The following is a 72,089-nucleotide window of genomic DNA, read 5'->3' as shown; positions in this document are numbered from 1 at the left end:
GAAATTTTAAAAGCATATTCAATATCTTTTTGTTACAGTAAAAGCATATGAAACTGTCAACGACATTCTTGAATATCTTCAGTTGAAACATTAAACACTTGTATACATGTATAAATGTATAGATCATGGGGGTGCAGTTCATATGCATATTCTTTGGAATAGCTAATACCTATCCACATATACATGTAAGACAGGCAAAATTGGGTCGAAGTTGTACCATAACATTTAAAGTAACATACTAAATACCAACGCCTAAGTTGTGTGCAACAGGCCAGAAACCTGTACAACTCAATTTCCTTGTAGTGAGTATGATATGTGTTTGCAAATAGTGCAATTATGTAGAGAGTTCCATGTGTGTTTACAGAGTGTAATTATGTCGTGAGTTTCATGTATGTTTACAATGAAAGTAATCATGTAGTGAGTATCGACGAAGTGGTAAAGAGGTAGAACGTTTGCCCTGCAAGCGAAACGTCGCGGTTTGAATCCTGGCCGCGACAGACCTAAGTCGTTAAAACAGGTAGTGACAGTTCCATCGCAAAACGCTCGGCATCAATATCAACGGGTCGTCGGAGATTACGATAAAAACGGGTGCCCCGTGTCACTGTAGGTGTGGCACGCTAAAGAGCCTTCACTGCTCAATAACCGTAAGCGCCGAGCATAGTCTTAAAATTTTAAGCCCTTCACTGGTATTAGTGACGTCTCCATATGAGAAATGAAAAATTCTCCACCAGGACGTTAAACAAGATGCAATCAATCAATTAGTCATGGAAAATTGCTCTAGTTGAATTTTAGAACTATACAGAACCACAGTAGACATTTGACCTGATTTTGGTTGGAACGTTTCACCTTACTTCTAAAACAGAAATATGGGGATGGGGCTGGGTGTTTATTGCGCAACTTGATAGCATTGCCCTGAACTCTCTTTCATGACTTTTCATCGCACTGCCCCTGATATATCTTGAAAGATAATTTGTAATAATGTGTGTTTACAAAGAATGTAATTACGTAGTGAGTTTCATGTGTGTTTGCAAAGAGTGCAATTACGTAGTGAGTTTCATGTGCGTTTACAAAGAGTGTAATTACGTAGTGAGATTTATCTATATTTACAAAGAGTGTAATTACGTAGTGAGTTTCATGTCTGTTTACAAAGAGTGTAATTACGTGGTGAGTTCCACGTCTATTTACAAAGAGTATAATTATGTGGTGAGTTTCATGTGTGTTTACAAAGAGTATAGTGATTAATTCAAAACCACAGCAAGCATTTGGCCTTCTTGTGAGCGGATCGGTCCACTTTACATGTAACACAGATATATGGGGGATACTACCCTGCAGTAAATAGATACACTTCACTTGATTTCACAACTATACGATGTACGTTAGATGAATTTGTGCCCTAATTAACCCTTTCTCTACCGGCACATTTTAGAGGTATTTAAAGACTAAATAACAATAGTTTTACATCGGATAAAATCTGCATGTATCACGATTGATTTGGGATAGGCATATGACATATAATTTTGTTAGGAATTGGACAGGGAATGATTTCTTATAAAGTCTGTTAAGGCACCCCATGACCTCAAAGAGGTCTACGGGGTCAAAGGTCATATAAGTGCACATTTTTGCAATTTTTCTCTCTGAAATATATATATTACGACCCCTCTCACTGGATTGGAGTCAAAAATAGGAAATTCCAAATGTATGAGCTGATGTGCCTTTGAATAAACTACAAACGCATCACAATCAAATTAATCAATTTTATTGACAAACAAATATTTTTGGTTGCTAAGTAACAACACTCATAGTACAATTCTGACCATAATTTGCCTTTCTACATACATTCGACACGATCTAAACATAATTGCATTGAATGATGATTAGTAAATGTCACATTATTTTAAAAATATAATCTTTAAATAAATCTTAACCATTTTAAAAAGTTTTTAACAAAAAATATGATGAAAAGAATTAAAGTCAAAGGTCATAAAATGGAAACTCTGTACTTTATATACATTGTACATATCCATCATGTAAAACTTATACAGTACCAATTTTGATGCACCACATGCGCATTTCGACAAATAATGTCTCTTCAGTGATGCTCAACCGAAATGTTTGTAATCCGAAATAACTATGAAGTCTTAGAGCTAAATATAGCCAAAAACAGCGTGCCAAAAAAGTGGAGCCAAATTCGTCCAAGGATAAGAGCTATGCATAAGGGAGATAATCCTTAATTTTGAAATGAATTTCTAAATTTTATAACAGCAATTAAATATACATCCGTATTTTCAAGCTAGAAACGAAGTACTTAGCTACTGGGCTGTAGAGACCCTCGGAGACTAACAGTCCACCACCAGAGTCCTCGACCCAGGGGTCTTACCACTATGTTCCACTAAATAGAATAAATATTACAATATCAAAACAAAGATCTTTATTGTTAATTTAAAATAATTTAATTTTTTCAATTCAAATATATTTGGTTGCTAAGCAATAGCACCTTATCAAATGTTATCAAAAAGTACTACCCGTTTTTCCTCTACAAGTTCATTGTATACGAATGTTCAAGTACTTACTTTCAATCGCTAGATTTAAAAGTACTTGCATCATATTTCACAAAAATGTTTTTATATTCAACCTCTTAAAACTTATTTCTAGACATCATTCTTAATACACTGTACTTGGTTGTTCCGATAGCGGCATGCATTGACCAATATCTGTCTATCGACTGGAACTTCACAGCAAACATGCATAATATAATGCACAAAAACCTGGAAAAAAAGAATTTCTTAATACTTAGCCCTAAATACTAATGTATTGTCAGAGCTTTTTAATGCTCAATTGGCTCTGTAAATGTTTTCAATAACCAAGCCCTCTGAAAATTACTAGTATGCATTTCATTACTTATGAAATTTTATCAGAGGTAATTGTAGTACACATCTAATAAATGTGTTAGACGCACAACAGATTGATTTTGGTAAAGATAATCTTTTTATTATGCATTTTATTATTCGCTTTAAACTGGAAACCACTGTCACAATATCGGTACTTCAAAACTAGTAATGCCTGTACAATTCCTCTTCAGTGAGAGGATGCGAATTTCCTTGAGAAGCATAATGACAATCCTTCCCTCGAGATATGAACATCTCAGCATAATGGTTGGTGGCAATACAGATAGAGAAAACCAAATCTTCTGTCAAAAACAGCTTCAGAAAATCTGCAGTTCTCTGAATAATCGGGTCCCATACCTGAAAGGAAATTGCAAATAAAATCAGTATTGGCCACCTTACGTTATTTGTCAGCATTTAGAAAACTTGTCATACCTTGTAATTAGAAATATAATAATGATTTTCCGGTGGGTTTTTTTTTTTTTTGGTCTCTTTGTGTATGTATTTGATACCTAGTAATGCAGTAAAAAACACATTTCGGTGTATCATGACGCCATGATTCCATTTGTAAATGTATTATCTGGATTTATATATTATTATTTATCGTTAACCAAATGTATACAGATTTAACCCTATATTCAACCTCAAAGAGTCATACCAACTGAATGTCAGGTTGACACTCTGAATGAAATGCCATAGGTCTTGGATCAGGTGTCTCTGTGTCCTTCACATCAGCATCCTTCCATCGCATGTCTGGATTTGCCAGCAGACTGTCACTAGCGGACGATACCTGGGAACTTTCCACTAAATATCGGGATGTCAATACCCTTTTTAAAGATGAAAAGAAATTACAATTAATAATTGTTGGTTTATGTTTTAAAGCAAAATATAAGTTTCATGGTAGCAAGGGACAGTTTCGCACTTAAGTACAGCTCAAAGGACTAAGACCATGTTTATCAAAATTCGGCCTAACGTCCAAAGTGAATAATTTTTTGTTAGAAATATTCTCTAACATGTTCTTGTCCTATAATGTACTGGTTTTTATATGTAGAGTTCGTGAAAGAACACTATTTTTAGGTTTACATTACTAGTATAAATCCTATAATTTGCTCTACTTTTTAAGATTGCGTCATACAACGACGCTATATATTATTAGAAGTGGTAACGTATTGTAAAACATAATTATGCAATGAGCGGTTTAATATATAATAAGATCTTGAAAAAGAAATTTTCTTTCAAAATACGCAATATGGTTATTTTACTTATAGCCCGAATGGCACACCATATTTTTCAATCCTTCATTCGGCCATTTTCACACGCCGCGCCGTTAGCCTGTTTGTGCTGTTCGTGGAAGTTGCAGAGGATGTACTCATCGCATTTCAACGTAAGTTTTAGAAATATGAATATACTTCACCTCTACTCGTTAAACTGTATAACCAAATAGGTGTACCAATTGCTCTTAAAAATAATAAACAAGTCGCATGGAACGAATAGTATGGTGCGCCTGTGGTGTGTTGACAAACACGTAATATTCACGCATTGGGCTGTTGGAAATCCCACAACAAATCTGTTAACTGTTGTCAACATATATTTATTGTTTATCTATTATAATTATATATTGTTAAGATTTAAAATTGTATGTATATCAGCTGATCAGAAAAATCAGCTGTTTCACGATCATGCCATTTTCAATTCCAAGTGCATGACCTTCTCGGGTCTATTTGAATTTTCTTACATGATGTTTGACTCACTTCACACTTTGAACTTTCCATGTATCATTGTATGGTCTAAAAAGTATTTGTATAGGTTAAAGAGACATATAATTGTATATAGATGTATATTTCCATAATGGTATATGTCTCTGGGGTAACATGTAGGCCTGTGGGGGGTTATAGGTTGAATAATTTTCGAATGATTTGGTATTCTAGTATTCTACTATGTTTAAACTTAACTTAGTGATTATTTAGTAATCAAATAAAAGTTATATGATGAATCGATACATTTCTTCAATTTACTGTAAACAAAAACTGTTTCTGTGGTTTGGAATCTGTCTGGTATTAGTGCATAATAAATAACTTCATAAGTCAATAAATATATTCTTGTTGTAGTGATGACATTTGCAAAATCTGTGAGAATAGAAAAAAATGTGTTAGGGTCAACAGAAATTTTTAATTAGGGTAGGTCGGGAAAGTGGAAACCAATTAACATATATATATATTTTGGCCTTACGCGGAAACATGGATTAGAAAAGTCGGAATGATTTTTACATTCAATAATTTTTAAATACTTAAAAGCACCATTAAGCCAGGAAAATCATAAGAACAGTTTGGTTTTATAATTTAAATATGCCTTATTTCAAGATAAATTGTAAACATGTCAAACTTAATTTCAACAATTACACTTACAACTTACATGCCTGCATTGGGATTAGATATAGAATCACTCAGAGAATGTTGAATTTCATGGGTACTACCATGATTTAAGCATATATTTTTTTGTTAGCTTATCTCCTTTATATTATTGAATATTAAATTTTTCCATACATCTACCACAAGAAAGAGCATGAAAGATAAAAAATATTTTGTGAAATTGCTGATAATTGTGAAGTAAGATACATGTAATATATCAACATTAGCTACAACAAAAATTATTAGATGGGGAATCAAATTCAAATGAAATGTTTGTGTATATAATTATTTATGCAGAAATGTACATGTAGCTAAACTGTCCTCTATTGTTTAGTTGGAGACATGTCAATCTCCCACCGAATACATAAATGTAATTTTTCTGAATTCTGTATCAATGAAAATACACGAGGGCATGCAAGTACAACTTTTATATGAATATTATAATACAGGGGTTCGTGTTTGCCCAACTATCTATTTTGTATTGCTTGTAGGAGTTATGAGATTGATCACTGTTTGTTATCTTCACCTTTCATTTATGATATAGTTTTGATAATGATATAATACTGGAGTAATTTGAATTTCAGGATGATATAATATGTACAGCAAAAATTGATGGCAAGGGTGACATGAATCAGATTGACAAGAATCCATATTCCTACTCCTCAATAATGCTATCATCACTGCCATCAGATTCATCAATGATAGTGGCATCAGTGACACATGCGGATAAGTGTTGGACATCACTGAAGGAATAGCTTCCTTGTTGTGCCTGCCAATAGCAAGGTACCAGATTATACAGCAGTTATGTGGAAACAGATTCCCACAATAGGGGGACCAGATTGACACCTACATTGTACAGTATCAGGCAGTTATATCAGAACTGGAAAAACTGGATCCAAACAAGACTATATTGCTTGGAAGAAACATGTCGACTCTGAAGTTTAACCCTTATTAACCCATGGCACTTCTATGTCATTTGAAATATACCTGTGGAGGTTTTTAAAGTGGTTTTTTTTGGGGGGGGGGGGTATTATTTGGAAGAATTCATATTTGATGATTTAAATGAAAATCTGCATGTTGAATTATGAATGTCATAATGTACTTTTTGAATGATGAAAAGTGTAGAGTCAAAAGTTATCAAATTGTCAAAAACACTGGTCAGGTCTGAATTCATCATCTTGGACACCTTGCATTTGGAATTATGATCTCTATGAAGAAATGCTGAAAATCTTGCAAAAGAGGAAATGACAAGTTGGGGTCCAAGGCACTTGCATATATGCATGAGAAGGTGTTCTATCCAGGCTTGAGGTCAATTACATAGCAATGTAACGCCTTACATTACCTAGAAAATTTCACATTACCATTACTCCTATTTTGAAATATAATGTATTACATTACTTGAGAGTGAATTTACATTACACATTTACATAACATACTGTCAGATATTAAAGAAATGGCAGAAAAAATTATTTCTGTATTATGATTTTTAATTATACATTAACATAAGTACACAAAATATTCAGCAATGTTAGGAAACATATCTATTAAGTTATTCATTGCATTTGATTGTCATCAATGTTTCAAATGCTTCAGTCAATCACTAATAAAATGAATTATTCTAAATCTTCGAAATATCATCAAATATTTGAAGTAGTGTAAATGTAATGAAAAATAATTTTTAGTACAGTATGCATTACATTACCATTACTTGTAATGCAAAAATGGTCCATTACACCCCCATTACATTGAAACTGGTTGTCATTTAATTACCATTACCCCAGGCCTGGTTCTGTTGAGAGTTATTGAAATTCTCTGTAGAGACTTTGTCTCAGGAAGTGGCCGAGATTGGTGGTGACAATTTTGTTGGATGTGAATTTACTGACACACATGTCTACACTTGCTACACAATATAGCATGTGGTGGTTTCAACAAGAAAGTTCTTACTCTGCAGGAAATGAGGAATAGCTAATGGATTCACATTTTTTCTGACTTTTCTTCTGTACATTAGATGCATTGGAAAAACTTTCCTTTCCATTATCTTTTGCTGGTTCATTCTTTGAAATAAAATCAAGTCCGAAAATAAAGTATTTTGGTTTGGGTTTTTTTAATGAATTTTAAAAAATGTAATCTGTAATCCTTGCATATTTTGTTGGTGTTCTGTGATTGCTATTTTTATTTGTATTCAGGTATAATTTCATCTTCAGTATCTTGAAAGAAATTAATTTTTCAATAACGCCAAGAAAACAGTATTATTTAAAAAAAAAAAATATTGACACGTGTAGGAATTGAACCCGGATCTCCCGATCGAAGGACGGGCTCTCTACCACTAAGCTATGACATTTCTGACGTCACACGCTTAAAAATCCTTCATATGTTTACTTGTCCTAGTTAACGTTATACTTTCGATATATCGGCAATAGTTTTAGTTATATCAATGCATGTTCTATAAATTCTTTTCATTTTGATCTTAGTAATTCTGTTGGTGTCGTCTAAATAAAAACTTTCTATAGCATTGAAGGTCCGATTTGTTTACGCATCAAAATTCTCTAGCTTTTAGAATTCCTGCACAAACTTATGATAAAAACACCACATAGGGGTGTATTCTGCATGGAAATGATGTAGACTCCACATAAGTATGTTGTTTTAATTTTTCAAAGCAACATAATTAATAAAATACCCACAACTCTCACAAAAATAAATAATTCCGGATTGCTCTCGATTTAATTCAAAGTTGATATTCATCAACAGCACACCTTTCGATCCAAAAAATCGTTCGTGCAAAATTTATTTGTATTGATATATTTTGATAGACTACAGTCAGTTTCTGGATCGAAGGTCGTGTTTTATATGAATTATATGACTAAATTTGAAAAAAGTGGATATTTCTGCAGAAAACCAGACCGATACCGGTTTTGTCTTGTATAGAATTCCACAAGCTGACGTTTTGGCGGGGAAATCTTGGCACGTCGCGATGGTATAAAGATTATATTATCAAATGATAACAATTTTATTTCAATTCATTCTGCTTTATTTTTTAACACACCACAGGGCCGATATAGCTAAACATGGTCTTAGTCCTTTATTTAAAGATAGAGATGTCCTGTATTTGAAGTGACATTTGGTAGGGGATTGCGTGCGTATATGTGTTAGCAATGAATGGAATATTTTATTATACATTGCGAGTGTAGCAGAGTGCGTAATGAAAAAAAAGATATGTATGATGTAGGTGTCAGCATTATGCCTAGCATATAAATTGGGTGGGGGGGGGGGGTACTGAAGAAATTCAGGTTAAAACCTACAGGGTCCAGCGAAAATACTGCAACACTGAGGGAAAGTATGTGACCCCAGATACAAAAGTAGAATTGAATTGGTTCTTCATGGTACACAGTGTCTAAATCCCCTTTCATGGTACTCTGATGGGGTGTGGATTTAGTCGAAATTAGAGAAAATCTAGGCAAGATCATAGCTCATAGCATACCAGTACCAGCATGTATGGAATACATGTAATTTATGGTCATAAGCTACTCAGTGTATATAAAATACATGTATTTGGATAAAAGAGAAATCTATATGATTTTTCATTAGCCTGTCATAATCAGACTTTGATTGATGTTACGTACAGGTACCCCTCCTCCATTTCGGCCCAAACACACATTTCGTTAATAATTCTGTTACAATATGAAGAAAAGAATTCAAATTATGATAATAAATTTTATCATTACAATGACGTAATATGTGTTTTCCTAACAGATTGTGTTTTCTTTTCATAGAAAGATAATTTTTAACAAACATGGAAAAATCCTTGAAAATAGCCCTCTAAGCAGCGGCCATGAATGCCCAGTCTGATTAAAACCACCCCAACCCCCTTCCCATTGTACACTAAATCAACCCCCTTCTTACACTCGAACGTCAGGTAGGGAGATAATCCTGGGGAAAGGGTGGTGTTAATCAGACGGATTAATGCCGGACCAGGACAGATTAAATAATGTCAGCTCTTAAGGTATTCCATGTATAATGAAAGGATAATGAACAATTTTGAAGGATTTAGATCAACATAAAACTTTATTGTTAAATAATGATGGAAGTGAAGCAGATGAAATTCACATGACTGGTAAATGATTAGAAGCTGACCTTTTTGCACTTGAGACTTTTTGGAAGAGTTGTCTGCCCTTTGTAAAAATAAGAAAAATCTAATTTTCTAAAAGTGTGTGTGGTCAATGATTAATTTTATTTCATATTTTCATAAAAAGAAAGTGTATGTAACTTTCTACCAAGAGATTAGTATGAATATATAATTTGTTTTTAAAATATTGTAATAAAAGATGCTTTTCCCATATACTTCAATGTTAAATTCTAGGTGAAATATATCAAGCAGTAAACAAAATTTAGAAAATTCCTACCGTGGGTTATTTTTATTTGATGAACCCTTCAAAATGATACCATGATTACAAATATTCCACCATCCATTTATTAGATATGAAACATGGTCATTACACATTGAATACCTTAATAAACAATTATATGGTATTAACTTGGTTTAGATATCATAAAATATAAATATTTTCTTTCGTGAAACGACAAATTATGGCATCAAATCACCTTGATTAATCGTGATTTTTTCATAACATAACAAAACTGCATTTTGTTTTCTAGTCGGCCTATGTGGCTACATCAACTTACATGTACATGTTTATACTGAATGCATGATCGTTTCGGTCATCCTGCAACAGGAGATCCATGGCATCTTCTGACATCAGGTCGTTTTAAAGATGTAAAATACAAGCCTTCGCTGTGACAGTGAAGCTGTGTTGTTTTCGTTGAAACGGAAACACGTGTGTTCCCCGTGCACACTTTCAGAAAACCCCGCGGAGCCCGCGATCCCGATCACGGAAAAATAAAAGTATAGGCCTATAGGCTATATGCGAATTTCTTTTTAGTTTGATCTGTTTGGCAGGGGGAAAATTATTACTATTCCAAACAAATATAACGTCTATATCTGAATTTGAAGTATTTCATCTATCTTTCTTTGTTTTTAAATTTACTCTGCCGATGTAACATTCTCAATAGGTGTTTTATGAAGTTACATGTAGGTTGTGTAACTGTTATATACCAATATTGGTTTTATGCTTTTTTTTTTAAAAAAAGCAGAGAGTATCTGGCTGATTATTTCATACTTATGTGTATATTGTTTTAGTGTATCAAAATGTACTGAATTTAGTAAAAGAGGACAATACAAATTTTATAGTTTTCGTGCGACGCGCGTCGATCGCGTATAGACGTTTTGTTGCTAATTTTAAAGGACACATCTCGTGTTTTTAAACTTTTTAATTTTTTCAGCAAAATTAATTCATTTCATGCCTAAAACTACTTAACATGTGTTTTAAAAGAAACAGTTTGCGTAGTTTTCGAGTTTGATTGCGATGAAATTCAAATCTTGCGATATGCATATTTTCTTCGATATTTTACGCGCCATTATCTGTGACGTCATATGCGACCTCGAGCGAGAAGATTTGAAAACATTTGTTAGCCATTTCATAAACAGATTAGATTTAATTGACAAACAAACAATTATCACATTAACGGCTTGTAAATAACACTGCATTGGGGTGTTGTGTGCCGTTTAAGGGTGTACTTGCTGTCAGTAGAGATGATTTGGACTGTGTTTTTTTCAATTTTCGAAGGAAGGTATGAGGGACAAGACGTGAATATTTTTTGTTGTGCACAACGACTTTGCCATAAAAAAAAACCCAGTAGAATTTGTCCCTATACTTTTTCAAACAAGCTCTTGGACAAAGACGTATATAAACTGCGAGAAAATGGTTCTATCGAAGCTTCGCACTGTTACATATAGGCCTACCGCATATGCTTTCCGTTCTGCTCTCAAATTCAATACACACTCGCACCAACTGACCTTCACCTTGTAACACCATATAGGCAGAACTTTGCTAGCAGTGTCTACCAACTGGTAGTTTTAAAAAAGAAATTTAAAGATAAAAGATAATAGAACTTTCAATTATAAATAATAAAATATGATATTTCCCAACTTTGAATTGAATTATAATGCTTTCATTTTTTTTTTTTTTTAAAGGAACGCGTACGTGTTTACAACAACAGCACGCCGCGCTCCCACTTCCTAAGTAACAATGTGTAGATAACAAAAAATAATGATTAATAAAATTGAGCTTGAATAATATAATTTAAAAGTATTGTGATTTTCACAATAACTTTGAACATTTTTATTATATATTTTTTCCCGAAATGCACCCGTGACGGTAGGCCTAGTTGTCAATGCTACATGTACGTAATCGTATTATAATTTAGGCCTATCTAACTTCTCCAAAAATAAATTTAATAATAATTGCTCTGTTTATTTTAGAAAAGCAACAACGCTAATTACAGTTGTTTACAGAAATGGCATTACCAAATAGTGTTTAGACAGTGATCCCATGTAAACATTATTTACTCGCAAATTTATGCAGATTTCATACTCGCTTTCCTCGCTACATTTGGGTCGCTATTTGTATGCACTGGTGGCTAAAAGATATAAGACTCGGGAAATTTGTCAACATCGAAATAAATGTTATCCATGGTAAATAAATTAGGCCCCTAAAACCCGAGTTTTTAAAAATATCTAACACTACTATTACAACAAGTTGATCGACGAAGGTCGCATATGACGTCACTGTACCACGTGACTACCTATCTAATTAACTAGGCTTTTTGAAATCGGGGCTTAGATTTCAGTCCATATTGTGGCTAATTATCGCAATACTTCAGTGAACGAACTATTACAATTAATTTCTATAAGCATAAGGAAGACAAAATGCATATAATTCTGTATACTTTGAAAACACGAGATGTGTCCTTTAAAGAAAACCGCGCAGCATGTCCCAATTTCATTTTATCGTAATGTATAAATTACCGAGAATTATAACACGAATAAGGGCCCATCAAAAAGGAAATTTCGTTTACTTTTACAGACTTTATTTACTTTTCCCTATTTCCATATATAAATATAGGTAAAACGCCGATATGTTTAAACACTGAGAAATAAAATCGTAAGAAAACGTACATGTGCAAAAAATTGCTATTTTCTTATAACTTTGCCAGGCATTAAAAATAATTTTTATATCTTCTGAAAGCAGGGAATATATGCTTTTCAAAAATAAAAAAATATTGAATTCATAAGGAAAATAAATAAAAAATCATATCGAGGGGGAAAATGACCTTGCGAAAAAGGGTTGCGTCATATTTAGACGAAGCCATCCTTCACTCTAAATGCTTTTTTTAATCTAATGGCTTTACTTACTTTATTGATTTTTACATAGTCAAAAAATAGAGAGCATTTCCAAAAATATGATATATAGATCATATATCTTATGACCGTAGTTTCAAAGATTTAGAGGTACTCCTTTTGCGTTGCCCTGTTTTTACGCGCCACCGGTCAAATTGACCGGTTCGGTAGAGAAGGGGTTAAGCTTCAAATATATTTCTAAATACTTCTGACAATTTTCTAAATATTTCTAACAATTTTATATCAATACAAAATACAAAGATGCTGTCGTATGTGACAGTTTTGAAAGCATATTCAATATCTCTTTTTCAAATGCAAGCATATAACTCTGTCAATGAATATCTTGAATATATTCAGCTGAAACTGTAGACACTAGTATGTATGTGTTGATCAGGTCATGCAGTTCATAATACATATACAAATGGGGCTAAGGTATTATTTCTTGATCACCTTTGGGTTAGCACACCCTATGTTAATTCTTACATTGTTTGCAATAGACCAGATACTTGATTTCTTTGAAGCACACGTTCTTTCAGATATACTGTAGTTATTTTCATGCATATTGTCAATTATGTAGTAGGTTGATGGTCAATTTCTTTGTAGTGAGTCCCATGGGTGTTTACAAAAAGTGTAAATATGTAGTGAGTTTCCTGGAAAATTGCAACATCGTAATTTTAGAATTATCCAAAATCACAATAGACACGTATGCTACTATGACATTAAATAAATATATTTTGCAGTTACTTTTAGTCTATCATGTTTCTAAATAAGTGTAGTGAGATACCGGTAAAATTTCAAGTGTAGTCATTTGACGGTGTATACAAGAATGCGTGTGTGTGAGTGTGTGTGTGTGTGTGTGTGTGTGTGTGTGTGTGTGTGTGTGTGTGTGTGTGACTTCAAAGTGCGATGGTCTGGACAAGAGTGCGATGGTTTGCTTGTGTTACGACGGTCACACCTAAATCCGATGGTGCGGGATTGAGTAGCGTTTCTGACGACACGTCATTGTGACGTCATTCTTAACGTCTTTCAACATATAACCGAAGAAATGCAACGCCAGTTTTCACCAACGAAGGGTCTTCCTGCTGCAGTGCTGACACCAACGTCTTCATGATATATTGGAGGAAGGCACAGGTGATTGAGATTGTCATGGGTGACAGCAACGGCAAGGTTTACATTGTTGATGATTGTCAGAACGCCAAAATACATTTGTTGTCGAACTATTAACTTCGCCCAAGCATGTTTTAATTCATGATCATGTGTTACTTATAATGCAAACATAACAAATACTTGGGAGTATGCTATAATGCAAAATATTCTATAAGATTTGAAGTTGAAGAGCTCTATGTTTAATAACACGACAACTAAATGGTAATGAAATAAGTTCTTATCCTTATATTTTTGCATTGATTTTGCACTGAAATTTTTGTTGAAACAACACACAGTTGGTACAGTCTGTACCAAAACACTCGATCCTTTACAAACCGACGGTCTTCGACCTGACATTCCATCGCACTAGGGCACATTAAGATGTACCATCGGGCTTTGTCGTGTCGACACCACAGCATATCACACATTTGCCTCACGCCGGTGACGGCCGGAAGTGACGGATCGCAAAGCTACAAGTGACCATCTATTATCACTGAAAGTTTTAAGACTCAATCATTGACTGTTTATGAAAACAAAATTTGGACTAAATGTCATTTTAAAGACGGTAACTCGGGGGTAACTTGCGACAGGAAGTGATGTTTCAAGATAAAAATACGGCGACAACACATCAACCAAAGAAAACGTGAAGCAAATCAAAGAAGTATTCTCTGCACAGAAATGGTAAAGGGAAAAAAAGAATAATAATAAGAACTGGATACGATTTCGTTGCGAGCAACAAGTAGGTCTTCCGTTTATTCTCTGATGAGACAGGATCTTAACCGGTATAATTCAATTAGTGAAGAACAACTTTAAATGAAAGGAATAAACATCTACATTCTTAATAATAGTGCGATAAACGCATAAGATAGATAATTTGTCAATTATAAACACCATTCGGTTTTGTTTTATTCACTTCTGGTATCTCAGATGTCCATAAAATGACTTAAAAGTCCACATTTAGCATGTAAAACACCCACTGAAAGTTTCGATAAAAAATACTGATTTTTTGTAACAACTTCCGGTATCTAACAATCAACGCCCGGTTGAAATAGTATGACTTGCTACAATGTAGACGATATTATGAGCATTAGAAAATTACATATTTTAGCTACTTCCGGTGGATGACGGAAGTGACGGCAACAAAAATGAAATAGTTTGCTACATTCACAAGTCAAAATGTATCAACCCTGCAAATTTCAAGACTCAATCTTTTACTGTTTACGAGAAAACATCCGACGAAAATATCAACGGATAATGGACATATCTCACAAACGGAAATGAATTTTGAAAAAAAGAACATGACGTTGGGCTAAAGATGGATAATGCCAATAAAAATGTGGAAATATATACATGTATGTGAAAATCATATCAAACACTTTATTTACAACCGTGATTTATGAGGACAAAGAAAGAACAATGAATTAAAGTTTTTTTTCTCAAAAAACCGGAAGTTAATGTTTTAACTTTCGGTAAGCATCGAATTTTCTGAAAAAATAAAAAAGAAACTATTTTACGATGCCAATTTCGTTCCAAGTGAATAATTTTCTTTTTACACTTCCGATGACGACTTTAAGCGACAGCCGAAATAATGACATGTGTATGTCACATCCAAACGATGAGATCTATTATCACTGAAAGTTTCAAAATGAAATATTTGAACGTTTATGAGAAAATGCCTGGATTTCTTTTTAAAAACGGTAATCGAGCATATCACAGGAAAGGAAGAAAATTTTGAAAAAAAGTATTTGACTTTACTCTAGAAATAGTTGATGTCAATTATATATGTGAAAATCAAATCAAACACTTTATTCATCAACGAGATACATGGAGAAAAAGAAAGAATATCTTTTTCTACATAAACCGAAATTTACTGTTTTTACTTCCGGTAAGTATCACATTTTCTTAAACTATGAAATACACCTAACTAGACCATGCAAGTTTCGTTTTAGACGCATAATTTTAGAATTTGACATTTTCTTTGTTCACTTCTGGTGACGACCGGAAGTGACGGCAAAAAACATGACGTGGGTATGTCACATCTAAAAGTTGAGATATATCATCCCTGAAAGTTTCAAGACTAAAATTTAAGGGATTCATGAAAAAACAGCTGAACAAATACAATTTTAAAAACGGCAAATCGGACGTAATCCAAGACCGGAAGTAAACATTGAAAAAAAATGCAATCTAGATAATTTATTGTTCATTATTCCTCAAAGTTTGATAAAAATCTGTCAAGTCATTTCCTAGAAATCGCGTGAACAAATTCGGGAAGAAAAAGAATAATAAAAAAAATAACTAGATACGATCTCGTTGCGAGCAACGAGTAAGTCTTCCGCACAATTTCTGACGAGACAGATCTTAACTGGGATAATTCAATTAGTGAAAGACGACTTAATATGAAAGGAATAAACATCTACATTCTTGATAATAGAGCGATAAACACATAAAAGATATAATTTGTCAATTATAAACAACATCCTGTGTTATTTTATTCCCTTCTGGTATTTCAGATGTCCATAAAACGACTGAAAAGTCCACATTGAGCGTGCAAAAACCCCCACTAAAAGTTTCGATGAAAAATACTGATTTTTGGACAACTTCCAGTTTCTTACAATCAACTTCCGTTTGAAAAAGTATGACTTCTTCGACTTTAGTAGACGATGCTGAGCATTAGAAATTATTCAAAAATTACATATTGTAAGCTACTTACGGTGGACGACGGAAGTGACGTCAACTCAAGTGTAACACGTATGCTTCATCTACCAACCCTGAAAGTTTCAAGAATCAACCTTTGACCCTTTACTAGAGAACACCCGAAGAAAATATCAACGGATATTGGGCATACCTCACAAACGAAAGTGAATTATCATAAAAGAATTTGAGGATGGTCTAAAGATGGATAAGGTTAATAATATATGTGAACATTATATCAAACAATTGATTTACAAGCCAAATTTATAAGGACAAAGAAAGAGCATTTTTTAAAAAACTTTTTCTCAATAAATCGGAAGCTGTTGTTTAACTTCTGGAAATATCGATTTTTTTTAAACTATAAAAGAAACCTTATTTTGTCATGCCAATTTCGTCTCAAGTGTACAATTTTGAAATTCAGAGTCTTCTTTGTTCACTTCCGGTGACGACCGGAAGTGATAGAGAAATAATGACATGCATATGACATATCTACAAGTCAAGATCTATCACCCCTGATAGTTTGAAAATGAAATATTTAAATGTTTATGAGAAATCGTCCGGAGAAAATTTCTTTTTAAAAATGGAAATATCTCATGAACGTAAATTTTGATTTAAAAAAAAAAAATTTTTAGCGAGATATATAGAGAGACAAAGAAAGACGAATGTTTCAACATTTTTCTCCATAAACCGGAAGTTACTGTTTTCACGTCCAGTAAGTATCACATTTTCTGAAACTATGAAATAGATCTAGTTATACCATGCAAGTTTCATTTTAGACACATAATGTTGAAATTTGACGTTTTCTTTGTTCACTTCCGATGACGACCGTCACGGCCAAACATGATCTGCGTATGTCACATCTTAAAGTTGATCTCTATCATCCCTACAAAGTTTCAATACTCAAACTTAAACCGTTTATGAAAAAAACCTGGACAAAATGATAAATTAAGTACGGTAAATCAAGACCAGAGGTAAATATCAAAAAGAAAAAAATGAATTTAGTTCATTTTATGGTGCAACTGTCCTGAAAGTTTGAGGAACATCAGTCAAGTAATTTCCGAAAAACTATATGCACAAAACGGGATGAAAAAGAACAATTATAATAACGAGCTATAACTGTGCTGGGATGCCAACACAAATGTCCCCGAACACCTTCCTTTGTCAGAAATGGTTTTTCATGCCACAAATGGGCTCAGGATCCTCAAAGAACCAAACAAACTGAATTTAGTTGAAGTTCAATGGACTCGATTTTTTGCCACCATTTTCTTCAATGACAACCTTTTTTAAACATTTGAAAATCGATTGAAAGGAAATACCGATGCTAGAAATAAACTGTAAACCCTCTATTTTCCCCAGAACCCAAATACTGTAGATATTTTAAAACTTTCAACAACGTCGGTACATGGCGGCCATTTTGAAAATTACGTCTCAAAAATATTTCTCGATGCTGGAAATGGACTCAGGGTCATCGTATTACCCCAGAAATAGAGTAAGGTTGAAATCTTGATTTTTTGACGTTTGTTGGGCTGCCATCTTGAAACGACGGCCAAATTTCTCACTAAAGGAGAGGAAAAATAAAAATAAAATAAGAATAAGAATAACGAGTTATAACTGTGTTGGGATGTCAACACAAATGTCTCCGAACACCTCCCCATGTCAAAAATGGTCTTTGATGCCAGATATGCACTCAGGATTCTCAAACAACCCTCAAAACTAAATTTGGTTAAAATCCGACGGACTTTATTTTTGACCGCCATTTTCTTTAATGGCAGCCATTTTGAAACATTTTAAAATTGATTGGAAGGAAATACTGATGCTAGAAATAAACTATGGACCCTCAATTTACCCCAGAACCCAAATGTTGTAGAGATTTTAACACTTTGAAATATTTCGGTATATTTCATCAATAAATGAAAAATGAAATAAACCGGAATCGTGATACAGCATATTTTACAGTTCTGAATATATTCAATGTAATGTATTTTTGTACAAGTACCAAGTATACAAGTATATATTTCATGAAATTATCGCAAATTGTACATTGATACATGCAACAGTCATACACAAACAGAAGCAAATTTCGTATGTACATTGCGTATACCATTATATGTACTGATATATTTAATTCATGGGTATAATATACAAACAATGCATGTGAAAAGGAAAACACTATAGTCTACATATGTAGTGACATCCAGAATTAATAGGTGTTCATGTATGGCTTCAAACTTTACGAGCTCAATCGTTTGGGATACCTGTAATTAACAAACACCCCCGAAAGGAGTCAAGATAGATGCAGTAAACAAATAATACGGACGTTATACCCTGTGTCAACACCCCAACACTCCTAACAGTATTAAATATTCCTACTTACATTCTGTGTCATTCATTTGTCGCAGCTACATCGACCTGAGGAAATAAGCAGTACAAAACTTTCTATTTTTATTATTGATGTGACCATAGATTGCAGTTAGATCGTGCAATATAAGTATATATTTGACGTAGATAACACTATTTATTATACTGAACTACCCGTAAAATGTTTAACGGCTAATGCAGAAACGTATCAGATAAACAATTACACTTTTGCATTAAGGACAAATGTTACAAAAGTTTCAAATTTTGCAAGAGTAGTAAATATCAGTTTTTTTGACAATGTCTTTCATAAATATAGGCTTAAAAATAATCATATCAGTTTGACATTCTGACACGTACATACGGTACAATGTACATTATGAAGCATCGTTTGTTTGTTTTTATTTTTCAAAGTAAGGGGTGACCTGTTTAAAACTCTTGTCTAGAAATGTAAAATAATTATAATAATTTGTGCTGGAACTGCTAAATACTAAATCGTGAACACAGGGCAAGAGGTTTTGATTTCCTGAAACTGCCTTATTTTTTGTACTTGGGTTAAATTCATAATGACAAGCTCTTATATTCGTCTCTCATTTAGAATTGTTTTTAACTAAAGCTCAAATGAACATTTCGGCATTCAGAGGTGTTAATCCTGACGTTTTGTACTTCAAAATTACATTTCTGATATTCTTCCACTCTTACGCACACGTTAAATTTTAAATTTCGCCTTGCTATCAAGATTGGTCCTTTCACTTTGGTTCACAGTTGGATTTGAAACAGTAAGGCTTTGTGAACGGTGAAGGAACGATGAGCGCACGCTGAACGCAAAACTGTGAACGGAGAACGCACGCTGAACGCACGCCGAACGCACTGTTATCGAACGGCGAAGGAACGATGAGCGAACGGAAAAATGGTAAAGTAGAACGTTTCAGTGACTGTATCAACATTATAAATGAAATAGATAAAAAATGCATATTTTTAAGCTATTTCCGGTGGAAGATGGCGGTGACGACAACAAATTAGTAACTCGTATGTCACCATCTAACACTGTGGAATTCTTCAAAACTTAATCTTTGACTGTTCACGAGAAAACGGCTAGAGAAAGAAAACACAGAAATCGCATATATACCACGAACAGAAATGAATTGAAAATAGTTTCACTATGCTCAAAAGATTGATAATATCAATAACATATGTAAAAGTCATATTAAAGACTTGATTTAATACCGATATATAAAAATAGTGCATTCATAGCGAAAATGAAATAAAAGAGCATACGAGGGAAATTGCCTTGCGATAAAGTGCCGCGTCATGTTTACACAAAGACATGTTCACTTCTTCTTTTTTTTGCAATGCATTGGCTTTATTTACTTCATTGATTATTACATTGTTAAAAAGATGGAAACCTGTACTCCTGCTCCGGCATTCATCAGTCTGATCACCCTCTGTACTTTCACCTTTCCTGACGAGTGTTCGAGCGAGGCCGTTCTTGGCACACTGATTCCGTTTACCTGATCAAGATATAAGTCTCAGGGTGGTTGTGACAAGTCGACAAGGGTCACTCACTCTCCCTAGAAACCTGATTCCAGCTCCAGTATATCCTGGGGTCCTTCTTTGCCAAACTCTTTACAATGTGTGTTGCGATTGATCACTGCTCATGCTATTGCTGTGAAGTAGCTATTTTTAGATATTATTTCTTGATGAAGTGTTTTATCAATCCACGTTGTCCTTCCTGTATCAATCAACAAATAAATCATTGAAAATACCGCGCTGTTTTGCTTATATGTATTGCTATCATTTTAGGACAAAAGGTTACTTGGGAACTTTCTAAAGACGATACACGAATACCCAAATCCGCCATCAAAGACATTGTGGAGAAATGTGTTCCTTCACCTCTTTTGCAACGAGCGAATTCACATTTACAGAATATTAGATTCACTTTCCAGGAAGACATTAACCAAGAAGGACATGGTATGTATACTTAAGTAAGGAAAGTAAATAAATAGATAAGATAGAAAGCTTCATGTGTTTGTTTCTATATTTTCGATAAGATGAATACAGGAATGTAGTGCATATGCACAATTTGGTATATGCTTGATTCATTCGATCAATAAATATTTTATAAGTCATTTGTGACGCATAAATCGTATTGCGGAATTTTATCGCGAACTGCGTGCCGTAATTAATTGAGAATTATTTATAGAGTTCTGTCCTTGCGAATCATTTTTTTTGAGATTAAAAAATATGCAAAATAATGTATTTAAGTTTCAGATACAATCTAATGTTAGTATTGTGTGTTTATAACAATAGTCCAGGTAATTAAGAAATTTATAAGTTATGTTTGATTACTTGGAATATTAAAACCGGTTTGTCGGCTTATTTATAACTCACTCACTATATGTGCACGCTCTTCATTCTGACGCCGCCCTTCACACAGTTCACTGGGTGTTCGAATAAAGTTCGAGGTAACACATTTTTAATATTGGTAAGCAAATTATAAATGCTTTTGATATTTTATTTTGGATAAATATTATCAGTATCAATATATGTAATTCTACTATATTAACATTTAACATTTTATTAATTTCATAGATATGCTAACGTTCATTTATAGTTATAAGAATTCTAATGCGTTATAGCAGTGAAATATTTCTTTAGTAATTTCGACAATGAGTTTATACAATTTTCTTTATTATTCACAATAGAATATCTCTTTGTTCCGGTGAGACGGGTTTAATTGGGTGTGGCACTGCCATACAATTGGGGTATGTTATTGATGTATTTGTGTTTATTTTTTCCATAATATTCATGACAATGTCTTTGTTGACTGAGTATTTGATATGTTGTATATTTTTGGAAAGAAACAATATTTATTGTGTTTTATTTTTTTTCCCTTGTAATAGCTCATTGCCAATTTGTATATATAATAAAAATAGTGACATTGAACCAAAATCTTTGTCATAAAGTGGCGTCGTGGACATTTCGAAATCATATGGGCTATGCTTAATCGGGATATTCTCGGTATAAGTTGTCATTGGCAGTGAGCTATGATATTTAGGTGTGCCAACCAAATTTCAAACATAGAGGAAACTTCAATATGGAAGCTCTGCAGTTGGAAAACTGAAGAGGACGGCAGATAGAAAGAGACCTCGGAAACTTGATACAACTCGTGAAAAAAAGCAACGCCAAAGAGAGGTGATACAAACTAACATTTTTGTAATTCGCCATTAATGTACAGGTATACAGACTCTGTGTAGCAGATACAGATACTTTATCATTAATGTGAAGTTAGTAGAGTGTGAATTATGGCTACAAAGAAAGAAATTAAGGAGCAGCTTCACAATGAAAGACAAAAATCAGAACATTTAGAGCACGAACTGTTCAGACTTGAAGAACAATAGTTAACAGAAAGAAATATAAACGAAAAAAAGGGAACGAGTGTAGAGAGTGGAATGAAAGGAAATAAAACTGTTTATGTTGCGAGAGAGAAAAAGATTGCAAAGTTGAATGGAAGACCAATGAAAGAGAGTGAGCCAGATGTATCAGAGTGGTTACAAGATGCAGAACAACATCTTCGAATTATTCATGATGCAAATGCTAGAATATTTTTTTTAATAGATAATTTGGGTGGACAGGCTAACGATGAAATAAGATTACGCCCCACTGTAGAAAGGGATACGTCAGAGAAAATTTTGAAAATAATCAGAGATGTATTTGTAAGCACAGAAACTCTTGGTGCTCTGTAACAACAGTTTTATCAACCCGATCAAAGATATGGCGAATCTTTGCAAAATTATTCTTTGGCACTAATGAAATTAGTTGAAAAAATTATCGCGAAAGACGAAAATGTAGTCACCGATTTCGATGAGTTGTTGAAAGAACGTTTTATTGAGGGCATTCGCGATTCGTCTCTCTGGAGAGAGATCAGACGGTTTTCTTGGGAAAGGAAGTCTATGTCATTGGGTGAGTTTAGACAGTGTTACAATGGTTTGAAGATTATAGAGCTGAACCACTGAGCAAATACTCTGCGAATGAAATATGCACACAAGATCTTATCAAATCTAGAGTTCTAACATCACCATATGATAGTCAATTACTTGATCTTATGAACGTTCTTAAAGTACAACAGAAACAAATTGAAGAAAATCAAAAACAATTGCAAACATTGTCTGATCAGGTCGTGAAAAGTAAATCCGATTCTGATGCAAAAACTGTGAAAGGAAAACAGCTTCCTAAAATTAAGTAATTTCATTTAACATGTTACTGTTGCGACGGAAAGGGGCATAAAGCACCAGAATGTAGTACTCAGTTACAAGATGACAAAACTTTTCAGAGAAAAGGTAAGTCAAAGAGTTCAAATACCAATCCTTTAAACGAGAAGTGTCCGTTGTAGAGTCAACCAGCGGACGATGGGCCTAATGACTTAATTGACCAGCATATCATTGAGAAAGCTATTCGGAAATGTTCGGTGGTATCAGTCAACATAGAAGGTAAGCCAATATCGTGTCTAATTGACGCTGGTTCACAAGTTTCTACAATCACCGAGTCTTACTTCCGAGATTTGTTGAAATCGGAGCCAAAATTAATAGATTTAACCAAATGGATGAGAGTGTCTGGCGCCAATCATCTACCAATTCCATACATTGGTTACATTGAGGTAGAGATAGACACTGCTCATTATTCCATTCCAAATGTTGGAATATTATTTGTAAAGGATCTTGTTGATAATTTTGGTAAAGATAGAAAAATGCGTGTTCCTGGCGTATTGGGAAGTAATTTCTTCCATATTCTTAAGGAACAAGTAGATCAGAACCTTATTTCGATTACAGGCAAAAATGATCATTTACTTAATATTCTGTCTGTGTTTGAAATGAGTGCATCTCCAGTTAATGACTCTGAAAAATTAAGTTTTGTCAAGGTTGCAGGTCAAAATCCGGTCAAAATCCCATCTAGAACCATGAAAGTTGTTATGGGTACTACACTCCAAAGTCCCAAGACATATAGTGCTCTTGTACAAGCAGTATATGGAGATCACGATTTTCTCCCCAGAAATAATATTGTAATTGACACATATGCAAATGTCGAAAACGGTATTACTCCGTTCAGAGTAGTTAACATTGGTAATGAGGATGCATGGCTTAATCCAAAAACAAGGGTAGGTATATTACATCGAGCAGAGGTTGAGTATTTCCCTCACCAAGATTGTGAAGTGGACACACAGGTGAGTAATCAGGAAATACAAGTATGCATAGAAAAAGTACAACTAGAATGCAAACAAAAGGCCAATGTAAGAGATGAAGTAAGTTCCACAAAGAATTCTGTAAAAATCCATGGTGTAGACGTAAACATTGGCACATGCTTGTCTGACAATGAAAGAGACATGTTGGTATCAGTTATTAGTCAACATCAGGATATTTTCTGTAAGGATACTGATGATCTAGGATTTTCAGATACTGTACAGCACAGAATATTGACGACTGACAATGTTCCAGTAAAACTACCCCATAGAAGAATTCCTCCAAATCAGATGGAAGAAGTGAAGTCTCATATTCAGAAACTATTGCAGCAAGGTATAATTCGACCTAGCACAAGTCCTTACGGTGCTGCGGTGGTATTGGTGCGGAAGCGAGATAACTCTTTGCGCCTTTGCGTAGATTATAGACAGCTTAATCTTAAAACAAGCAAAGATGCATTTCCAATACCTAGAATTGAAGAGGCTTTAGACTTTTCAACTTTGGATTTGGCACAAGGTTTCTATCAAGTTAAGATGGACGAGAGGGATTGTCATAAAGCAGCATTTCGAGTTGGACCTCTTGGTTTATATGAATTTGTACGCATGCCATTTGGTCTTTGTAATAGTCCGAGTACTTTCCAAAGATTAATGGAAGCTTGTTTAAGTGATAAGAATTTTGAAATACTTCTTCTTTACTTGGATGACATTCTCGTATTTTCAAAATCTTTTGCAGATCATTTAGAGCGTTTAGAATCTATTTTCAACAGACTGAGGGATCATGGGTTAAAAATCAAGCCTTCTACGTGTAATTTTTTTGAAAAAGAGGTTAGATATCTTGGTCATGTTGTAAGTGAAATGGGAGTGAAAGTCGATCCAGAGAAAATTGCTGTTATTAATGACTGGGAAACGCCTAAATCAGAAAAGGAATTGCTGTCTTTTCTTGGCCTAGCCGGGTACTATAGAAAATTTATTAAGGGGTTTAGTCAGATAGCAGCGCCTCTACATGCAGTGTTGACAAAACAAGAAAAGAAAACAAAAAGTAGGAAACTAGTTACAAAACAGGTACCTTTCAGTGTTAGATGGAATGCCGACTGCGATACTGCTTTTGCAAGACTCAAAACATGTCTTACAAGTACTCCAGTTTTAGGGTTTCCAAACTTTGAGACTCCATTCATTCTGGAAACGGATGCCAGCTTAAACGGACTTGGAGCAGTTTTGAGCCAGCAACAAGATCAGTGCGTAGTGATTGCTTATGCTTCCAGAAGTCTCAAACCAGGTGAGAAAAACATGTCAAATTATAGCTCAGTGAAACTTGAGTTACTAGCACTGAAATGGGCGATAACGGACACATTCAGAGATTATCTTTTAGGGAATGACTTTGTCGTTTATACCGACAATAATCCTCTGAGGTATCTTAAGACAGCAAAATTGGGTGCGACTGAGTTAAGATGGGCTTCAGAGATGGCTCAATTCAATTTCACAATAAAGTATAGATCAAGGAAATTGAACCAAAATGCTGACAGTTTAAGCAGAATGCACTGCCAGAGAAACTCGGAAGAAATTCTATCAGATGTTTCCAAGTCAGCGTCTCTGCAAGGTATTATCACAGATTGTCATATCGTCACAAATGACGAGGAAGTTGAAGAGTCAGCAGTATTATCACCAACTTTTCCAGAGTACAGTATGCAGATTTGGAGAAACTACAGAGGGATGATCCAAATATCTCTAAAGTATTTAATTCGTTAGATACTGGCCATAAACCAACATATCGACACATTTCTAAGGAAAATAAAAAGGTAAGGAAACTTCTAAGGAAATATAATCTTTTGCAGGTGAAAGAATGTGTCTTGTTCATGACCAGTAAAGATTTGGATGGAGAGTATTTACAGGTTGTTCTACCTGACTGTTTGAAACAACAAGTTTTGGAGTCCTTACATGATTGTTCTGGTCATCAAGGTCGAGAGAGAACATTGGCATTGATCAAAAGAAGATGATATTGGCCAGGAATGCAAGGTGATGTTATTAGATGGATTGAAAAATGTGAGAGACGTATGATCGCAAAAGTACCTATTCCTACTATCAGACCATCAATTGGGAATGTGATTGCTAAACATCCATTCGAAATTCTAGCAATGGATTACACACTTTTAGAAAAATCGTCAGATGGTTACGAAAATGTATCGGTTTTGACAGATGTTTTCACGAAATTTACACAAGCCATTCCAACAAGAAATCAGAAGGCTACAACAGTTGCTAAAAAAAATGGTGTACAATTGGTTCCACAAATTTGGAATTCCCAATCGTTTACACAGTGACCAAGGTAGGAGTTTTGAGGGCGAAGTGGTCAAAGAGTTATGCAAGTTGTACAACATCAAGAAGTTCAGGTGTACTCCTTATCATCCTGAAGAAAATTCACAATGTGCACGATTTAATCGTACATTGCATGATCGGTTAAGAACACTGGATACAGAAAGGAAGAAGAAATGGACAACATATTTACCAGAAATTGTATATGTATATAACGCAACCCCACATGCGACTACTGGGTTGTCTCCTTTTTATCTTCTTTTCGGTAGAGAACCAAGACTACCAATTGATCATTGACTGGGCATCGATCATGACAGTAATGCCTTAGGCGTCAACGAATGGTTAGATTCATATAAGAAGCGACTCAACAAAGCACTTGCTGAAGCATTACAATATACAAAGAAAAGTGCTGAAAGACGACGCGAGTTACACGACAAGACTTCTACGCCATGTGCAATACAGATATTTGCAAAAGTTCTTTTGAAAAATCATGTGCAAGTCCGGAATAAAATTCAAGATGTCTGGAAGGCACTTCCATATGTTGTCATAGAAAGGTTACAAGAAAATGTTTATAAGGTAAGACCAGCTGACAATTGTGAACAAACAAAGGTTTTGCACCGGAAGGAAATATTTGATACAGGAGAAATTGTTGCTCATGATGAGGAAGGTATTGCAGAAGAATCCGAATCAGATTCGGAATCGCATCCGAAAACATGGGAAATTATTCACAGTGCAAATGAACTTCCGGATGGTATGGATAAGATGAGTGAAACGACTGAAGGGGATTATTCAGGTAAGGATACTGAACAAAGTACCCCACAGGTTTCTCATGACATGCCCGAATTACGGCGTTCTAAACGGTCCACCGCCGGGAAGCACTCTAACCCATTTAATCTGCTAAAATCTGTAATATCAAATAAGCAATCAGCAAGTGTTGCATATTCTTTTTCTAGTGATTTTCAAGATTTTGGGCATGCAATGGCTGCACTTGGTGCAAGTCTTCGTGCTAATTTAAGTCAAACTTTTTCAGAGTATTTGCAAACAAAACAAAATTGAATTGACCACAATGATTGTACATAGATTATCTTTCAGTTGAATTTGAATTTTTTCATTTGATTTACTTGTGTGTAGTTAATGAGGACATCAACAAAACTGCGCGGGGGAGAAATGTGATGCATAAATCGTATTGCGGAATTTTAACCGCGAACTGCGCGCCGTAATTGATTGAGAGTTATTTATAGAGTTCTGTCCTTGCGAATCATTTTGTTTGAGATTAAAAAATATGCAAAATAATGTATTTAAGTTTCAGATACAATTTAATATTAGTATTTTGTGTTTATAACAATAGTCCAGGTAATTAAGAAATTTATAAATTATGTTTGATTACTTGGAATATTAAAACCGGTTTGTCGGCTTATTTATAACTCACTCACTATATGTGCACGCTCTTCATTCTGACGCCACCCTTCACACAGTTCACTGGGTGTTCGAATAGAGTTCAGGGTAACACATTTTTAATATTGGTAAGCAAATTATAAATGCTTTTGATATTTTATTTTGGATAAATATTATCAGTATAAAAACATGTAATTCTACTATAGTAACATTTAGCATTTTATTAATTTCATAAATATGCTAACGTTCATTTATAGTTATAACAATTCTAATGCATTATAGCAGTGGAATATTTCTTTAGTAATTTCGACAATGAGTTTATACAATTTTCTTTATTATTCACAATAGAATACCTCTTTGTTCCGGTGAGACGGGTTTAATTGGGTGTGGCACTGCCATACAATTGGGGTATGTTATTGATGTATTTGTGTTTATTTTTTCCATAATATTCATGACAATGTCTTTGTTGACTGAGTATTTGATATGTTGTATATGTTTGGAAAGAAACAATATTTATTGTGTTTTATTTCTTTTCCTTGTAATAGCTCATTGCCAATTTGTATATATAATAAAAATAGTGACATTGAACCAAAATCTTTGTCATACATTTATGTGTACTCATTTCATTCATTTGACAGTTAGATATCAGTATACACGGTCATATATATAAACCAAAGAACATCAAAAAATGAAAAATGAAGAAAAGAGATTTTTGGAGTTTCGTTAAATACTATTTCAAGGTGTTTATCATATGTTCCAAACATACATCTAACTTTGTTACAATTTTCAGTTTACGACTTCTTTACATTTGATTTGCGACGAACAAAATGGATTAGAACAAGTAATTTCTAACACATCGTGCAATATTTTATGCAATGACAAGTGCCAATGATAAATTAGATCCTTAAACCACCATAGAGTTTGCGAAATACTTACTTTAAACCGCACTTGAGTATTTACTTCCAATCACTTTTAAATCACATCATATTTAACAAAAAATGTTCTTCTTATATTCAACTATTAAAACCTATTAAGTCCCTATCTATGATCCTCAATATCAACAGATGTGAAGGAGAAACCCCAAAGCTACTCCACAACTACATATGTCAGACGTGATCTTATGTGGATTTAAAAAAATGTAAAGAACATTTTAAAGTAAATATGAAATCGTAAAACTTTTCCGAAATCTATGACATCAAAACCTATGATTTTCGACTCCATACACGACAATTCCTCACGATAAATTAAAGACTAGACGTTTTGCCATCATGGACAGTTGCTTCATCAACAAAAATGTAAAAAGAAAATAGTCATATCTAGTGATCAGTCATCCAGAAACTCATTTTGTTAAGCATCACTCTGATTCCACGCACAAGTACTCTGAAGTTGAAATAGAAATATGTTAGAGTTTCTCATTGACAATATCTTCGTGGTCTTTGGTGATCAGGTATTCTAACTGTATGTTGCAATTTCCATAAGCACAAATGGTCGTCCTTTGCTAGTTGACCTGGTTCTATATTCATAAGAGGCAGAATTTATTCAAAAACGCATACGCGAGAATGCAACCTAACATTGGGTCAAATGTTGTATGACACGGTTAATAACGATTGCTGGGCCGTTCTAGGAACACTGATTTTGACTGCGGATATATCCGTTTACCTGATCAAGATATAGGGCTCACAGCGAGTGTGACCAGTCGACAGGGGATGCTTCCTCCTCTTTGACACCTGATCCCACCTTTGGTGTGCCCAGTGGTCCGTGTTTGCCCAACTCTGTATTTTGTATTGCTTATGCGAATTATGAGATTGACCACTGTTCGTTAGTTCCACCTTTCATTTTAAACTGGAAATCACTGTCACAATATCGGTGCTTTAAAACTAGCAATAACTCTACAGTTCCTCTTCAGCAAGAGGCTGCGAACTTCCTTGGAAATCATATACCAATCACTTCCCATAGACATTACCATTTCAGCATAATGGTTGGTAGCAACATACATGGGAAAAACCAAATCTTCTGTCATAGACAACTTCATAAAACCGGGTCCCATATCTGAAAGAAAATCAGTAATGACAATCATACGTTATTTGTCAGCATTTAAAACAATTACCATAGCTTATAATTAGAAAAAAATGATTTCCCGTCTTTTGTCTCTGTCTGTATGCATGTTATATCTAGTAATGCAACGGTAATTAGTAAAATGGTACACGCATATCCGTGTACCATAACGCCATGATTCTATTTCTGAATGCATTGTATGGATTTATTTGAATGTTAACCAAATGTGTACGAATCTAACCCTATATTCAAATTCAAAGAGCCATACCAACTGAATGTCAGGTTGTTGCTCAGAATAACATGCCACAGGTCTACGTTAGAGAAAACCTTACTTTGACCCATCCTGGCAATGCTCTCTTCTGAGTCAGCATAGGTTCTGTATCAAATACAGTTACCTTATTGAATTTCCTGAAGTCAATACATATCCTTTTCGATCCATCAGATTTGCTCACAACAATAGAGCAAGCATATGGATATTTTGGTGGTTTTATTATATTCATCTTTATCATTTTCCTGATTTCATCTCGAAATCCATCTCGGAGAGCAAATGGAATATGATATGGATTATTGTGGTTTGGTTCTGTTGTTGTAATATGAATTCCATGTGGTACCGGGTATGACGACTTGAGATGTCTGTCAAAACACCTCGGAATTCAAATAGAAGCTGCCTGACTTCTACCTGCTGTTGGTCTGACAAATACTTACTGGTGTGTACATTACATCTTTGTCGGTTTGAGACGCTTTCAAGGAAGGACATTCCAATGGAAACTCGCACCCACTGAACATGACCCTATTACAGTGTTATATACCTGAGCTGATTATCTCTCTATGTACTTCTTCAGAAGATTGATGCGGAAAGTCTTGACTTTTCCTTTGATGCCAACTCTACAGTCAGATCCTCCAACTTTACCAACAATAGCGTAAGGGCCTTTCCACTGCTTTAAGAGTTTGTTGAAATCGGTTGATATCTTTTGATATCCCGACTCTGGTAAACATCTCAAACAAAGCTTCTGTCACACGCTCCGTATTTATGCTTGTGAGTTGTAAATATTCTGGATACCTGATACTATAATCTACACGTGTAGGGATACACCTGTTTCCACGATCTGTTTCAGGGAAAATTCGTCCAACAATGTCAACAACAACCCTATAAAACGGATGTCGATGAGAGACATTGAATCTAATGGTACTGGACTTACTTTACCTTTTGACAGTGTTCTCTGATATATGTAACATGATCGACAAAATATGTTGATGTCTCCCTGAACTACAGGCCTTTAAAGGTTAGATATGATAGGGCCTGTAGTTTTGCGCATCCCTAAGTATCCAGCCAGTACAATGTCATGTACCAATGTCATTACAGCATTCTTATAATGTAGAGGAACGATCAACTGCTTGCAAATTATGTTATTACTCACCTTAGGAGATTTGAAATACCGGAATAGTAAACCGCTCTTTGGGATAAACCAAGACATATTTTGCTGCCCTGTAAATTTGCGTTTACCCGATTTGGCTAAATCGCGTTATTTGTTCTGGGTAATTCATTCTCTTGGGCTGAACGCGTTTCATCAACAGAAATAGGTTTTCCTGAAATTTCTACCACGTTCAATGCTTTGAAGCTTCCCTGTTCCATCTTCGCCTGACCACGTGTTACTACAAATGATCCGTGAAATATATCTGAACTCAATATGTCATCAACATCACATACCTGATTTGATTTTCAGTCTGAATCAGGATTTTCATCATCTCATGCACCATCTACATTTCCAATGATCAAATCGTATGCAGGATTGCTCAAGCATAGTGCCTTGACTTTCCCTGATAGATATGGTGTGTTCACAGAAACACATGCTTCTGGAACCGTTCTAACAGTGCCTTCAATAAGAACTCATTTCATAGACTTACCAGTGAACTGATCTGGTGATACTAAGCTACGTTTGACAACTATGCTGCTGCATCCACTATCTCGCAACACTTGGACAGCGTTCAAACCATCGTATCCATAGAGACCGGCATATTATGACATACACGACATACACCCCCAATGAGAGGTAAAATGTGACCACAGTGCAAAATGACCTGATTATCTCGTTTGCAACAGTTACCCAGTTTATCCGAAAGGATGCGCAATGAACCTACATGACTACTGTGGTTTGAACCTTGCCTATTATATATGTATTGTCCCTTTCACTATCTCTATTCGGGTTTTTACTCCCTTGATTTGAATGATCATTCTTTTTCTTACTTTCGACCAATGCTGTGCCTTTAACTTCCCTACTCGATCTATTGAGTCTCTCAAACCAATGTTTAGCTATGTACACAACAGGTCCACATTCATAACAAATCATAACATTTCCTTTCACTTTCACCTGTACCAGATCATTTACCCTTTTGATTATCTGATAAATTCGGATCCTCAACTCTGTTTTCAGGTTTTTGACTAATGTTCTCGTATGTAAATGAACCACTACCATGATATTCTATGAATTACTCTGCCAGTAGCGTCATTTTCTTTAACATATTTGGGGTGATCTTCACGCAAAAATGTAGGTATTGACTTACTACTCGAAATAAATTGCTCTCGTAAAATAAGATCTTTCAAACCTTCAAATGTTTGAGTAGACTCTGAAAGTTCCATCCATCTATGCAAATTAGTTTCAAGACGAGCAGCATATTGAGGAGGTTATTCACCTTTCTCGGGTTTACTCTCTCTAAACTTATCGTGACATCCCTCTTCAGACGACTTACACCTCTGTAACAGAGACAATTTAAGCTAATCATAGTCTGATGCATCCGCATGAGATACCTCTGAAGGTAAGCATCAATTCAATCTTTATCATCGAAATGAAATAGCTTTGGTAACTTCGCAAGACTTTGCTCTTGAGTACCCCTAGCTGATAAAGCATGATATTCCTTTCTAGTACAGATGTCTAGGGCATAGGCTTCTGATTTAGCCTTTTCCAACTGAATGTATCTGTCTAGTATGACCCACTGAATCTTAGATTCTCTCATAGATATTTCCAGACTGAACTATTTTTTTCTGCTTTCTTAGATGCTTATTCCTTTTCCATCATTTGCATTTTGAGCTCTTTTTTTAATTTTTCTAGCCTCTCTTTTCGAAGCTCTCTCTTCCCTTCGTAATCTTTCTTCCTCAGATTTTATCTCTGCTTTTTTCTCTTTCTCATCCAAGTATGCAATAAGTTATTCTCCTGGTAACCCTGACTTCTCACCAACTTCTGAATTTCGTTTCAAGTTCAAAGTTCAGTAAGGCGACGTAAGAGAATTATTTTCGATCAAGTAATCTATATGTAAACAAAAACATGACACCAACCTTGTTTGCATAATAAATACAGTGACATTTTCTGAACCGGTCGGCTCTCGGACAGAAAACACGGCCAGTTTGGAGGGGTAGCTGTTCAAACCGAGAATTTAGCATTCAGAGACATTTTATCTCAATATTCACAAAGTATGTACAGTAACTGTTAAGTTTCTTCTGATGATCTATGATCAATTAACGTATATATAATTATCCATGTGTAATTAATAAGAAACATTCTCACTGAAACCATCTTATTTCAAACTGAAAATCTATAGCAGGATAACGAAACGTAAAGAAAAAACAGAGGCATATTGGAATCCATCTTACCTATAAAAACTCGTTAATGCAATGTGAAGATAACGAACACTGATCAATCTCATAACTCCTACAAGCAATACAAAATAGATAGTTGGGCAAACACGGACCCCTGGACACACCAGAGGTGGGATCAGGTACCTAGGAGGAGTAAGCATCCTCTGTTTATATCATTATCAAATTTGTTTTGAAGCTTTTGAAAAGTACAATAGTAAATATGAAATTGCTATTTGAATATTTTGTAGGAATCGAACATCAAGTTATCTTTTAATGATTATCATCAACAGTCATGTGTTTGTTTTCTTTATCAACTACCGCTTATATCCATAGGTTAAATGGTGCAAAATATGGCGTTTGATACTGTATTCATTCATTATGTTCCTAACTGTTATATATATATATATATATATATATATATATATATATATATATATATATATACATTTTCGACAGATTTTGGAAGGGTCACTTGGATTAGCTAAGTGTCAATTAACACATTTGACAGCACAGGTAAAAAAAATCAAAATTAAAAAGGTCACTAGTGTTTTTTACACCTCCGGTTGATAATGTTCCACCTGGCCGGTTGGTCAGTCAATTTTACATCTGAACGATCTTCATCAATGTCTGGCGAAAATGTTGTTTGTCTTCAGAAAGTGGACGGTATTTTAAGGGTAAATTACACATGTTTGTTAACAAATGTACTTTAAGAAGTGACCGATGTCCGGTTTTCAGGGGTGGCCGGTTTTGTAAGATTCTGTGTAAGGAATTTCTGCCGGGACTTTGAAAATCGGCCGATATTCAGAGATGACCGGTTTTCTGAGGCGCCGGTTTGGAGAAGTTTCACTGTAATTGTGAGTGCTGTATCTCACAAAAACTGTTATCCATACTTTGGTTCGCCATTAAAAATACATTAGTTAAGCAATGTAAGCCCAGTAGCTAAGTACTCCGTTTCTAGCTTGAAAATACGGATGTATTTTTAATTGCTGTTATAAAATTTAGAAATTCATTTCAAAATTAAGGATTATCTCCCTCACGCATAGCTCTTATCCTCAGACGAATTTGACTCCACTTTTTTGGCACACTGTTTTTGCCTATAAAACGTCATTGTTATTTCGGATTTCAAACATTTCGGTTGAGCATCACTGAAGAGACATAATCTGTCGAAATGCGCATCTGGTGCATCAAAATTGGTACCGTATAAGTTTTACATTATGAACCCTGGGCCGAGGCCTCTGCTGGTGGACTGTTAGTCCCCGAGGGTCTCTACAGCCCAGTAGCTAAGTACGTCTTTACTAGCTTGAAAATGCGGATGTATATTCAAATGCTGTTATAAAATTTAGAAATTCATTTCAAAATTAAGGATTATCTCCCTCACGCATAGCACTTATCCTTGAACGAATTTGACTCCACTTTTTTGCACACTGTTTTTGCTTATAATAGCTCTAAAACGTCATTGTTATTTCAGTTAAGCATCACTGTAGAGACGTATTTTGTCGAAATGCGCATCTGGTGCATCAAGATTGGTACCGTATAAGTTTTACATTAAGTAATATAAGCAACAAAAATGGCAAAATAAATTGTTCAGCTCAACCGTGTTCATGCCCGTTTAAGAGTGATTACTGCTTGTGTTATTTTGAATAATAACCATTATGTATTCAGGGGATCATTGTTGTCTCTTACACGTTTGTATTATTTGTCTGAATCGTGAGGCTGTATGTTTTTGTTGTTTTCATTGAACCATGGAGCATGCATCTCTGCTGATCGTAGGACACTCTGTTCCACTGTATATGTTCTTCGATGTGGAAAAACAAAGTATCAAAGTATGCCTCCAAATGCATGGATTACGCCCCTTGGATTATTCTTGATAATATTTGCCACACATACAGACCATAAAAATCTAAACACTTTTTGACAAAATTTAACTAACGTTTTCGCAAATTTACAACATCAAAAGGTGTTTTTTTTTTAATTTACAGGTAGCAGCAGAAGTAGTGTCCAACATGTCCATAACAAAAGCGTACTGTGTTGGAATATCAATATTGGTGAGTGTGTATGTACTAAGAGTTATACGAACGTTTTTTTTTTTTATTATTTGGACACGTTATTGATCCTTTTAACAAAGCAGACCAATTCATAAACATCTAACATGATTTAATCGAAAGATTATCGATCAAATATACCGATTTTCTAGTTAATTACATCATGAAAATAAATCATACTGCAAACACATATATGTATATGTATATTGATCCGGTACGCCTAGCAGTCATTTTCAAATTCATTACAACGCAAATTTAACAGTTTTTGCTCACAGTGAATAATGTACTTGAAGGTGTTTTTTTTTTTTTAATTTAAACAACTTTTACATAGCGGCTTATACCGGTTGATTGATTAACTGTCGTTTAACACCGTTTTGGGGCAATATTGCGGATAATTTTCCCTTCACTACTTTTGGATTCTGCAGCGTTTAACGTGTTTTGTTGAAATACCCTAACGTCGCATTGCTTAATCCCACTCAATAAGACGGTCTGACTAATGATATTTCTGTCTATTCGTACTGTATATTCATTTCTTATTTACAACCATTGGGTGGAAACTGTACTGAGTGTCATTTTTGCTGATAATTGCACAAAACTACCGTTATCGTTCTGTTGGTGTTGATAGGTTCTGATAATTGCTTATATTTTACTGTTGAAACTGATAGTTTCTATTGTCGCTCATAGCGAGCTCGCTCCAATGATGAGTCACGTGATTTGCTCTTCATCAACTGAAAAAAGATTAGTATTACCCATAATGCTTCTGGAAAAATGTCGCCATCACTGCGGTATACTTCATTGACAATCCCGTAATTCAAATAAATAGATTGTTTAGAAAGTATCATAAACGTTTTTACATTCCAGACAAGCTTTCTCATCACTTCAAATGTTTCGTTTTTGCTTTGTTTGAAAGAAGAAAAAATATTGAAGCTAATATGACGTCACAATGTAGCTGTTTACAACCACTGCATTAAATTTCCTGCTTTAAATGAAGAGGCGAATAAAATGTTTTTAAGTGATGTGGCAAGATGTTAATGGGCTTCACTCGCCTCAACGGTCACACCGTACAACATATTATTTATTTTGGTTTGTACTGTGGGTTATGATATATACCGATGGGTGCTGAGGAAAGTACTGTCGGTACTGCCAAATGTTGATAAATTTTGAGGCTATCCATGGCCTTACAGAAGGTGTGAAAGTGTGCCGCAGGCAAAAACACATGATGAATGTGTATTTTAAAATAAGTGTTGTAGCGCATATGTTTCTCTTTGATATGTATATTGTTTTTAAACTTTTTGAGACGATCAAAACGATAACAAATACTATATACGTTTCCTACAAAAACACTCTTTTTGGAAGTTTTTTTTTTTTTTTTAGAATTATTCATTTTCATCTCGTCTTCAATTTGTTCAATATTCTTGCATTCGCTGTTTTATGATAGAAATACAGTAAATAACACGCATTTTATATCAATATAGACATGTACTCTCTCTCTCTCTCTCTCTCTCTCTCTCTCTCTCTCTCTCTCTCTCTCTCTCTGAAACGTGTATACAGTCCTACGTATACATGTTCACATTTTCCCCCATTGCCTTATATTCAATTTCGGTATTGGTCCAATTTCTGGCGAAATTGAATGCTAGCATCGACGGTCAACTATTTCATATTCAGCCATTCTTGTAAACTAAGGTATTAAAGTTGGTGATCTATATTCATGATATATTTTTTTTGTATTTTATTTGGAATTGTAAGCAACATTTAGACGATGAAAACAGTGAAATGTGTGTTAGAGCTACCCTTCTTCATTCTTTCAAATTATACCTCCTGTACTGCCAAATTGTAACTGATAGTATGCAGTCAGTTATATCACTTTAATGAATGAATAAATGATGAAGAGATACGACGGAAAGTAAAGAGTCCATGTACACAAGATTAACACATCATAAAAATGCAAAAACATAATCAGACAAACGACTTTCAACTTACAATTAAAACGTGTAATAAAAGTTGTATATCACGATTATGACAGAAACTGCTTTCCATAATCTAAATTTTCAATAAAGGGCTGTATTTAAATCAACGTCAAAATCCAGTAAAAATTAACAAATCAGACGAAGGAAATTACATTACAGAACAAAGCAGTAAATATCAGCCAATCAAGTATCATATCAGGCAAGCAAATAACTATTAATGCATGTTTATAAATATACCACGTGACTTACAAAGATCGCATGAAAATCACAATATACAATAAAATACATGGTGTGCATTCCTAAAATAGTTAGAACTGAATCATATGAAATGTACTTAAATGTACTTAATAGATGCTTATATTGTGGCCAGTCAAGCTTATGGCAAAATGTCGGAAAGCTTTCCATAGAATTGTGTGCGGCAAAAATATACAAGGGTTCCATCACTTTAAAAGTTATACTTCAACAATATGTTCAAGTACACTACCCGTCTGATATAAGGGAATTTGATACCAGTATAACCAAACTTGATATCATTAAAAAAATTTACACAAAGTTCTTAGACCCATTCAACTTAATTAGTAAATTATCATCCAGGGTCACCAAAATCCATGGGGCGGGTGGGAGGGTTTTATGTTTTAATTTTTATTTTCTGAGAAAAATAATTATAACAAACGAGTTTTTGTCAACATAAATGCATCATTTAAAGCCAGATGGAAATTAATCTATGCCTATTTCACCGACGAATTCCAGGTTAAGCTTTAATTTCAAACATAGAAAGATATCAAACTTCATCAAGATATCAAGAACATTTATCCTTTCCTTTCATTTACACCCGTAAGATATTAAGAAAACCATATGCATATATCTATTTTCTATGTTGTTTTTCACGTTTTCAAGTTGACATCATAGACAGTTGCTTCTTCAACAAAAACGCGGAATACAGAAATATCCATACCCAGTGATCAGTCATTCAAAAACATACTTTCTTAAACACCACTCTAATTCCACGCACAAGTACTCTGAAGTTGAAATAAAAAATATGTAGAGTTCTTCATTGACAGTATCTGCGTGGTCTTTGGTGATCGGGTCTTCCAACAGTCTGTTCGAATTTCCATGGGCACAAAGTGTGCTCTTTTGCTAGCTGACCTTTTTTTATATTCATATGAAGCAGAATGTATTCAAAATGTTCTACGCGAGAAGAAAAATCTCTCGCTGTGGCCTTCAATTCGACATTTAGAAAGATCGATGACGTTTTGTCTATTAACAATAATAGCTCTCATTCATATGACAATTTGATATATCCCTGTGAGCTCGAAATAAAGGACACCACAGAGTCATCCACTTCTGCTTCATACTTATATATTTTATTGAAAATAGACATTAAAGGCAAACTGACAACTTAACTGTATGGCAAACGGGATGAGTTCAGCTTCTCCATCGTCAACTTCCCATAGTTATGTAGCAATGTTCCATTATCACCTGCATATGGTGTTTATATATCTCAACTGATTCGATATACAAAAGCTTGTTCTGCGTACAGTCAGTTTTTAAATCGCGGTAAGCTACTGATATACACGTTGATGGTACAGAGGTTTCAACATTCTTGATTGAAGTCAGCATTTAGCAAATTCTACGGTCGTTATAACAATCTAGTTCGTCATACAACCTTGCATTGGGTCAAATGCTGTCTGACGTGTTTCATACCGATTGTTAGACCGTTCTTGGCACGCTGATTTTGACTGAGGATAACTCCGTTTACCTGATTAGGATAGAGGGCGCACGGCGAGTGTGACCGGTCAACAGGGGATGCTTACTCTTCCTAAGCACCTGATCCCACATCTGGTGTGTCCAGGGGTCCGTGTTTGTCCATATATCTATTTTGTATTGCTGATGGGAGTTATGAGATTGATCACTGTTCGTTATCTTCACCTTGCATTGCAACACTTGAAGAAAACATAACATTTTTTAATATGCATCGTGTGAATAATTGTAGTTTAACAAAATCGATATATTGGTACTTTTAAAATGCAATTTTTAAAAACAAATGTCATGTCGATTTATATTATGCAATATAGACTTAAATATGCCAAAAGCTTCTTAATAGATTTGCTTTTAATATGGATACAATAAGGATAAATCATTTTTATAATCTGACTGGTTATTGAAAACATTATGAAATAATCAAACTTAATCTCAATTACGAAGCCAGACAGCAATGTAACTTTAGACCAGTTGTATGAAAGTCACCATATTGGTATTCTAAAACAAATATCATGGTTGTCATAGTAACATTTAGTCCAATTTAAAGACTGACGTGCTTCAAAGTTCAAAGGCAAAACTTTTGTGAAGACAGAACCTATTAAATATCCAGAATATAGATATGCCAAAAATCTTGATATTTTCCTCGGGACAGTTAAAACGTCATATATGTGGTTATTACAGTTATCAGGTACAATATATTAGATAAAAAGTATTTTGTGGCTAGGAATGTTTAGATATCATAAACTTTAACAAATGAAGTATCCAGAAAAAAGTTGAGCAGCAACCCTTAAACAAATAAATAACATGCGTGATATGTACATATAAACAAGAGAAACCAACCTAGCTTACCGAGAAGCATGACTCTACACTAGCCTTTTGTTCAAAATGTTTTTGAAAAATGGATCAAAGTCCAAGGCTACTAGGTCAAAAGGTGTGATACCATATCAAAGGTCTGGCCATGAGGCATCTGAATATGCAATATTACATCCCTATCCCCTTGGTTCAAAAGATATTGCCAAGGTTAATGTTTTTGAAAAGTAGGTCAAAGTCCAAGGTTAACAGTTCTGATAACAAAGGAAATGCATTATAATGACACATCTATATTTGAAACATCAAAGCCCTATCAGTCCTGGTTCAAAATATATAACCAAGGTTAAAGTTTTTGAACAATGCGTCAAAGTTCAAGGCAAAGGTCATTAGATCAAATGTCTTCTACCAACACAATGGTCGCTTTATGAGACATATATTTGTAAAATATATCTATTGGTTCAAAAGATATAGCCCAGGTTAAAGTTTTTGAAAAGTAAGTCAAAGTTCAAGGCAAAGGTCATTAGGTCAAATGTCTTCTACCAAAACAAAGGTCTCTTCATGAGGCATCTATATGTAAAATACCCAAGTCCTATCCTTATTGGTTGAAAAGAAATAGCCCAGGTTAAAGTTTTTATGAAAGTAGGCCAAGGTCACCAGGTCAAATGGTTAAAGTTTTTGAACAGTGCAAGGAAAAGGTCATTAGGTGGAATGTTTTCTACCGCATCAAAGTTCTTCTCATGACATATCAAAACCCTCTCCGCCTTAGTTTAAAAGAAATAGCCCAGGTTAAAGTGTAGTCCTTAAAGTGACGCCGACGTCAACACCGGGACATGCCAATACATGTAGCTCTTCGGATAGACTTCCCAGTGAGCTAAAAACAATGTGCATGTTCTTATGTTGTCTTTATTATTTTTTTATTCATACATGCAGCGTATTATTCTACATTCTAAATCCATGCGGTTATAGCGTTCGCCCCGCATGCGGAAGGCCGGAGTTCGAATCCCGGCCGCGACAGACCTATTATTTATATACCTGATCCGACTGGTTTAGTCTGCCCTGTCTGTAAACACACTTTCTAACACGTACAGTGTAGGTGGAGAGGTTCCATAGTTAGCACTCATCGCCGGTTGCGGAGGGTGTGGGTGGGTGGCAAATTTTGGATAGAAGAAGTTGAACACAACCCAAAGCTCAAATTCCTTAATAATAATAGGGGGTCCACGGATTTGCATGTAATTCATCAGTTCAAGCTTCCATTTAAATTGTTGATGGAATATCATAAAAAATGGAGGGGGGGGGGGCTGATTTAGCTAAAGAGACTTGCTCGAAATTATCTTACGTTTGCCTGTCAGATAGATGATTTCCCGGTCAATTTCTCATGATGAACAAAGTAGTGACAATACAAACTCCACCTACATCAATGACTTTAAGAAACTATATCAACATATACACATATGTAATACCATCAGTTTACACTATTCAGATTTTTGTTGTTGGCAATGTAAATTTTTATATGTTGAATTGTAACCTATGATTAAACATCGACTATATCACTTTATGTATTTTTATTTCACACTTTTGTTATTTTGTGCTGTCCTCATTAATTAGTACACATATGTAAACTAATAACTATTTTTTTTATCAATCATGATGGTACATACATTTTGCAAATTCAGGAGATGTGGGGGGGGGGGTGGCTGTACTAGATCGTCACATGCTCCATCTGGACTAAATATAGATGCATAATTTCTTTGATTTCCTACAATTAATGTATGGATTATCAAGGAAAGTACGGTTTCAATTTATCAATGACAAATCCCTGATCATTTGTACTAGTTTGCAGTATAACAAGACGAAGTACCAGATACATTTTAAACCAAATCAATATTTAGATATTTCTGGATTACATTCATAGATACTAGCTGTTATGTCTTTCACTGATATCACATAAACATGATGTACAAAATGAAATTCTGAAATCCCATTTCAAGTTGGAATCATGTAAGGTGAAGATAACGAACAGTGATCAATCTCATAACTCCTATCAGCAATACAAAATAGGTAGTTGGGCAAACACGGACCGCTAATCATAACATTCCATGATATCGCTTTCATTTTGTACCTTCTACGTATGAAGAGTGCATCAAAGGGGAAGTAATTTCAACAGCAGGCCTATTTCATTAAAAGACCCTCCCCTTTTTTTCATATAAAATAGTAGATTATTTGAATTAATTTTTAAGAAAATGTTAAATATATAAATAAACATAAATTTCCAAACAATTTATGCATCTAATATCATACATTTTATACTTTAAATCTTTTAAAAGGTAATTTGAAATGCTTTAAAATATTATTTTTTGTCAGTTTTTAGATTTTAAGTATAGTTCTACGTAAAAATCAGGCAAATTTGCATTTTCGTGATAAGTCCATGTTCACGAAATGACCCAAACTTAGCATACTAACTCACCGTAATATGTTTAGCAAATATACAAAGTAGTTTTGATTTATTTCGCCTTGCTCCAAAACTATGGACAGATAATTATGAACATGGATAATTAACGCTTAGTGCAAATCTATACAAAACACTACTTGAAATCCCTTTGAAATCTAAAAACAGCAAAGCGAGTATGAACATATATCATTATATAACATTAAACAAATACAAAAGCCATGCTCTGAAATAATTTTTTTTTTAAGTTTCAATATCACATTTTAAAACCTCTCTGAATGTTTCGATTTTAATGCAATTTCGGTTATCGTTCTTGAATTTAACCTCGATGATCGCCAGGGACGCTGCGTTGTCAACACGCCTAGTGCGCGGAATATGGCAGATCCAAACTGAATGCAGTTCAGGACATTATTCCTACAGAGTGTGATCTACCCTCAAGCTTTTTCTAAAGGAAACGAATATATTTCATATTCGGAGAGTGTCAGAAATACAGCGATGCATATGTCGTCACTGAAGATAAACCGCGTGTGGAGCAGCCGACAACGAAGACCAAAACAACATATATTATATGACATGTCACCAAGTCGGTGCATTCTGGTAATTTCAAAAGGTGTGATGTACATATTTAATAAGTCAAAATTCGCAATATTTATTATTATTATTACTAGCATAAACATCATAACGGATGTAGCATTGTATGAGATGACTTTTTGCAGATAACAGCCCCTCCCTTGTTTCAAAAAGTCTCATACTTTCAACAGTTACACTATAATATGTTTTAGGCCTAGGCTAATCGACGGCGTGTTTCATTTGTTATGGTCTGCAATAATAGCAGACATCTACGTATCCTCCACACAAACGCTTCCTGTCTCAGATAGAAATGTAGATTATGCCTAACTGAGGATTAGCAGGAGTAGGTATCATCTCAAAAGAGTGTGGTTTTATGTACTACATGTATATGTATATTTCAGTCGAATTTGCATGTAAAAATGTAAGACATTACATGACTTTGTGAGATGTAATGTTTAGTATATAATTTAATCCTCATTTATTGAAATCACAGATAGCGTAGTGGTTAGGTATCCTGATTAGCAAGCGGGAGGTACCGGATTAAAATCTCAGATGTGATGGGATTCCCCCTCCCCCTCAATTTATCTTATATACACATCATTTTTTTTTCTTCAAGGTATTCTATATAAACACACACACTTTTTTAAAATATTATTTCATATATACAAACTCATTTGTTTTAGTGGTCACCATCCAGCTCTTGACAAATCAGAATTCATATTTTGAAAATATATGCATACTATTAGACATATCAAAGTAAATATTTAGGGTCTGTAGTTTTTAAAGAATTCCATTTTATTGTCAAACAATTCATAATGTTAATTAGAAATATCAATATCAATCAATAAGACTAAGTTGAGTTTTCTTGATATTTTTATTAGATATCTATTATATTACTGTTTAAAGTCTGTCTCAATTTGATATGGTCAAGGGGACTGGTCAATGCATGGTTTTTAAATGTATATATCTAATATCAATCTATAAATATAACAAAGATCAAGTCATTTAGCTAATGTATATATCTTTAAAGTTTTTATACCAGCATCATGGAGTGTCATTATCATCACTACATGCATTGGAAACCTCTGTGGTAATAACATAACTGTAAATACATGTATCACATTATGTACCAATGAATCTACAGTGTAAATGTTTTATAAACCTCAAACGTGGTAGAGCAGTATTATATAAATAATCCTGATATACAAGTACTATATGACCCCTTCTGATAATGAGGTTAAAGCCCCCCCCCCCCCCCCCCCCCCCCCCCCAATTATAGGAAAATATTGGTCACTCAGAAATCAGACTCAAAACCTAATACAGCTGTTGCCCTGACTAGTATCTGAACCTACATGTCACTGATTTAGAATATTTGGAACACCTTCTCAATGTCATATACACGTTTCTTTAAGCATTTCTTGTTTTCAAAAGTTTTATATGCTATTTTAGTAATTTTATTCTTTCTAACTTCATGTGCAATTTAAATATCAATGTATACTATGATTACTAGGCTCTGAAGTGTGTACTTTAATTGAAAGTTTTATGATATAATATGTTCAAACATTCTCAAAAACTAAAGAAATATATGCTATATATTGAGGAGAGAAAAATAAGTAGCTTCTTTTATCCTGAAAATCGGTGTCTATTTGATTGTATTATAGGTCTCTGCAAAACCCAAGTACATACTTAAAGTGGTGACAGGAGGAAAATAAATCAAACCAAGTGCAAGTACAAGACAATACTACAAAAGGAAAGCTAAGGAGTCCATAAATTCAATGTTGAACATCAAGACAGTCTAAAAAATTGAATCCAAACAAAACATGAAAACTTTATGAAGAAATAAACAACAAATTGTCAAACAAACATGAAAGCATTCTTATAGAGTGTTTATTCAAATTATTTCAACTGAAATTCCTAATGTACCTAAATTCGAAAGGGAAACAACTTATGAAAAAATTGAACACCAATGGGTGCAACTGTGTAATGAAGTTGTGTTGACATGCAAACATACATCTCTGGATGGAGAAGGTACAGACATGAGTGACAACTCCTCCATCCCCACCCTTCTATCGTTTTCTGGATCTGCCTCTGCTTTGTAAATATGTTCGTAACAAATAGATTACTGTGCTCATTTGTTCCTTTATCATGTATATGCTTTGTTTGGAGTTACAATTTCTAAAAAAGTATGATTATGAAATAAAATGCTTAAGCTCCAAAGAACTCTGCTGTGTACATTTATCAGTATACAGTTTATAAAGGATCTAAACTTACAAGTTACAATTGTTAAAAAACTCGTAGATAATGGAATGCATTGATGAAATAATTAAGAATTCATTTTCAATTCACTTTACAGACACTAATATCTACATGGAGTATGGAAAACACAGTTGTTTTGTCATTTGAAAGCAACCTGTACTCAGACTTGTTAAAAGATAGTGCCATAAACATGATAAATGAGTCAACTTACATTTTTTAAACTACGTAAAAGTTTTCAAATTTGAAACAATCCCATTTCTACAATATATGTATTTTCATAAAATTATATAAAGTCAATAAAAACTGTCCAAATTTTACAATATTAATGACACAAATGTCTGCAGTTTCTGTTCTCATTTTTCCCTTAACAACAATATATATTATACGACTGTCAGAACAGATATTCAATTAAAAGTTTTTGTTTCACTCTTACACAGGATTCATAAGGAAATCAAGTCCTAAAAAGTTTCTTTTAAAATTTCATTCATGTCATGTTTCTAGAATTGTTAGTCAAAGTTTTAAATGTCCAGATGCTTTGCAATAAATGTTTCAATTTTCATATTATATAGAGCAAAAATGAATTCAAAATGATTTTTCAAATAAAAGATATTTTCAATGAATTATTTAAGGTAAATTACATCTTTGTTTTATCATAAATGATTCCTTTGAACATGTTGAATGTATTTTCAGTTTTGTTTTCCTGAAGATTTACGTTTTAAAAGAGCATGGATATTCATTCTCTTTATGCTCGGGACTACAATGCCAATATCTTGTCATTCGTACAACCTACTACATAGGTCGTTGACCAGCCTCACACGATTTGTTGATAAGTGAATTTCAAAATAAAAAACATTTGTCAACCAAGCATTTTTTCTTTAATCTGTTAATTACCAGCCCACTCCAAACTATCAAGCTAAAAATACTTGCAAGTTAAACTCGCCATTCAGTGCAAAATATCCTATAAAGGTCTGTCTAATAAGCTGTTTATAATAACCTGAGGAAATCCGAAAGAAATGGGTTGATAATAAACGGACTTTCGATCCCGACCCAAAATGCTATGCATGGTGTCTCGCATTTCCATCTATAGACATGTTATTTTGGTATATAAACACATAAATAAGATCATTTTAGATATTAATATATGTGATAATTACTAGAACATGACAGAAAAGTATACTTGTTGAATAGTTTGTAAGTAGAAGAAAACTTAAAAACATGAAAATATATTATTTTCTCGCCATTTTTCACAATGTTCATATTTTTTTTATCCGAGTACAGTCAAAACTTTCAAAAAAATATCGATTAAATATTATTCAATAGCATGTACTTAATCCGTCTAATTACAAAACTTTTTTGAAAGTGTTTGCTGTTTCGAGAAAAATAGTCTTAAAGTTTGAATGTTTTTCCGTTAAAAAATCCTTTCGTTAACTACAGGAACGGTTATTATGGTAACACATAAAAGATACTCACTGTAACAACTGAAATTCGTAAACAGTAGCCTTCTTTTTCATTTTATATAGGTCATTTGAAAATGCGTGATCTTTTCATTTAGCAAAACCTTTAGGAATATAGAGCATTTTTATGAGTCAATTTTGGTCAAAACATGGGTATTCTATTTGTAGTAACACAGCTTTGTGAAAGTGCGTCATATACAAAACATATTATCAAAGAATTATTTCCTATAAACAATGTTACTATATATATAAGTATCGGCTCAATCTCTGACGGTCGACTTATCACCCTCCGACTGATTTTACATGGAACCATACTTAATTGCAAATGAGCGGCCAAAATACGATTGTTTAAAATATTTTACAGACAAGGATTTGATATTCAAGTATTATACACTTTTAAGGTAATTTAAGAATTACTTATACAGCAACAAATATTTCAAAATTGGCATTATAAAACAATATGAAAAAGTTTGGCATAATGCCAGATTACAGGCTCCCTAAAATCTCTATATGGACATTTACGGTGTCAAACATGCTTTCTCCCATAAATGGTTTACATGGAAATATCTTTAAAAATCAATTCTTTTCATAAGTCTTCAGAATTGATTTGCATTTTTGAAAAACCCTAATATTTAAGGATTTTTTCCAGTGTTCAAAGACTAATCCACAGGTAAGTACAGAATGCGCTGTTACTAAAAATAAAAACGACCTATCGATAAATTGACTTCAAATTATAATTATTCAAACCATATACTCAAATGATATAAATAATTAGAAATCACCATTTCCTTCATTTTTATATATTTGCATGTTTTTTCTCCTAGACAAGCTCTTAATACACCGATACATTGTAAGGAGTAGATGCTTTTTGCTTTTGGTACACATTGTCAACTGTCAAACGGGACATAGTAATATATTATCCCCTTTATATTTTGAGACTTATTTGCATGGCAGACATCAACCTTACTATACTGGCACATCCTAAGGAGTAAATGATCTCTGTTGATCTTGAGGTCACATGGTCAAGGGTTAATCCACTCTAGACATGGAAATATATTGTATGCTCAATATGTTTGAATTGTTTTGGCACTTCATCACTTTTTATCAATTAAATGATACATGTTTTGTAACCCTATCCAATGTTGTATCATGGAGGCATATATGTCTCTGAAGCATTTTTTGTTTAGACTTGTACTATTGTACATGTGTTATACCGAATCTTTAATAAAAGTATTGCATTGTGTATAAAATGTTTGTGTTTTGTTTGATTTGTGGTTGGTAATATCTCAGATTTTAAACATTTTATTCAATGAATAGAGAATTGGTTTGCGTAACCTTTGATGAATGATTTGTAAATTTCAGGAGCACAATATGTATCACTGATATTAAAGCATGACTGTGTGTACATAGCCTTGATTCGATTATGCCATATTTTAGAGAGGAGTAGGTTATTCATGTTGATAAGTATTTTTCACCCGTTTCTAAAATTATATCAAAATGTTATTTTTTTTAAAACAAATAAGAGTGATTTTTATTAGACTTACATAAGGTAATTCTATCCCACATTCGTTGGACAAGACACTTACCAGAGGAAATGTTCTCAATAAAACAAATGTGTATGTAGCATTTGAGTTGATGACATGTCAAAGGGTATGCATTTCAGCGTGTCAGCACTGTGAAAAGTGTAGAATAATTATATTATCCCATGCAAATATCGTAATGATTCTAATATAAAAGTACAGAATACACAGGGATCGCTCTGTATCGTAAACAAGTTGTATCTGTGTGTGTAGATACATTCTGCTTTATATATTAAACTTGACAAATCGTGCGGAAAGCGCACTACACATGTATATCATTTCGGCAAAATCGATGTATGTTGAAAGTGTATCGTAGAGTAGCATTTGCGAGTATCTTTCAAAATAAATGTGGTAGTTTTTTCCGTAGTTTTTTTCGAATCAGATGTGTTGTTTATAGAAGGCAATCAACCTTATCCACAAAAGGATTAGGTAGCTCATTACACCGAAAATCGCATTTAATGATTCGTTAAAACACCTCTTATGAAACTTAGTTTCACCACCGAAAAGGGTTACAAGGTTTAATGTTTTTTTATATGAATTTTGAAATTTTGGAATGATAAAAACGGTGCTTTGTCTGCAAGTAAGAAATTCTAGAGTCCAAAGTATTCTGTGATTTGATACATAATATGCATATGCAAGAAACATACCTGAACTACTCAGATAGACGATCACATTTTTCAAATAAAAAAAAATGTTTATGGAAATTGAAAACGCTACTTGCTAATATTTTTTTTTAATCTACGGATAAAATATTCAAAAGACGTGGCAATTAGAAAAAAACGATATGTCAGAGAAATATATCCTAAACACAAATTTAAATGAAATATTCAAAATTCAGAAATATTACGATTTGCGTTAAACGGCGATGCTAGATTATTAAAATATCGAAATTTTCAAAAACATCTAACTTTTTTTTACTCTTCGTGTTTTTCCCCAAAACAGTTGAAGATATCCATGAAGAAAATAATAAATGAATTTACCCAAGGATAGACTTATTTGACATACACATCTATAGCGTTTTATATCTATGTTGTTTTAGGTATTTATTTATTTCATTATTCTTTTTGTTTTAAGCATACTTGATCCACCTACCCATTCCTACTAAGGGATATTAATCTGGAATATTAACAATGAAAAACACTTCTTCCTACGTTTGTGTTAACAATGCTTCTGTATAAGCCTTATTTGAAGAATGTTCATATTAGATTAACTTCGAAAAAAAAAATATGTAAGTGTCAGTACGTCAGTAAGTGTGTAATTACATGCAAATCTTCATCTGAATCAGTTTTAAATAATACAAGGGATTTTCAAAAGACCAAGGCCAGTGCTGATGATAATGTTTTTAAAATTGGTTTTTCAATTGAGAATATCATCAGACCCTGCATGCACTTTGACTTTTGGAACCCAAGAAATAGGTAAAATTACATCTTATACCTTAATCTTGGCTACTGTTGGAGGACTTCATATAAGTGAATATAATACGAGTTTAATTAACCCCCTCTCCCGACACTCCTGTCCATTGGATGTTTATACCGTAAGTCTCTATAGATACGTACAAGATATTGTCACTGACAGGAACGTGTTTACACCATCATCCAACTGTACTAGGTTTTCCATTAGCTGTTTCCCTTAGGTAAACTCCATGATATTTGACGAATATATCAATTTATGACAATTTAAACAACACACCGTCATAATTCAGCATCAGTACACACCTCAAAATGTCTGAACCTTTGATATGCTCATGATTCTTGATCTGATGTGTACAGAAAATTAAATCGATGGCCATATTTAACCACTTTGTTAAGACTTAACACAGGTACTGAAAGTGGATTAAAGTTAACACAACGTTAACACAGTGTTAACGCAAATTCGTATTTTTGAAAAACGGTTACTTACATAGTTAGCTTTTACACAGACGTTTACACCGAGTTAAGACTGTGTTAAAGTTAATCACCTTTCAAAAAACCGGACCCGGTATAATTTATAATTAGATGACTTCCCTTAGGCACCTGCTATCACCTCTGGTGTGTCCAGAATTCCGTATTCATCCAATTAGCTATTTTATATTGCTTATGGGAGTTATGAAATTGATCACTGTTCGTTATTTCCACATTTCATTATATATTCCGATGGTATCAATCATAGCATGTAAATGTGTGTTTATTAATTGGATTTCTTCTAAAATGAATTGAATATCCAAACTTCCTGACAACTGTAGTATCGAAAAACATATTCATCGTAACAATCCAATTAGTAGAACGTTTGATTCGTCAGCTTGATTATATCGCTAGAATATCATCTGTATCCAATTACATAGTCACATGATATATATATGTATTTTCTTCAGGTACCCAGCAATGCAAGGTGATATGTCCATTATACGTTGATCAATGCAAAAATATGTTTAATGCATTCCGGAATAAATTCCTCAAAGATGCGACAAACGTTCAGAAAAAAGAATGCCCATCATTTCTGTTGTGTCTTTGCCTCTCCAGGGTAGAGGATGACGTTTCAAATGCAATAAAAGCAGCTGGTGAGCTCCGTGAGTATTTCATTTTTACATATCAAGTTGTTTTTCAAAAGTTGTTTTCTTCAGAAGTATGTACAAGAATGTGATGTGATCTTATAGAAACGTGAAGCTAGATTAAATCACAGATTTGAATTGTATTTCTTATTTGACAAAGTGGCTTTCCCGTATAGGTTGATACTTTTTGGTATTCTTTCTTCTATTGCACCAAACTTTTTAATAATAAACAAATTTTGCAGTGCCTATATATAGACCATCTTATACGTAATCTGCCAACGTGTTCTTGCTCTTCATCTTCTTTCAACTAAAGAACAGCTGGACATGTCATTACTGGTGATGTTGATATAGTTAAAAATGAAGACCTTAAATCACTTATTTTAAACGGTCCTAAATAAAGAGAACCTCGATCTTTTAATTTGCGACCGAACTTCATCTATATTATGAATTCTGTCGAAGATTATGACAGATTATGGCAGACGGCGAGCTATATAAAGAAGAACTTGGTACATTGTCAGAATGGGTTAAAAGTTCAAAGTAGACATTAACAGCAAACTGACGACTCAACTGTATGACAAACGGATGATTTCAGCTTCTCCATCTTCAACTTCCCATATTTATGTAGCAATATTCCATGATCACCTGCATATGGTGTTTATATATATCAGCTGATTCGATAGGCAAGAGCTTGTTCTGCGTATAGTCAGTTTTTAATCAAGGTAAGCTACTGACAAACAAGTTGATGGTACAGGGGTTTCAACAGTCTCGATTGAAATCAACATTTCGCAAATTCGATGGTTGTTATAACGATCTTGTTCGTCAATACAACCCATCATTGGGTCAAATGCTGTCTGACGGGTTTCATACTGATTGTTAAGCCGTTCTTTGCACAATGATTTTGACTGCGGATAGATCCGTTTACCAGATCAGGATGTAAGGCTCACGGCGGATATAACCGGTCGACAGAGTATGCTTACTCCTCCTAGGAACCTGATCTTAACTCAGGTGTGTCCAGGGGTCCGTGTTTGCCCAACTATTTATTTTGTATTGCTTGTAGGAATTATGAGATTGATCACTGTTCATTATTTTCTCCTTTCAGCAAGTCACCAACATTTGCATAGCTAATCTTATATATACAAATACTTTCAACTTGAATAACTGCTTTTTCCAACAACAAAAAAAACAAAAAAAACAAAAAAAAAAAAAAACAACCGCAACTTCATTTTACCATTTTTTTTCTTTTCTTTCCCAAAACAAAATATGCAAATAGTGCCTTTTGTTTGGATATGATTTGTTTTACAATGGTTGTTTTAAGAGGCTATCTACGATGTCACCAATCAAATGACTACTTGTAACATTTGTCGGATTTTCATGAAACTTTGTATATACTTTAGGTAATCCGTCTTGAGTTCAATGCTGATAATTGTCATTCCACCCTATAAATAGCCAGAGTAATGAATGATACTCGTTTTTTTCTCTAGAATTTCTAGATTTATTTAAAAAAAAATAGGGCAATATAGTATTCTGTTTTTGGTTTATTGCAAAATCCGTGTATTGTACCTGACGGATACATTGAAATACATGTATAGTGGGCTTCGTTAACTGACAATGAATATTAACGGCAAAGGAATAACTGAACTTTATGACAATGGGAATGATTTCAGCTTCTCTATCATAAATTTCACATATTTATTTAGCAATATTCCATAGCCATCTCTATATGTTTCCATTTGAATTAGAGATCCACTGCTTTCGTTATCTAAAGGTTTTCATATTTAAAGTTGGTTTGTCAGTTTGCCGAGAACATTTTTCTATAAAATGTCTAAGTATCAAGCAGCTATGATGGGATATATGGTGACTTTTATTGTGAGTTCAAAAGAATATTTGTGTTTTGACTGCGGATACTATTTATGAAAGGTGATGATATCGAACTGTGATCAATTTCATAAATCCAATAAGCAATACACAATGAATAGTTGAGCAAATTAAGTATATGATTATTCTGTATAAAATGTTTAATGACTAGTCTAAAAGTATAAAAAAAAGATCTGAAAATTCGTCAACACCTTCCACCATCTTTTTTATTTTGCATATTTCTATCATAGACAGACCTCTGACTTAAAACTGTTTTAGAAATAAGAAATTAACAAAATCATGCTCAATTGTATTTCTATCTTTTGTAACTTGATTATTATCTATAACATGCATCAGGTGCATTGATTTATTTCATAATTTGTATAACGTCTTCTGCGTAAATAGTGACGGCAAAAAATGACATGCATATATCAAATTTACAAGTATAGATTTATTATCGCTGAAAGATTCAAGATGAAATCTTTAACCGTTTATGAGGAAATGCTTGCATTTTACATTATGACTCCTGGGTTAAGGCTTCTGCTGGTGGACTGTTAGTCCCCGAAGGTCTCTACAGCCCAGTAGTGAAGTATGCGCTATTAGCTTGAAAATATTGATGCATATTTAATTGCTGGTATAAAATTTATAAATGAATTTCAAAATTAAGGATTATATCTCTCATTTATAGTTCTGATCCTTGGATGAATTTTGCTCCAGTTTTCTGGCACTTTGGTTTTCCTTTTAGCTCTTACAAGTTTATTTTCATTTCGAATTTCCAAAATTTCAGCTAGAGCATCACTGAAGAGACATCATTTGTCGAAATGCGCATCTGATGCATCAAAATTGGAACCGTATAAGTTTTACATTCAAACCGATGTACCATCAACTGGTTTGTAAATAGCTTCCCTTGATTTAAAAGCTGACCATGCGCAGAACAAACTCTTGCATATCGAATCAGTTAAGATATATAAACACCATATGCAGGTGATAGTTGGATATTGCTATATAAATATGTAAAGTTGACGATGGAGAATCTGAAATTATCTGTGTCCAGGGGTCCGTGTTTGCCCAACTATCTATTATGTATTGCTTGTAGGGGTTATGAGATTGATCACTGTTCGTTATCTTCACCTTGCATAGAGCTAAGTTGTCAATTTGATGTTAATATCTACTTTCAATAAAAAGTATGAAGTAGAAGTGGACGACTCTGTGTTGTCTTTTATTTCGAACTGAAGTTAGTAGCCATTTTCAATTTTGCATCTTGGAGGCATACATGTTTTTCTTACAATAATACTCGTATACATGTACAATGTAGTTCAATCAAGCTTAAGATTGTTAATGTCAGTTTTCAATAATATATTTATAAGCGTTTGAATCTTAATAAAAGCATTGAATATGAGATGTTTGTGTTTTGTTTTAATTTCTGGTCGGCAATATATCAACTTTTAAACTTCCTATTTAATCAAAAAATACTTGGTTTGCATAAACCATTGGTGAATGATTTATAAAATTCAGAAGCTCAATTTACATCAATGCTATTAAAGTGTCGCTGTGTGAACATAGCCTTGATTCAATGATAATGTAATATTTTAGAGACGGGTACCCTATTCATATTGATACGTTTCTGGAAGTTTATGCACAACGAAAACCTAGGTTGTAAAGTAGTTTCAGTAGTGCGTGATTTGTGCCGAAATGTTGGGTAAACCTAGTGTGGAGAATAGTTACACTAGTGCGCAAACGATGCAAATACCTTAAGTTTCTGCGTAAACCACCTGAAATTAGGAACGGCCTAGGTTTATGCACTCTGTAAACCTTGTGAATTTGAAGGATCTAAAATGAAACCTTGTGTAAATCATTTGTTTTCGCAAGTTTCAAAATAGGTTACGCACAGTTTAGGTTAAGGTTAGGGTTGGAGAACTTCACATCATATGTTTAACTTTTCAGCAAAGAATCATATGGTTATCGGGCTGCAGCACTGCGAGAAGACTGTCACACCAAGCAAATGTCTCAAAGAGGGGCACCTAAAGAATGGAACCTGCTTCGCAAATGTTCTTTATAGTGAACGGGAAAAGAAATGTTACAACTGTGAAAGCAACGTCACTGCCCAAAAAAAAGTCCTTGCATATTTAAATGAGTAAGAATTAAACGTACACTTTTGATGTTTTATTTCGGTCAGCACCAGTTACAGTTGCATTATATAGTTCTACCTTTTCTCACAAAACGTACGACTTTTCAACATTCTCCATGTGATGATGACAGCTTCTCGAAGGTCAGCTCCCCATGTTATTTTGATTGATGTAGTAATCTTCCATGATCGTTTGCATATGGTAATTATCTCCCTAACTTATTCAATACGCAAGATATTCTTTTGAGTATGACCAGTTCTGTTTTTAAATTGAAGCAGGTTACTGACAAATACATTGATGTTACGCTGATTTAATCAGCCTCATTTCAAGTCACCAGTTCGCACTTCTATGATCTAATTGCCCATATAGTCTATCGTTAGGTCTAATGCTATCTAATATATCCTATATCGATTTTTAGACCGTTCTTGACACACTGATTTTGACTACGGACTACTCTGTTTACCTGATCAAGATATATGGCTCATACAGTAGGAAATACAAATATCAAAGGATTTTCATTTTTTTAAAATCTTATTTATTATTATTTTTATTATACATTTATGTAGTGTTTTATCTATTTAAGACAATACGTAAGTTCCGAGTTCCCCAAGAGCTATGTCCCTTTGTCGAACTCTTTCGTAAATTATGACGTAAAATATGATGACAGTGGGTACATTTGCTAATTAATATCGTTGTATTATTTCTTAAAAGATGACATCCAGAGTTTCCGTGACCATCCAATCTCAGGGGAAAGGCAACTTTAGTGAGTTTATGAGTATTGGATAACAAAATAGCTCAAACAAATACTGTTAATTGCCACCTTTCTTTGATAAAAGCGTCACTCGTGTAGAAGAGGAAACGAATAATGATTTAATAGCCAATTTGATGATCTTATTCAAACAGATTATGCTTGATATGGCCAGAAAATACATACCAGTGATTGACATAAACAAAAGTTACGCTTTTATTACATTAATCGTACGTAATCGTTATGTACAATGCTAGTCTATGATATAATGTATACATTGTGCACCCACCATACGTCATAAAATGCGAAGGAGTTCGACAAAAGGAAATAATTTTTGTGTAACTCGGAACTTGCGTATTGCCCTAAAGTGCTTTACATGCAACACAACAATGCAAACAAGCTATAACAATGAACGATAGAAACATAGAAAAGGCCATAAAAATAATAAAACTGAAGCGTTTTTTATTTGTAGTTTTTTAAAACAATTTTATCCAAGAAAACTCAATAACAGATTAAATACAAGCTTAAATAGATTTACATCAAGTCATAAACAATGATCTTCCCACCAGCGTACTTACATGTATTATGAAGTATGCCGGCGTAAATTACTGTTTATGTCTCCACATTTTCTATTTAGTACTTGTGCATGGATTTAACAGATAAAAAGATATCATATGTGCAAATAGATATGATAATGATTTGGCTTTGACATTCGTTTATTATTCTCGAAATATTGTCCTTAATCATTGTTCTTAATGAAAGGGATGTAGAAACAATTTGAATAACGCATTAAATGTTTGTTTGATAGAGATAAAGTTGTGAGTTGTGTACAAATATAGGAAAACATGATTTATAGACCTTTGGACAGAGAAAGAGAGAGAGGGGGGGGGGGTAGAAGTGATGAATAATGCTTCACCGAAAATAATCAAAATTGTATTCATGTAATCAATTTTAATTAAGATTTTATTGTATTAAGTTTTAAAAATACTGGTAACAGCTGCAAAAGGAATTGAAATAAATACACATAACTGCGACTATCTGATCAAGAAATAAGGCTCACGACCGGTCGACAGCAGATGCGTACTCCTCCTAGGCACCGATCCCACCTCTGGTGTATCCAGGGGTTCGTCTTTACCCAACTTTTTTGGTGTTGCTTATAGGATTTAGGAGATTGATCACTATTCATTACGTTCACCTTTCATATATCGATGATGGTTTATCTATTAAGAACAATGAATTTCATCCACATGTTGAGTCGATATATCCCTATGAATTCAAAAGAAAAGACACAACAAATGTATCTACTTTTGCTTCTTCCTATTACATTATATTTACAATACATATTAATAGCACACTAACAAATTGACATCATCGAAAAAAGAACATTTCTACTCCGTCGTCAACGTCCCATACATGTCCAGCAATGTGCTGCATATGGTGTGTGTATGCTAATTATTCTATACGGTAAAATTTTCAAATGTAAGCAGGTTACTGACAAACGAATTAATGGAGCAAATGTATTAACGGTCTGACCTGTTTGAAGTCAGCATTTCACTAATTCTATGGTCGTTATAGCGACCTAGGTTGCCAATGCAACCTATCATTGGGTCAAAGGCTATCTGACTGTTTAAAACCGATTGCTAGGACGATTTTTGGTACATATATGCTGATTACCAATAGCTCCGTTTACCTCATTACGATATGAAGCTCACGGTGTGTGTGACCGGCGGACAGGGGATCATTACTGGGTTTTTCCAAGGCACTTGATTCCACGTTTGGTATATCCAGGAATACGTATTTGTTATACTGTATTAGTTGTGGGAACTATGAGTATAATTACTGTTCGTTATCTTCACCTTTTATCCGATAGAATAAGTTTTGACTCATAATTTATACAGTTATGCTCACAACCGAGGTGCTAACTTCCTTTAAATTGTGTCGTGTTTAAACCCGTCTGTTTTTAATCATTGTTATCTTTTAAACATTACATGGGTACACCGAAATCATCTGCAATCAGTTGTTCATTAAAAACGAACACCAACTGTTATCAGACATGTAACTGAATAATTGTGTGTATGCAAAGAAGTCACAATTTTGAATTTCTATGGTTTTACTTGATATTAATAAACTATTGAACGCTAACTAAATGGTCACTAAATGGAAATAGAAGATAAGTATAAGATGATTGGTACACATCAATTTTGAAAATAAGGTTTCATTTCCTTTTGTGACTAAAGGTAACAGCTATAAAACGTGCAAATTAAGATACTGTTATCACTTACCATCATATATTTAACTTTTCAGCAAAGAATTATATGGTCATCAGACTGCAGTACCACGAGATAATCAGTCCGGGGGAAATTGTGAAAGAGAATCACTTAAAGAAAATAGCTGTGTATTACAGTGAAAAAAATTGAAAATATCACTTCTGTCAAACAAAGAATTAATGCATATTTGAATAAGCAATAATACTCATTTTCAAAGAATTAAACGTACACCTTCTGCTAGTAATGTATTCTTATTGGATTTATGGAATTGATAACTGTTCGTTATCTTCATCTTTCATTATTTCTTTATAAAATGTACGACTTTTCAAGTCTTTCCATCTGATGACGACACCTTCTCCATCGTCAGTTTCCTGTGTTATTTTGATTCATGTATTAATTTTCCATTATCATTTGCATATGGTAATTATCACCCTAACTGACTCAATACGCAAGATATTCTTCTGAGTATGACCAGATGTGTTTTTAAATTGAATCAGGTTACTGATAGTTAAGTTGACGTTACACGGATCTCAACAGTGTAATTTATAGTCAGCATTTCGAAAATTGTATAATCGTTATAAAGACCTAGTTTGCCGATATAGCCTACTTGCGAGTCAAATGCTGTCTGGCGTGTTTCATACAGGCTGTTTGGCCATTGTTAGGTCGTTCTTGGCAATCTGATATTTAGTACGGATCGTTCTCTTTACCTGTTCAAGATATATGATTCACGGCAGGTGTGACCGGTCGACAGAGGATATTTATTCCTCCTAGGTATCTGATGCCTCCTCTGGTATATCAAGGGGTTAGGTGTTTCCCAACTCTTTATTGGCATACTATAAAACCTGGCCTGGCCCCATTGGCCTGGCCTGGCCTCAAAATTGGCCTGGCCCCAATTTTGGCCTCTAATTATGCTCCATCCCAAATTTTGGCCTAGCCTCAAAAGTTGGCCTGGCCTCAAATTTGGCCTCTAAAAAAAATTTTGGCCTCAACCAAAAAAATTTTTTCTTCAAAATTTTGATGGATTTGATTGATTTATTATTGGTTTTAGTTTTTCAAAGTCATAGCACATAAATGATGTGTTTCTGTTGTTTTGTAAATGTGTACTTTGAAATAATCATGAACTACCACCAATCTGATTGATTTTATTGATTATCTATTGATCAGTGTATTGAATAAATCATTTTCTTTTCCCTTCATATTTGTATGTACCAGTACACACCAAAACCGATTGCACAACCAATGAAACAATTGGCATATTGATTTTGTTTCAGAATTATGATTAATTTCATTGATTTATTATTGGTGTTAGTTTTTCAAAGTTGTAGAAATAAAATGATATATGTACATTAAAATAAACATGAAATACTACCAATCTGATTGATTTTATTGATTATCAATTGATTAGTTTATTGACAAAATCATTTGCTTAAGTATACTGATGAAATGATTGATTTATTGATACATTTTGTATTCAATAGAATCCAATTTGATATCAATTTGCATATTATGAAAGTGTTACAATTGTGTTGTCATTATAATGAATTCGATTTTAAGAGCACCGCACATTCAGAACAGAGCATTTTCAATGTGCAGATACCACGCATTTAGTGTTACTTGTTTAATTTCCAATGCATGATAAATGACATTTTTTTTTAAACAATCAAAATAAACACAGTGAAGTGTTTGCTAGCATAATGATATTAGCCAGTGATCTAAGGATTTTAGATTTGTATTTTAGTCTTCATTTATCTATACTTTACGTAGAATGAACAATGTTGCATGATTAAAACGGATATGATGTATTATAAATATTTCTTTCTTGATTTCATAATTAAGTTTCAATATTCATTGCAAAAGTGACAAGTTCCCATGCTCTGAAGGCCTGCCCTGTCAGGATAAAGGGAATATCTATCACCATATTAAAGGATGGTGATGAAAACTTTTGCTGAAGTTGGAAATTCCATTGTACAGAAACAATGGAGCAGTCCAACATTTGCAAATAGGGTGTGTTTGATACAACAGAAACATTTTAATTAGTAACTCATCTTATGATTGTGCCTAAACTAAATAAAGTATACAAAATTGTCTGTCTGAATTCAAAATTGTGATTCTTTTTCCCGGTTTTGTGATAAAGCAACAATAAAACAGAACTAATTACAATCATTACATTAAATCTGTCCACCAACCCTTTTCTTATCTTATATCAAAGCCTGCTTTAGTTAACCTAAAATAAATAGTTTGTACCTTTATCTAATCACTCCAGCAGCTATATCTAAGCAAATATCAGATACATGTAATGCTCATAATATTGTCTTATAATGGAGAAAAAAAGTTTATGTATCTACAAATTCACAAAGTGCAGCTTTAATTTTGTTCTTAATGTTTTTAAACTGTCATCAAAATCATCTTTTCATTCTGATAATTAATGAAAATAAACGTTCTGTGCAGAGCTGTGTGACATTTCAAACCGTATATCATAGATTAACCTCAACCTTGACTTCCTGTCAAGACCGGTGCTGTATAACTCTGTGTTAAATTAATGTTGTAAATAATCTGATATCCCATTACAGTACTAGTGTTACATGTTTATTTCAAATAGTTTAAACATATATGAACATCCTTTTAAATTCATCAAAAGTTGTAGTTTCAATCCGTATGATTTATGGTAGTATTATTATTCCTAGATATCAAACTCATTGTTCTTATCAATGAGAGTGATTAAGGCGGTACACTACATTGCAGTGTGTGAAGTGTGATGATTCATCATTAAACTAGTGTGGATTTGTTTTTTAAATTCATTATCAATAAATGAAGTGGATCATTAGTAAAATGAGACTTTTCAATGTGCATATTTACAAAACAATACAAACACAACAATTTTGAAAAATTAAAACCAATAATAAAACAATCAAATCAATCATAATTGTGAAAAAATCAATAAGCCAATCATTTCATTACTTCCGTATACTTTTTTGGTGTGTACTAGTACATATGTTAGGAAGGAAAAAATTATTTAATCAATAAACTGATCAATAGATATTCAATAAAATCAATCAGATTGGTGGTAGTTCATGATTATTTCAGAGTGCACATTTACAAAACATCAGAAACATATCATTTATGTGCTATGACTTTGGAAAACTAAATCCAATAATAAATCAATGAATTCAATAGAAATTTTTACAGTAAAAAAAAAATTATTTTTTTTTTGGTTGAGGCCAACAATTTTTTTAGAGGCCAAATTTGAGGCCAGGCCAACTTTTGAGGCCAGGCCAAAATTTGGGATGAAGTATAATTAGAGGCCAACATTGGGGCCAGGCCAATTTTGAGGCCAGGTCAGGCCAATGGGGCCAGGCCAGGTTTTATAGTATGCCCTCTTTATTTTGTTTTCTTCATAGTACTTATGAGATTGATCACTTTTCGATAAATCTACCTTACACTGTAGCGCTGTAAGTTGACATTTAAATAGTTAAATATGCACAACCGTTTACCTAAAATAGGCAATGAACGACCACGATGTGGGGCATATATAAATGAAAAACCTTTTAATATTGATACATGAATAATTTGTCATGAACATATGCCATGTATGTAAACGATGAATGTTGATCCTGTTTTAACAGAGAAATATCTTCTGAAAGAAATCAAATTAAAGTATAAACATGAAATAATTTTCATTTTTGAAAGTATATATGAAAGCATGGACTACAACCCTTCACGATAACGTACTTACACATTTCATGAAAATATTATTCATGTCTTAAATATCCGAGTTTTCTATAAAATGCTTGTACAGTACCCGCAATGTTATTCTTGATATTCCTATCGTGTTCTAGCATGTGTGTATCCTATCGTGTTTTGCATTTATTGGGTTTTCCGTTTTCTAACGTGTTTTGCGTTTATCAGTTATATCGTGTATCGTACTCTGCGTGTATCAGGTTTTATGTTTATCTTGAAAATTGTTTATCGTGAAGCATAAACTATCGAAATTGTATATTAAATCTAATGAAAAAGTACGATACTTTTCGAAAGCTTTATTCGTTTTGTTAAAGAAACTATTTTAGGAATCGAGAAAAGACAGAGTATTTGAAGGAGAACATACAGCTGTCGATTTTAAGGTAGACGAAAAGCTATTTGTCTAGCCAGAGAGGGGGGAAATTTATCATTCTAAATATTCTGGAAAGTAAGCAGTGGTCTGCCGAACAAACCGAGGGCAGTAAATCTGAAAGTTCCTTCATAAACATTTGTTTATCTAGAAACAATTATTTGTAAATAACACTAACAGAGAAATAGGATGTTCCGATTTGAAAGGTAAATCAGTTAATTACATCGTTTATTACTTGTTGATGTATTTTAATAAAGGCTCCTTTTCTTCCGATTTTTTCAACCGGTATTCTATTTATATACCAACTACTGAACTTGTGGGCGTTTGTGTAGCACCCGTGTTTTGACAGCAAACATTCTCAGGGACATTTTATTTCACGCAATTAGAAGATTAAATTTTAAATGGGTGAAATGGTGTTGCATTTCCCAAAGATCTGCTCAACTTGGAACGACTAAACTGTCATCGTTGTCTTTTTTATACTTGTACATTTTCACTTGTACCATGTACCAATAATCGTATGGGGTAGATACTGGACATTTATGCTGGTTTTGAGGATAATTTGATTTTTTCTTACAAACTAAACACAAACATTTTTAAACGTTTCAAAACTGCGAATTTAAAAAAAACTGGTTTTGTTTATTACCACTCCTAGTTGACTTATTGTTTGTTATTAACATGCCAATTCATGATGAAAATAATTTAAACTGTTTATTGCCCAGTTGAATTAGAGCTTGATGCAAAATACGCACCCCCTCGCTACACACAAAAATATTACTTGGTTTTATTTCACATTCAAGATAATAGACATTAGAATAAGAGAGCTGTCGAAGCATGGTGTCACTACTTTATATTACATTTAGTAAATAATCGGTGTAATTTACATGTATATATTAAACATTGGGTGACAGTATAAGTTTTAGGATCATTGGACGAGAAAATGCATATAGATGCAAGGTGAAGATAACGAACAGTGATCAATCTCATAACTCCCATAAGCAATACAAAATAGATAGTTGGGTAAACACAGACCCCTGGACACACCAGAGGTGGGATCAGGTGCCGAGGAGGAGTAAGCATCCCCTGTTAACCGGTCACACCCGCCTTGAGCCTTATATCCTGATCAGGTAAACAGCGTTATCCGCAGTCAAAATCAGTGTGCCGAGAAAGGCTTAACAATCGGTATCAAGCGCGTCAGACAGCATTTGACCGAATGCGAGGTTGTATTGAAAGGCAAATGATAAATGGATTTACATCTAAAACATGGGTCCTGTTGCAGGATTTCATATAAGTGAATTAGATGCGAGTTTGATATACTGACAACCTCTTGAACCCCCTCCCCTTCCCTGAAAGTTTATGCCGTTATAAACACGTGTAAGACATTGCCACTGACAGAAAAATGTCACACCATGGTCCAACTTGGACTAGTTTTTCCACTAGCTGTTCCCCTTAGGTAAAATGCATAGGGTTTGACGAATATATCAATTCATGACAACAGAAACAGTACCTATTAAAGGACACAATGCATGTTTCTAAACGTTTTCATTTTTTCAGCAAAACTAACTCTTGCTATGCCTAAAAGTACTTAAAATGTGTGAGTTTGAAAGCGATTAAATTCAAATCTTGCGAAATGAATATTTTCTTTCGCTAGTTTACGCGCCATTATGTGTGACGTCATATGCGCCCTCAGGTTTGAAAACATATATTAGCCATTTCATAAATACATTAGATTTAATCAACAAAAAACCAATTATCACGTTAACGGCTTGTAAATAATAATGCATTAAGATGCTTTGTGCCGTGCTCGGGTGTACTAGTTTTCGGTAGAAAGGATATAGACTGAGTATTTTTCAATTTCTCGAAGGAAGGTACGAGAAAAAAGACGTGGATATTTTTTTTTTTTTTTGAGCAAGGACTTTACCTTAACAAACACACCCCGTCACCTTTTCAAACACCGCTTGGACAGAGACCCTGATAAACTGCGAGAAAATGGATATATCGAAGCTATAAGCACTGGTAGGCCTAAAGCATACATTCTGATTTGCTCTTCAAATGCAATACACACACGGATCAACAGACTTTCACTTTGTAACAACATATATCGACGATACAATGTAATTTCTACCAACTGGTAGATTTACACCAACAACAAAAACAAGCAATTAAAGATACAAAATAACTGAACTTTTCATTATACAAATAATAGAATATTTCATTTCCTAACTTTAAATTGAATTATAAAACTATTTCCTTATTGAACTCGTAGCATCTTGAGTGCGTCAGTAGGCTATAACGCCGTGCCCCCACTTCGTATTTCATAACGACGTGCAGGTCACAATTCAAAAATAGTAATAAGATTGCTTTATCAAAATAAAATAATGTGATTATCACTTTAAATTTGAATATTTTTATTGATTTGTGAGTGTGTTGTCTTTTTTCTTTCTTTCCGAAATGCACGCGTGCCAATAGCTTGGTATAGGGCCTAGTTGTCAACAATTTCACTATTATAATTTGTCTAATCCAAAAATAAATAATGATTGCACTGTTTATTTTAGAAAAAACAGCGCCAATTACAGATGTATAAAGGAATAATATCCCCAAACAGTTTGTAGACAGCGACCCATATAAACATTATTTACTCACAATATTGCCGGTTTCATACACGCTTTACTCGCTATATTTGGGTATTTACATCGTTATATGTGTGCACTGGTGGCGAACATATATAAAACTCGGACAATTTGTCAACATCGATTTAAATGTTGCCCATGGTAAATAAATCAGGCCCCTGAAAGTTTAGTTTTTAATAATATCTCGTCAGTAGGCTATAGCGCCGTGCTCCCACTTCGTATTTCATAACGACGTGCAGGTCACAATTCAAAAATAGTAATAAGATTGCTTTATCAAAATAAAATAATGTGATTACCACTTTAAATTTGAATATTTTTATTGATTTGTGAGTGTGTTGTCTTTTTTCTTTCTTTCCGAAATGCACGCGTGCCAATAGCTTGGTATAGGGCCTAGATGTCAACAATTTCACTATTATAATTTGTCTAATCCAAAAATAAATAATGATTGCACTGTTTATTTTAGAAAAAACAGCGCCAATTACAGATGTATAAAGGAATAATATCCCCAAACAGTTTGTAGACAGCGACCCATATAAACATTATTTACTCACAATATTGCCGGTTTCATACACGCTTTACTCGCTATATTTGGGTATTTACATCGTTATATGTGTGCACTGGTGGCGAACATATATAAAACTCGGACAATTTGTCAACATCGATTTAAATGTTGCCCATGGTAAATAAATCAGGCCCCTGAAAGTTTAGTTTTTAATAATATCTCGTCAGTAGGCTATAACGCCGTGCTCCCACTTCGTATTTCATAACGACGTGCAGGTCACAATTCAAAAATAGTAATAAGATTGCTTTATCAAAATAAAATAATGTGATTACCACTTTAAATTTGAATATTTTTATTGATTTGTGAGTGTGTTGTCTTTTTTCTTTCTTTCCGAAATGCACGCGTGCCAATAGCTTGGTATAGGGCCTAGTTGTCAACAATTTCACTATTATAATTTGTCTAATCCAAAAATAGATAATGATTGCACTGTTTATTTTAGAAAAAACAGCGCCAATTACAGATGTATAAAGGAATAATATCCCCAAACAGTTTGTAGACAGCGACCCATATAAACATTATTTACTCACAATATTGCCGGTTTCATACACGCTTTACTCGCTATATTTGGGTATTTACATCGTTATATGTGTGCACTGGTGGCGAACATATATAAAACTCGGACAATTTGTCAACATCGATTTAAATGTTGCCCATGGTAAATAAATCAGGCCCCTGAAAGTTTAGTTTTTAATAATATCTCGTCAGTAGGCTATAACGCCGTGCTCCCACTTCGTATTTCATAACGACGTGCAGGTCACAATTCAAAAATAGTAATAAGATTGCTTTATCAAAATAAAATAATGTGATTACCACTTTAAATTTGAATATTTTTATTGATTTGTGAGTGTGTTGTCTTTTTTCTTTCTTTCCGAAATGCACGCGTGCCAATAGCTTGGTATAGGGCCTAGTTGTCAACAATTTCACTATTATAATTTGTCTAATCCAAAAATAAATAATGATTGCACTGTTTATTTTAGAAAAAACAGCGCCAATTACAGATGTATAAAGGAATAATATCCCCAAACAGTTTGTAGACAGCGACCCATATAAACATTATTTACTCACAATATTGCCGGTTTCATACACGCTTTACTCGCTATATTTGGGTATTTACATCGTTATATGTGTGCACTGGTGGCGAACATATATAAAACTCGGACAATTTGTCAACATCGATTTAAATGTTGCCCATGATAAATAAATCAGGCCCCTGAAAGTTTAGTTTTTAATAATATCTTGCAGTACTTTCACAATCCGAAGGATGTATATGAGTCATTAACTTGGCTTTTTTTTTTTTTTAGATTTAAGTCTGTGGTTAATTATCGCAAAATCTCGGCGAACGAACTATTAGAATTAATTACTAAAAGCATAAAGAAGACAAAATGCATTTAATGTTGTATTCTTCGAAAACATCAAATGTGTCCTTTAATTCATGTAAACTTCTTGTGGTTTTCAAGCTAAAATTATTAATATCAACTATTTATGTAATATCCATTTGGCTTCAATTTATCATAACAGTATACGGCCCATACAAAATCTGGTCCACTGTATAACTATTTTAGCCACTGTTTCGCTGTCTAGTTTCAACGCCCTCTGGATCAACTATGGAAACACCAATCGAACACTCACCTAATTCACAACAAAACCATCCTTGATACACTTCAAGTGTAACGGTTTATATCCTTGTAACTGATCACTTCAGTACGACTTACTATCTCGTTTGCATGATTTAATATCTCGTTATTACAACAAATTATTCCGTAATTACGACTTAGCATCTCGTAATAATGACTTATTTCGTTTGCACGACTTAGTGTTTCTCGTACGTACTAATAGTTATCTCTTTCGTGTGAGCTATTATCTATGGAAACGTATAACCGCCTCGTGTTGTTGTGCTATACCTGAAACTGGCAAAATAAAATTAGTGTCATTTTCCATTGAAATGTTTATAACGTCAAAATTATGTCGACTTGTACAAGGAGATCAGAAAAAATCGATAAACGTTGGATGATGTTACCTCCTATTCCAGCTTTATTGATTTCAATCATGTCAATATAACTTTTGGCGCAATGATATTTTGTGCAATAAAAAAATGCGTAGAAATATTTTTAGAATTCCATACAAGGAGAATTAATCATGTCGATATGATACCGTTTTTCAGGGTTTACGTCCATATTTTGATAACTTCTTGTCTGTTAAGAGGCAATGTCACGAATCATCAAGCTTCGGCAGTAGTATTCACGGAAACTAAGAAAAAATATTTTGCAGTATTTAGTTTTATAATACCTTTAGAACAGTAATAAAGTTAGATAAATAAGTCAAGAAATTCCAGAAAAATCGCTTTCCATGGAAACCACTCCGATAAAATACCAAAATCATGTTACTTTCCAATTATCATCAATTATCTGTAGATTTAAGACTTGAAAGCAAGTAATTTGATAGTTTGTTGATAAGCGTAATGTTATTGATATCAAAGCATTGAATTTTAATATTTTTTGACAAAAAAATCATTCTATTTCAGCTTAGTGGGTGGGGGGTATTTAAAACTATTTATGCCTAATTTTAATCAATGTATCAAATCTGCAACAACATTAAAAATCACAAAAGTGTTGATTTTACAAACGCAGATGGATATTGTTAGGATCAAGCAAAACATTTGGAAGCATTTATAAATCTGTCTAAATAAAGATACATTTTGCCGTAGGAAAGCAGCTATTTTTAACTTCATTCAAGTATATCCCCTGGGAACTCTTCTGTGAACGAAACTATAAAAGGCCAGATATTCCAAGTTTTGTGGAAGCATTTTGTGAATATGATGATGAAATAATATAAGATATATAAATTATATTTAAATGCAGAATTAAGTGCCAATTTAGACATCCTCCTTTTAAAAAATATACATGCAGTTTGATTCATGCAACAATGAAAATATTCCAAATCATGTCACTGTTCAAAACGAGGGGGGGGGGGGGTGGCTGTTTCTGTCTGCGTGTCACGCACTCAGAATGTGCCATGGTAAAAAAAAATTGCAAGTACAAATAAACTTTATAATCAGAATATCGGTGTGTTGATTTTTATCACTTTAGAACGAAAATTCTTAACCTGGCAGGTACAGTCAGTTTAAAATTATTACACCCTTCCCCTTTCCCCAGCCGGGTACAAGTCAACTCGGCACCTAATCACATGATGAAAAATGCAGTTTCCGCAAGGCTGAAACACTGCGGAAACACAGGTATACATAAGGTTTCTGCCAAGTTTCCGCTTGGAAACTTCAAGTTTCAGCAAGATTCCGCACTCCGGAAACTTAGGGTGTCCACGAATCCATATGGTTTCCGCAACGGAAACTTGCTGAAACCTCAAGTTTCCACGAGTTTACGCAGCCATAAACCATAAACCATTGACATACATATGGAATGTAAGTAAGTAAGTAAATGATTTATTATAGTGACATGTGTTTTATACATTACAGAATTGAAAAATACATTAAACAGAAGAATAGGAATTTAAACACCCGGCCCATCGGTACTATATGTCACTTTTAACAGACCCCCCCCCCTCCCCACATTAAATAATAAATACAGTGGTATATGTATTACGCATGACTTATACTATTATGGTATATGATAGACTGTCTGTAGGTGTATGCGGAGAACAGGAATTTTGCAGTTTGTCTTGGGAAATTTAATAATAGAAATTTTGTTTTGTCTAAATCTGACATATTGATCACAGTGGGGTTAAATCCGTTACCGGTAAAAAAGATTACTCTAAGATTTGAATAAGAGGAACAATGAAGTAAAAAGTGACATTCATCTTCTACACTATCTGAAGAACATAAATTACACAGTCTATCCGATAACGCCTCCCCCTTATACCGTCCTGTTTCAATTCTTATAGGTAAGACACCACATCTGAACAAGGCAAGTATAGAACGATGACTTTTTGGAATATCCATGATTACATATTTTTCTGTTTGAAAATCACTTATATTTTTACGGTCGGTAGGTTCTAAGTTTTGGAACGTTATGGACCTCTTCATTCCAGCCATTCATAAAATCCCGACGAAGTTTTTCTTCCATTGTGTTCAAGTTACAGACAATACGATTTAGGAAATCTACTGTCATATCAAGAGATTCAAAAAAGGAATTTGACTGTATTTGACCAATTTATGTTGTGTGATTATTCCATATCCCACATGAAATTTTTTTTTCGTAAGCCTGTCGTCTGGCATTGTAACGAGTCGATTCCATAGGCGTAAAATATTCATTTGATGTCGATAAAATGAAGGAAGCATTACATCCTTACAGGTCAACTGACTTTCTATTGGTATTAGAAATGCTCATTCAATCTCAAATTATAAAACATAAACAAAGCGGCAAGCTAAATTACCACTTATGGTGGTACATCTAGGTATTAGATTTTGTCATAATTGTGTACTATGAACAATGATCTATTGCTGCAACCTCGTTATGCTCATGTGAATATTATAAGTATAAGATGCATACCATTATTTTTTTCTTCTGTCCGAAATTCGCAAAGGCTAGGAAGGATTTCTTCGGTCATTGTTATGGACTTGATAAAACTCAAACTGTTGACACCATATGTTTTATGAGACGATGATTCGTATTGTGTTAAATTATTTTGTATTTTTCAAAGATATATTAGAAAACCTGACAGATTCAGTTAAGTTTTGAATTGAAATGTTCTTAAACAAATAATATTAATATTATTACACATGTATAATGTCCTAAAATGTACTGTGACTAATAATGTGTGTACACATGTCATAATCTACATGTACACTGTATGTAGAGAGAGGGCAACATAAGTTTTCAGAACATATGCCTATAATCACATTGTATATCCTTGATACTATTATAACATATGATAAAATCAAAACACCCATTGGCATGCATGCATAATTATACATGTATGCAAATTACATATTGATTGCTAAATCAATCAATTGAGCATATTCGAAAAAAAATTCCAATTGGCATATTTCATGTAATTACTTGCATGTGCGAACGTATTTCACACGCAGACATATGTGTCTAATTCTACCACCTGACTATAGTATTAGTGTTTGAAATCTTAATTTATAGTATTCATAGTTTTGAAATTATGAAAATAAAAAAATCTACATTCTTAGTAATGCACATGCAATGTAAAATCTGCGTAAATACATGACTGTATATAAATGTCCCAGTTGAAGGTTTATGTTCAATTCAACCCCAACCCCACATATGCACTTATTTTTAATTACAATGAACTTCGATCTTTGTTTCTATGCGGTGACAAAGCTGGACATTAATTCTTCCAGTTTATTACCTTGTGTATTTATCTCTATTGTTCCCATGACGGAGGAAAATCCTTGCAATTATCATGGAACTAACAAGAAATACACGGAGGGATTAACTGAAGTACACAGGCATGCTAGCTTGTCAAACGTAACAACACACGGAATATACTTTGTTTTCTGTATCTCATTTCATATCTGTTTTGTTTAACTGAAAAAATTCTTATAACAATATGATGTATATAACGTGCTTACTATTCTTCTCTAACTTACATTTTTAAGTTTTTTGTGTGCTTTTTAAATTCGCATTTGAATTATTTATTGCATATTATTACTTTAAAAACCTCCGAATTTTTGTTAAGTTTCAGCATTGCGGAAACCATTAGGAATCAAAGCCTACAGTTTCCGCAGACTGAAAACTTGACGGAAACTATATAATCGTTTACGCACGGCGTAAACCATACGGAAAACCTCAACTTCAGGTTTCCGCAGACTGAAACTTGACGGAAACTTGCGGAAACTATATGATCGTTTACGCACTGCGGAAACCATATGGCAAACCTCAACGTCAGGTTTCCGCAAGGTTTCCATATGGTTTCAGTTTTGCGGAAACTAGCGTTTTCATCCAGTGAATAGATTCGGCATCAGAACTGAACCTAGTCAAATTGGACAATGTTTAGGTTAACTAAGGCCATTTGACAACTGCTTTAAAACGAGTGTTTTGTTAATATTTCCTATTCATACATGTTGTATGAGAGTTGATATTTTTTCACAGGCACTCGATGTTTTAAATATCTATAATGTAAAAAATTGTCTTTCTGTAAACATGATATTCATAAGGTATATCACGACGCCATCTTGGTTTTCTGTTTTACCAGCTTCAGCGCTTGACAATTTCGGCAAAAAGTTCGATATAATATGATTATTAAACCCCTACCGTTTAAAATCAATTCTGTCAAGGTCTTAACTCTTGCATTGTCATGGTAAACTGGAAAAAAAAGTCCATTTATCGGCTATAATCAACCGTCAAATATTCTCTATTGAGCAGTGACGGTACTTTAGAGTGTTACACCTATTGCCACACTTGACATCCGTTTTTAATGTCATCTCCGAGGACCCGTGCCATTCACACCTGATCCTGAGCATTTGGCGATGGAACTGTCAATAGCTGTTTTAACGACTTAGGTCTGTCGCGGCCGGGCTTCAAACCCCAGCCTTCTGAATGCAGGGCAAACGCTACCACCACGGCGGTCAACATCAACAGGAATATGAATAAAGTCATTGTACATGTAGTGTGTATGAATTTTTTTTATTATATTGTCATGTAGTAGGATTGGTTACTAAGGAAACCTTTTAATTTTTTTGTTGTTTTTCAAATTCAATAAAAACTCACTCAAGTGATTGCTAATTATTTAAGAATTTGAAAATATGTTATACTGTGTTAAACTACATTGCTTTTTTTTTATTCCAAGCTTTAGATTTTTATTGGTTGCTATGTAGAAAAATTAGTAGCTAAGGGTTTCTTATATAAAGTTTTTTGGCATTTTGATATTTAATAACATGAAAATGTAAAAAAAAATAATGACTTTAATTTTACTTACTAAAATGTTCAGAAATGTCTATGGATTGTTGAATTCAACTCTGCATTTCCACATTTTATGTTAATTTTTGTTCAAACTTTTGCATGATTTAAC

General features: G+C 33.8%; 2 long non-coding RNA genes across 2 annotated transcripts; both read left to right on the top strand.

The window, feature by feature from the left end:
• Window positions 1-4,157: 4,157 nt before the first annotated feature.
• On the top strand, window positions 4,158-7,374 carry LOC130048440 (uncharacterized). Its single transcript, XR_008797224.1, has 2 exons — window positions 4,158-4,266; window positions 5,875-7,374. It is a non-coding gene; the product is annotated as an uncharacterized LOC130048440 (long non-coding RNA).
• Window positions 7,375-35,375: 28,001 nt separating this feature from the next.
• LOC130048445 (uncharacterized) lies at window positions 35,376-59,703 on the top strand. The gene is made up of 4 exons (XR_008797231.1): window positions 35,376-35,442; window positions 50,634-50,828; window positions 54,609-54,798; window positions 57,843-59,703. It is a non-coding gene; the product is annotated as an uncharacterized LOC130048445 (long non-coding RNA).
• Window positions 59,704-72,089: the final 12,386 nt, after the last annotated feature.

Source organism: Ostrea edulis, chromosome 7 (assembly GCF_947568905.1).
Source record: "Ostrea edulis chromosome 7, xbOstEdul1.1, whole genome shotgun sequence".
Taxonomy (NCBI): domain Eukaryota; kingdom Metazoa; phylum Mollusca; class Bivalvia; order Ostreida; family Ostreidae; genus Ostrea; species Ostrea edulis.
This window is presented reverse-complemented; position numbering and strand designations above follow the sequence as displayed.